Genomic DNA, 72,089 nt, shown 5'->3' with positions numbered 1-72,089 from the left:
ATACATGCTTTAAAACGTTTCTCCTCCAGACTGGCCAAAGAGGGGCTCCCCAGAGCAGCCAGGGTTTTGCTCCAGTCCCTACTTGCAGACCTAGTTGCAGACCCACCTTCAAAGTACACAAAAGGACAAAAGGGCCTTTCATTCTGCCCTCCCTAAAAGGACTTGAGGTTAAAAAATGGCTGTTTGTTCCCTCTGAGACATATATGTCAGATAATATGCATGGGCATGCATAATTGACTGCCTGCATTATGTATGAATTAGACCCCACTCTTGCGCAGCAACAGCTGGAGGGATTTTTCTCCTCCAGATGCCCAACTGCAGAATGGCCTCTCTCCTCCTAACACACGCCTATGCCATGCACACACACACACACACACACACACACACAACCCCTCCTCTCCCCCCCCACACACAAACACACACACACACACACACACACACACACACACACACACACACAGGGGCTCAGGGGACAATTGCTTTAATCTACCAGAACCCAGAGATCCCTGTAGCAGTGCAATGTGCTTCTGTCTGAGTCACTTTTCTTTTATTAAAATTTGTTGTCTGCTTTTTTTCCCCCCATATTTCATTGCTGCCATTTTGCTAATGGAACAAAGATTCTGGCCAAACAAGCACCCTAGCAATCACCCTGATTCATCCTCAAACCAAAAGCCTCTAAAAGCACTGGTTTTTCAAGCTGTTGTTTGGATGATCTCCCCAGGGAAATGCTTGCCCCTTAAAGATGTTTTGAGCCAAGAGAAACTAAGATAAAGGCGCCATTGGGTATTTTTCTTGTTGCTGTTTCTTTGTTTCATGATCCATTATCACCAAGTTCCTGGTCTCTTTTACTGAAAACAAGGCATTCCAGAAAAAGGAGAGGAAAAAAAAAAAGAGTTACAAATATGATATGATGTATGCAAGCCAAATGGCCTTGCTTTTATGATAAAAGCTACAAAACTTAGATAATTATCTGGCCATTTGCAAAGTATTTTAATAAAACATATATGAAACCATTTGGAGATTTGAGGATGTCCGTCATTTCCTGAATTTGGCAATTCCTTCTGGATGTTTGCCATCCTACAAAATAGCTTGTGTGTCAAAGAAAGAAACATTGTATGTTAGAAAACGTTATGGGGAGTGATGTAAGTTTGTTTCACTCTATTTAACAGAAGGGAATGTGTTGGTGGACCCATAAACAACCTCATCTATGGGCTGAAAATATCCTGCCAAAATTGACCCCCTGGCTACCTTGCTCACAAGGAAAGCCTCCTAAAATAAGCTTCTCCTGAAATGTTTCCCAAAGAGAGGCGCCTTCATCCAGTGGCCTCCTGCCGATTCAGAGGGAAACATAATGACCTTTGATAAACGCAGCTGCCTGGCTGAGAAAGCTATATGAAGAATCTAATGACTGTCTTCTTGCTGCAACGTCCTCTCTAGCAGAGGTCAATCATCCATCCACTTTCTCCATCAGACAGCTCCAAAGAATAAGGACAAATAGGTAATCTCCCTGTATATCCCACCAAGTATCTGAGGTCAAAGCATTTACGCAGTGAGGTCTTTCAGTGCCATTAACCGTGAAAATATCCAATATCGAAATAATTCTGAATTTCAAAACCAATTTGAGTTTTAATCTAAGTATACAGGGTATTCGCTCCTGATACTGCTGTATCCAGCCATCGGTTTGCCTTAAATTGGTCAAATTGATGAGGTCAGTGACATTTAATAAAGGACCACAATGTACTGTCACCATTGTTTGAATGACTGTTTTTTTGCTTTTCTCATTATTCCCTCAGTACAGACAGTGGGTTGGTATAGAATATATTAGAATATTCGGAGGCTTTTGGCTCTTCTTGCTCACCACCTCCCTTCCTCTCAACCATGGTGTGGGTGTGGGTGAGACTGTGAGGATGCTGGGGAGGGAAATGGGAATAGAGGGATATCTAGCATAAGGTGGAGCATGAAATAACTCTCTTCAATATGGTGTTGGGCCAGACCATCCCGAGTTTAAAAAAACAAAACATGAGATTTATTTTCTAGCTTCACTAACTTTTAAGAGTTTTCTCTCTATGCCTCATTCTTACAACAGAGGTAATGCTATCCTCTCTAAATATTAAATAAACTGTTAAAAAAAATGGAGTGCTTAGCTTGGGACTTGGTGCAGACTAAGTGCTTAATAAATCTAAGTTATTTTTGCTACTCTTCAACTCCCTGCTGGCACTGTCCTGAACCCTAGCCTATTTGTCTAGGGCCCTACACCTAGCTTTTAGATCTGTTCCATGTTCTTGCACTTCTAGCTCCTAAGGAAATATTATTTTAGATTGATCAATTCCAGACAACCATGATGCCATTTTAAGAATCAACCTGGCAAATATTGTCAGTTGCCTCCCAATAGCCACATCTCCCGTCTTTCTTTCCAGTACAATTAACAACTCTACTTTTCTTCAGATATCAGATAATGATATATTCAAGAAAGACAGTCCTCCCCAGAGTTTCAGGGAATTGGCTCAATTGGACATTCCCTTTTGCTGGTGCATGGCTGAAGGACAATCATGGAATCCATTTCTTTTTTTTTTTTTTCTTTTTTTCTTTTCTTTTGATTTTTTTACAGAGAGGAAGGGAAAGAGATAGAGGGCTAGGAACATCAATGAGAGAGAGACATCGACCAGCTGCCTCTTGCAAACCCCCTACCGGGGTTGTGCCTGCAACTGATGTACATGCCCTTGACTGGAATCAAACCTGGGACCTTTCAGTCCGCAGACTGATGCTCTACCACTGAGCCAAACTGGTTTCGGCAGTGGAATCCATTTCTAATCAATGAAACATAAGGAGAAATCTGGTAAGCGGTATCTAGAAAATATTTCCTTCCCAAATAAAAAGAGAGAGAGATGAAGGGAACAAGGCCACCATTCCTCTTCCCTGATTTTCTGCTCTGCCTTAGATGTTGCCATGTGAGGTTTTGGTGTTTGGATCTGGGCAACATAATATATTGCCACCTCTGCGAGGGAAATATTCAGAGAAAAAAAACAGGAAGCAGGTCCACAGCACTTGATATGACTAAGCTATTAAATTAAGCAACCCTGCAACCACCAAACTCAAGAATTCTTATTTTATGATATAATAAATCTCAATTAACTCTGTTTTCTGTTTCTTGATGCTGGAAGTATCATCACTAACACAAGCCCCATGTCCTACGCATATTCTGTGATGTTTGCTACCAACAGGGCCTCTCCAGATTTGATGGGGTGTAGTACACCCAGCTTTATCTAACCCAGCTATATTCCTTATTACATCAAGATGCTTATGAGGACAGATGGCCAATAGGCAGAGGAAAAGATGTTCAACGTCACTAATCATCAGAGAAGTGCAAATGAAAACCACACCAGTCAGAATGGTTATGATCAATAAATCAACCAAGTGTTGGTGAGGGTGTGGAAAAAGGAAATACTTATGCACTATTGATGAGAATGCAGATTGGTGTAGTCACTATGGAAAGCAGTATGGAATTACCTCAAAAAATTAAAAATGGAAGGATTCCAAAATGGAAGCTGTGTAAGTGAAAGCTACACTGACATTCTCCCAGTATCAAACTGGAAATACAAAAACAAAACAAAAAAACAAAAAAAAACAAAAACAAACAAAATAAAACAACAACAACAAACAGCTGAAGAGCTAGGGAGAACCCTGATAAACAAGGATGGAAAGTGGAGACCACATAGAGACTGATAGTAAATGCTGAGGCGTGAAGGGGCTGGCTGGCCTTCCACAGACATCAACTGAAGCTCCAGAGAGGTATCTCAGCTGTGGAGACTCCCATCTAGAGCTCTGGCATCTAATACCAAAGCTGGTTCCCCAGCCCAGAGCAGCAGAACTCAGAAAGGTGCCCATATAACATATGGCTGTGAAAAGCAGCAGGGCTGCTATCTGTCAGCAAGACAGATGGAAATGCAGGCACCCTATTAAAGGGCCAGTGCACAAACTTTTGTGTGCATTTACTCACTTTGGACTCCGGTAGAGGGAAGGAAAAGTGATCTGGAGCAGTGTGGGGAGAGTTTAGGGTTGGGGGTTCTAAGGCTGGAGCTCAGTTTCCTGTGGTGAATCATTCCCTCATGAGGACATCTTTCTCTTGTGGAACTTTGCTAATCAAGACAGGTTTTGTCTATCGGGAAGGTGGTTGCCCCACTCTGTTAGAAGACCCCTTGCTCTGGCTCTATTCTGTGTACTATTAAGACTAATCAAGCCTATATTCAGCAAAGCTATCATTCAAAATAGATGTTGAAATAAAAATCTTCCCAGAAAAAATAAGGCTAATGGCATTATCATCACAAAACCAGCACTGCAAGAAATGCATACAGAATTAAAATGGCAATGAATAAGTAACTATCAATAACTTCAAATGTAAATGGATTAAATGCTCCAATCAAAAGCCATAGGGTAGCAGAATGGATACAAAAACATGACTCAATTTTATGTTGTCTACAAAAGACCCACCTAAGAACAAAAGACTCACACAAGATGAGAGTAAAAGGATGTGAAAATTTTCCATGCAAATGGAAATGAAAAAAAAAATGCTGGGTTAGCAATTATCATATCTGACAAAATAGACTTCAAAATGAAGGACCTCATAAGAGACAATAAATGTTACTACATAATATTAATACTAAAGGGATTGATCCAACAAGCACCTAAATATATAAAAAAGCTTCTACAGGACTTTAAAGTCTGTAAATCAACAGCAATACAGTCAGCGTAGGGGACTTAAACATCTCACTGACTTCACTGGATATAAATTCCAGACAAAAAAAAAAAAAATAACAAAGGAAACAGTTACTCTAAATGACAAACTGGATCAGATGAATTTTATTGACATTTATAGAATACTAGAGGCCTGGTGCACGAAATTTGTGCATCAGGTGGGGGTGTCCGTTAGCCCAGCATGCACCTTCTCCAATCTGGGATCTCTCAAGGGATGTCCAAATGCCCATTTAGGACTGATCCCAGTGGGATTGGGCCTAAATAGCCAGTTGGGTAATACCTCTCACAATCCAGAACTGCTGGCTCCCAAATGCTCACCTGCCTGCCTTCCTGATTGCCCCTAACCACTTCTGCCTTCCAGCTTGATCAGCCCATAACCACTCCCATGCCAGCCTGATTGATGCCTAACAGCTCCCTGCCAGCCTGTTTGCCTCAAACTTCCCTCCTCTGCCAGCCTGGTCACCCCTAACTGCCCTCCCTTCAGGGTTGATCACCCCCAACTGCCCTCCTTGCAGGCCTAGTTCCTCTCAACTGCCCTCCCTTGCAAGCCTGGTGCTTCCCAACTGCCATCCTCTGCTGGCCATCTTGTGGTGGTCATCTTGTGTCCACATGGGGACAGGATCTTTGACCACATGGGGGCAGCCATATTGTGTGTTGGAGTGATGGTCAATCTGCATATTACTCTTATTAGATAGGATACAGGCTTGGTACACGGGTGGGGGCCAGCTGGTTTGCCCTGAAGGGTGTCCAGGATCAGGGTGGGGGTTCCCCTGGGGTGTGGGGCGGCCTGGGAAAAGGGCCTGAGGTGGTTTGCAGGCCAGCCACGCCCCCAGCGACCCAAGGGGATGCCCTACTATCTGGAATTTATTTACCTTCTACAATTGAAACTTTGTAGCCCGGAGTGGAGCCAAGCCTTCTGATCATTTAGTGGTGGCAGCCATTTCTATTTGGATTTGTTTACCTTCTATAATCGAAACTTTGTAGCCTGGAGTGGAGGCCTAGGCTGGCCAGGGCTGCAGAAGGTTGGCTTCCTCCATCACCTGGAGCAACCCTAGCCTCCTGCTCTTCCAGCTCTATGGCTGCCACCATTTCTGTTGGAATTTATTTACCTTCTATAACTGAAACTTTGTACCCTTGATTGGAAATATTTGTTAAATCATGCTGTTATTCCTTTTTTGTTAATCAATTTATTATTATTTTCATATACATTTTACTAATTTTCTTTTATCTCTGACACTTCTATTATAAAGGGAAAATAGTGATATTAAAATATTTCTTCTAATTAATTTCCTTTCAATGTGCATGAATTCATACATCGGGCCTTGTACAAAAGTCTTTCTGGATAATCATCCAAGGGACCATTAAAATTCACTTACTAGTCTACTGGGGGCTGGCTTCTTATCTATTCTCAAGCTCAAAATGCATAGTATTCTGAGCCCATGCTTTGAAGAAATCTAGTAAGAGTGTATCTGTGGGAGGTCTGTTCCTTGTTTCCAAATAGTCATTAAGTGGACATATGGTGAATTGAATTCTTACCAACATTTCTGAGCCTATTCATTTTTTTAAGGGAACAGAAGGGTAACATCAATTTGTAGGTGTTTTCAGAACTCTTTTTTGAAATTATATTTTAATTTTTCTATTGCTCATTATATGAATTAAGAGTTGAGTATAAAAAAATGGATTTTTGCAAAATGTCAGTCAAGTCAAACATACCAGCCAGAGTTTGGGGTTAGATGTGTTGCAATGAATTAAATGCTTTCAAGGGTGATATATTATTAAAAATCGGTTTAGCGTTGCTTTTTGAGCATTTATTTGCAAATCACAAACATGAGTTGTGAAAAGCAGTTTACTTCAGTGACTGTGTTCTCCAACTGCCTGGCATCTGATTATAAATAAATTTGTGTAGCAAAGGGTGTGTGCTGAAAAAGGAGGGTTAGCAGGGAATGAGGCAGGGACTATAGGACATCTTTCCTGAGTAACTGAGTCACGAAGATAAGCATTATCTATTTACATTTACTTCTTCAGCATCGCAAAGCCTATATATATATCAGGGTAAATTTTTGCCATCTTGATAACATTAGTCTCAGTTAATACTATTCCCTCTGTGCCCCAGAGGAAAAGATCAAATTACCCCCATAAACTTAGACAGTTGAGAGATTTTAGTAATTTTCCCATCTCCTTTCTCTTTCTCTCTTTATCTCTCTAGCCCTCTCTCTCTTTCTCTCACACATAAACAGTATAAGACTATAAATTGATCTTAAGAAAAGTTATAATGTGATGAAATTAGGTTATTCTCCAATAAAAAAAATATTCAAACATACTAGAGGCATATTATTCTAGTGTACACAATAGTAGAATCTTCTCCTTTGTCTTTTCAGAGAAAGGCAAAGGCTTCTAAGAAAGCTATGGATTCCAGTCTTTGATGGCTTTGAAAAATACCAAACTTGGGGGTAGTAAGTTGATGCCATTGGGAAAAGGCAATAATATCCTTATTTTCCTATTATCATAGGAGAATCTCCTGCTGGGGAAAAATAATGACATGAAGGTTTATTTTCTACACATCAGAGCCATTCTGATATCTCTGGTAAACTGTTTCTGCAGCAAAAAACAAGTGCCCTGCCCCAGTCGAGGACAGATTGTGCCCTGTGTAAGCAGACACACCGACTCCTGCCTGCCTAATCTGTAAGTGGAAAGTCGACACGTGGCTCTCTGACACAAGTTCTGACCTGACAAAGAAATATAATCTTTTCCAATAAGGTCAGAATGGCTAGAAAATCTCAGCTGTTTGTTATGGAGCTGATCTCCGGAGTAGAAGGGCTGTTTATATCAACACACTCCCTCAGCCTTCTTTTCATTCCGGAAAGTGGAAAAATAAACTTGGAGAATCTCTGAAATTTTTCAAAATTGTAAACATCTTTCTGACTTTGTCTGCAAATCTATAGGGTACAATATAAATTATAAATACTTATCTTTTAAATATATAATCTCAACCTAACAAGAATTAACTGTTTTCAATCATAATTTTTAATCCATCTCTTTTTTCTGGGGACCCAGCTTTAAGAAACAGAATAAATTAATGGCAGATACCAGCCTAAATGCAGCATCCCCTCAGGATCTCCGTTTCCATAAACTCTTCCTGGTAAAAGAACTGAACACATATCCTCATCACTAAGGTGAAGGAGACATTTCAGTAAAAATCCTGGCTAAGGGCATTTCTTTTAATATATCTGGAATTGTAATGGGGAGAGGATTTTCTCATGGAGTGCTGGCCTCACACACCTTGGAGCTGCTGAATTCTGCACATCCCTGGGATTTGCAGGAGGTTACAGAACAAGATTACACACCCTGATGATATATTTACTGCAAGGACAACCCGGACACAGCTGCAGCTCGAAACCAGAAATGTGCGCAGAGCCTAACCATGAAATACTTAAGGCTATTGCTTCAATGAAGCATCTTTGTGTACTTGGGAAATGAAGCCAATAAATTTTCCTTTCATTTTCATTGTTGTTGGTGGTTTAATGTAATTTCATCTGAGAAGATGAAACTGGTACCTGACTTCATTATTTACTCATGTAAAATCAGGGCCAGAAAAAAAATAAAGGGCCCCATAATAGGGATTAAATGTAGTTACCTGATTTGCAGAGAAATATAAGATAGAAAGCTCTCAGTTGGTACAGAAAAAAAAAGAAAAAGAAAAAAAGGGTGGGGTGAGGGTTGTTGGGGTTTTCTCTCCTTTTTGGGTTAAAATGCAAAATTAAGTGGCTTTAAAAATAATAGCACACTGAATTCCTCAAGTGGCTTCACAAGCCTTTGTTTCTCTCCTAGTTCCTAAAAATTATGCTGAGTGCATTGTGGACAGAGCCCAGAGCAATGTGTTATTTCAAATAATTGTTTTAAACTTCTGTTTTTTAAAAATCAGTCTTTTCCCAGAGACCTGCACAGTGCATGGCACATGGTAGACAATAATTTTTGTTACTTATGTTTGCTGAGTAAAATTACAGTGGTCTGAATTACTCATGTAATCCTTCCAAAACCACATGAGCTAAATTTGACAGTTTTTTTAAAATATATTTTACTGATTTTTTACAGAGAGGGAGAGGGATAGAGAGCTAGAAACGTCGATGAGAGAGAAACATTGACCAGCTGCCTCTTGCACAGCCCCTACCGGGGTTGTGCCCGCAACCAAGGTACATGCCCCTGACCGGAATCGAACCTGGGGCCTTTCAGTCCACAGACCTATGCTCTACCACTGAGCCAAACCGGTTTCGGCTAAATTTGACAGGTATTAATGTTCTTATTTTATTGAGAGGAAAAATGAGTTGGTTTGCTCAAACTCTCTCAGCTAATGAGACAATCCTGAAACAGGTCTTTGAACTCTGAAACTAGTGTGTGTGTTTTTCACCAAACATGGCCTCCAGAGAAAAATAGATAACATAAAGGAGAGAAATAATACTAATGAAAGTAACAAACTATATGTGCTTTTTTGCCTGTCAGTAAAAAAAAAAAAAAAAGAGGGGGGGGGGAAACAAGAAGGAAACTTCAGAGTTGTACATAAATTTAAATGAATCCAATTCATCCTCAAATGAAAATGCTACAAGATAAAAGCCCCAAACTTTATTTATTTATTTATTTATTTATTTATTTATTTATTTATTTATTTATTTTTACACTTCTGGCTCTCCAGCAACCTATCTGTAAGTTAATGTAATTCTTTTTTTAAAAAAACCTCTCTATTCAAACCTTTGAAAGGGAAATCCTCATTCTACTAGTATCATGGAAATAAAATACAAATTCACAAGTTTGGTTATTTATTCTTAATTTTAGCAGACTTTTCCCCCTAAACTACTATATTTAGCACATAAAAAAAGACAGACTCTGCAAGGCCTTTGGCCAGCCAGACTGGAAACATCCACTGGAGGCGTTTTAATCTGCTTGGGCTTGCCAGGACAACATGCCATCGTCTAGGTGTCTTAAACGTCAGAAATGTATTTCTCACGGCTCTGGAGTCTGGAGGTCCAAGGTTAAGGTGCGGCTGGTGAGAGTTCTCTTCCTTGTTGCAAACAGCTCCTCTTCTTGCTGTGCCCTTACATGGCAAAGAGTAAGCTATCGCTCTCATTCTTCCTCTTCTTCTAAAGCCACTAATCTCATTACAAGGTTTTCACCCCTCATGATCTGCTGTAACACCAAAGGCTGCATCTTCAAATATTATCACCCTCAGGGTTAGGACTTCAACACAAGGGTTTGGGGAGCACACACATATTCAGTACATAACAGGAGGTATAACTAAAAGAAATAAAATTGATTCCACGTGATACCACACACTTTGGACCTTTGATAAGGGGATTATGGGTGAGGTTACGTCCAATCTTGAACCACTCAATCGGGATAACAGAAATTATAACATTTTACAACAGAAGAACAAGTAAAGCTAAACAGAAGTGGCTCATGCATTGACATTATTGGTAAAGAAATCAGAGATATGTGGTTTTAAACAAGTTAGCAGGAAAGTCAAACACTGATAATCAGGCCAGAAAAGACTTTTGACTTTAACTTGAGCATCTTGGAACTGTAAGGGCAGACAAATCCTCATTTTAAAAGGCACAATATTAACTAAATGCATTTATTTGAAATTTAAAATTATTCTATTGACAATGGCTTCAGATTTATTACCAAAGTGGAAGAAAATTAGCACATTTTAAATTTTGACATGTTCTGCTGATTCAGAAAAAAAAAAAAAAAGAAGAAGAAGAAGAAGAAAACATGTAATGCTGTTCTGTTTCAGTCTCTGTGAAGAGAGGGTTGATGAGTAAAATAACCACCAGGTAACCAAACACTTAATTGTGGTATTGAGGAGAATATCCTATACCTGGTGATATGCATTCAGTTTGATTTGTCCTGCCTACTTTCAAATAGTATTTATAATGGCAAAAAAATAAATCACTATATTTGTCAACCCACATTGAATTGCAAGGTCCAGGAAACCCCAACTAAATGGCTAAAGCAGAAAGAGACCATAAGCCCATTTAGTTGAAGTCCTGAGGTAGAGCTCACATCTAACACAAGATCCAAGGATTCAGAAAGGTCAACAGGCCTCTGTCTCCCTGTCTTCAGATCTCAGATCTGCTTCTCCTGTGTGTGTGTGTTGGCTCCATTCTTAGGCACTTTCTGCTGTGGAGCAAGATGGCAGCCAGAAGCTGTTTTTTGTTTTTTTGTTTTTTGTGGTTATTTTTTTTCATTCCATCTTCCTGGTCACTGTAGTGGAAAATTTACATCCCCCTCCCAGTCGTGCTAGCAAAAGCATTTGAACATGCTTTGATAGGACTGACTTGTGTCATGTCATGGGCTCACTCTTGACCCAACTGCTGTGGTCAGAGCAACAGAGTGCACTGATTGGCCCAGCCTGGGTCATGTTTCCATCCTTGGCCTAAAAGACCAGGATTAATCTCCTCTAAGTCACATGGACTTGGGATGGGAGAAAGTAAGTAAACAAGAAGTATTGAGGTTCTGTTAATCAAAAAAAGGAGAAAATACTTTTTCAAATATTCTTCAGGTAATTGAATGCTACTGATGTCTACCAGAACACAGTGGAATAAAATAGAATCATTGACAACTATTGAAAAACAAAAGTCCTTTATAAAGATGGTGGTCTTGGAGGACTGGGATGGGAAGGAGGTGGCAGGGACACATGTCATAGATAACTGGACTGAGAAAAGCTAGAATGATCAACTGTAAAACTTTGCTCTGAGTTTTCTAGAAGTCAAGGCAAGGAGAGACATTCAATGGATCATGTAACTCCCCTAATCTAAGAAAAGGAAGGTCTCATCTTGTCAGGGGATATAGATACTTCCCTGGCTCTGAATTCTAAGAATGATTTGCCTTCAATGCCTTTAAATAAGAAATTCTGAGCAACATAATGAAGTACTACATTTTCAAACACAAGTTTTCAAATACAAGTGTTTCAAATTTCGCTCAATAAAAGCCAGTGATATAATATTACACTGTAACTCTGTAAACTCAATTATTCAAAAGGCTATAGTGACACAGTCCAAGTATATAACCTAATGAAAGACTCAAAGGTAGAAAACCTGCCATGAAATACTAGCCCTGCCTCTTTTTAGCTGAACCACCTTTTTTAAGCTTATGTTTTTTAATTGTAAACAAGGGGTAATAATATCTATATTGCCTGACTTTATGAGAGAATCATGTTAAGTAACATATGAAGGTACTTTTAGCTCTTTAAGTATTTTCATCAAATGATACTCTAGGATTTTCTAGACAAAGGATAAAATCAGATTAAAAAAAAAATATATATATATATATAATATATATATACATATATATTATATATATAATTAATTACACAAAATATTCAAAAGAAATTTCATTAAATAGTTAAAGATTATTCTAGGTTTTATTTAAAATATATTTTTATTGATTTTTTTTTAGAGAGAGGAAGGGAGTGGGATAGAGAGTTAGAAACATCAATCAGCTGCCTCCTGCACATCACCTGCTGTGGATGTGCCTGCATTTGACCAGAATCAAACCTGGGACCTTTCAGTCAGCAGGCTGATGCCCTATTCACTGAGCCAAACCAGTTAGGGCTTCTCTAGGTCTTTATTGCAGCTCTAATAGAAGCCTGTTTTATTATCTGATTCTGAAATTTTCCAAGTTTCAAATAAGTTAGGTGTCAATAAAAGAAAGTTGTTTTTTTAGTGAGGTGTTTTAAGACAATGATAACACTGAATAAAACTTTATAGAAATTATTAACACCACTACAATCATTACTACCACATTACTTCCACCAATCATTACAAAATATTGAGCATTTAGTATTGGCCACACAACAAAATAAAACACTTTTGCTACATTAAAGATACAATTCTGGTCTAGAAGTGAGAAGAAAGGTGGTTTTTATAATGTTCTTTGGGAATGATACAGCATTAGACTGATCACTTATCTTTGATTCTGAGTTTCTCCAGGCATAGATTTATATCACTGCACATCTTAAAGCATTCCTTCCAGACCTCAATACTCTATTACTACTTTGTCAGGGTCAACTGAATGGTGAAAAGGTGGCTTCTCACATTATATGCATTTTTACCCTAGTTATGAATTGATACTGTTCTTATAATGTTTTTGGTAGTTATCAAAATCAGCATTTTTTTTTTCTTTTTGCCTCAAACGAACCTGATGGTTTACCTCCATAAGAGAGAAGAGTGTGTGTTCTGTAATTTGGGAAATTTGGTAGAATATGTTTCCTTATGGACAATAATAAAGACCCAATAAATTTGTATTACCGCCTTAAATTAACTGGTGGTCAGTGTGTTCCAAGGTAAAATTCACTTCTTTTTATTTTCTTTAAAAAATTTTTTCCCATCACCACTTATCCCCTCTAGGCCCTCTTCCACCTCCACCACCCCTCCCCCCCCCAATCACCACACCATTTCTTTTTTTTTTTTAACTTTTATTTTAAAATCCTCACCTGAGGATATGCATTCATTGATTGATTTAGAAAGAGAGAGACAGAGAGAGAGAGAGAGAGAGAAACATTGATATGAGAGAAAAGCATCAATTGATCACCCAGACAAGGGATTAAACCCACAACCAAAGTACTGTTTGTCCCTTGATAGGAAATCGAATCCACAATCCCCTTGGTATATGGGACGACACTCCAACCAACTGAGCCACCTGTCCAGGACCCTTTTAACTATTTATTTTTAACTTGAAATTTTTTTTTATTGTGGCATAATTGACATAACATTATTTCTTGATTAATTAATTACTTTAGTATCTATTTATCAATATGTATTCTTTCCATTAACATTTATCCCCTCTCTACCCTCTTCCACCTCTGCCCTCCCTGCCTTCATAATCACTACACCATAACATTATTTCTTAATCAAATCTCATAGCAATTCAGCAGCATTCAGCAGTTAAAATCATAGTTAATACACCAAAATGGCATCTAGCAATAGTTTTCAGCTTGAACTACACATTGTAGTCACTGAGGAGCTTTAAATACCTAATCAGTGCCCGAATCTTACCAGTAGAGATGCTGGTGCCATTGGTCCAGGGGTCGGCCTGGAAATGCGTTGGTTTGTTTGTTCCCCTAATGCTCCCCCAGGTGATTCTAATATATAGTTAAGATTGAGATTCACTGGCCCATCTAGTGTTATCAGGCATCACATACCTGAAAGAAGAGACACGCCAATCAGGATCAGGTAGTGGATGCCTTGTTGGAAGCATCAGCAGGGTTTCACAACACATGTGAAACCAGCGGTGTAGAAATGGCTGGTGGAAAGATGGATTTTTTACTCATGTCTGTTATTTGGGGGACTTGTCAACTGAAGAAAAATAGAAAAGACATGTATGTCGTATCCAATGGGAAAAAAAACTGCGTGAGTCATTTTTCTTTTCTCTGTCTTTTAATGGCCAAAATCCAGAGGAGGCGCCTGAAAAAAGTGATCTATATTTGCCATGTTCTCCTTCCCTTTCCCCCCCTTTGTGTGGCACCAAATTTTTCTTTTCTAATTTGGAGGTCTTTTGGACATGGTTTATAACACCATTGGATCCTGTGGGGTCTGTTTTAATTGACAGAACCAATTGGCACACCAAAATCCTTTTTACCAAAATGAGAAACCGACTTGAGGTAACCCTTTAGGGATTTCTTTGTTTTCTTAAATCAAATCCAAGGCATGGTCCGGTCCTGACACGTCTGGGAAATCATGCCCATTATGTCTATGCATCTGCTTTTAAGCCTGTTATTTTAAATTTCTTGCGAATGTTTTTGTCCAACGCTAAATTGATTCTGCACAGCAAAGATAACTGCAACCCAGAAACTAAAAAGAAAATGTTTATGTGGTTGAGGTGCATATTTATAGAATTCCTGGCAGGGCAGGGAGACCCAGAGGAGCGTAGTCCTGCCACTGTTGTATACAATGGCCCCTTTTGACTTGTATGAAATGGAGAGGTTTTCATCTCCACCATGAAGCCTGTCAGGTCTGGGCCGCAGATGGCTGGTATTTGTGCTCTCTCTAATATCTGCTTGCTACTACTTAGACAAAATTTTGAGGTTAAATGTGTAAACAATATGGAAGGAAGTAAATGCTTGAGGTTAATGTTTGCAGGAAAAAGCAGGGAGGGGACTTTTTGCTAAAGGTTTTCTGAAAAGCTACTCACTTCCTACAGATTGATATAGCAACCCAAGATAAAGGATTTTTCACTAAGTCATTTTTTATAGTGACAACTAAAATGTATCTCATAATCTGAAGCAGAGATAAATATTTAAGCTGTCTGAGTGTCACACAATTTTACAAGATGATAACAGAAAATGAAGATGTTTGAAAAACAAAAAGCATAGAAAACCAAAGCATTTAGGGTTTAAGGAAAAAAAGGCACTTGCAAGTGTTTGTAAAGTAGACCATCATATATTTACTGTCTATCTGAAGATTTAAGAATGTTTATTTCTTATACTACTTTTCCTATTGGTAAGGGTCCTTATGACTTACTACGTTTTCTCATGTCTCAGGCTTTACCACTATTAGATAGTCTGTGAGGGTGTGTGTGTGTGTGTGTGTGTGTGTGTGTGTGTGTGTATGAAGGGAGTTTAGAAATGTAGCAATACATTTTCTTATAATGAAATTATCTCTTGATGCTTAATGTGAATTTTATTAAATTAGAGGATATATGTAAGAAGTTTGGGCTGTAAATAATAAAAACCAATTTCAGCTAGTTTAAGCAAAAATTAAGATTCATTGCAGGGATATTCAGGTTATTTCACAATTCCTAAGGGCTTAGCTATGTCAGTATATTAGGCTGCTTTTAAAATTGCCCTGAGTGATACCTGATTTCTGGTATAGATGCCATGATAATCCCCTCCCCATGAGTGTAAAGTGGATGGAGTGACTTCTAACCAAATGAATACAGCAAATATGATGGAATGTCACTTCCAAGACTAAGTTATGAAAGACTGTGGCTTCCATCTTGTTCTTTCTCTTTCTACTCTGATGAAGGTTAAATGCCATGTGGTAAGCTGCCTTATGAGGAAGCCACGATATGGCAAAGAATAGAGGGCAACCTCAGGTCAACATCTAATGAGGAATTGAGGCTCTTAATGTAAAAGCCTACAAGGAACTGAACCTTGGCAACCATCATGTGAGAGCTTGAAAAAAGGCCCCTTCCCAGTTGAGATTTCAGATGAACCACACCCTGGGTCAGCACCTTGACGGTAACTTTGTGAGAGACCCTGAGACCATGGATCTACCCGGTTAAGACATTTCTGTTGTTTTAAGTCATTTAGTTTTGAATGAATTTGCTATGCAACCATTGATAACTAATATAGCCAGCAATAGGATAGAGGAGCACTGGGAGAATGCAGAGCAATTGTTTTCTACTCCTTCAACCTCTTTTTTTCCACGTATCTGTCTCACTCATCACATTCATTAACAATATACTTTGCCTGATCCTCACTAGCAAGTACATCAACAGCTCTGATATTTATCCACTTTCAGTTTCTGTCATACAGAGGGAAATTAACATCTTTTTAGGTACATTTCCAAAATGAGCAGGAATCAGATCGGTTGATCTTGGACCAGAGGCCTATCTCTCAACCAATCATCTATACCCAGGATTGAAATATGCAAGGAAATGTGATTAATCTTGCTTGGATCAGTGGACTAACATAGCAGTATTTGCAGTAATTATGAAAACTGAAGAAGAAAGTTAGATTTGCATTTTGTTTCAATGATTTGTTCACTTTGGCCTATCATTTATGTTATTTGGATCACTAATATGTAATACTAAAATATTGAATTACTACTATGTACTAACATTTGAATTACTAAAGTAATATATATCATCACTCTAAAAAGTAAACATAAAAAAAAATTTAAGATCTCTAAAAAAAAAACTTTCCACCTAGAAAATCCATCATATGAAACATGAGATTTGTGCAAGGTATATGCCAACAAGTAGAAAGTAATAGGAACTGGCACTTTTGGGTATTCAGGAAGGATATGGCTTGACATTTAAGGCAACTGAAGCTTCTCACCCTTATCATATCACAGGCTCCTGTGGGCCTCTCTACTCCATGCCTATTGTCCTACATGTGTGGAAAAACTGATACAATCCCAGCTGGGGAAAAACAACCACAAAAAGCTAAGGTCAATTGTACCAAGATGATGAGCATTTATCATGCTATAACATTTATCCACTACAGTTATATAATTGTGACAAATGGAAAATCCCTTCAGAACTGCCTATATGTGTAAAAACAGAACATCTACTGTGATCAACCAATGTAGACAAAATAGATTGGCTTTGCTGCTCTCTCACTCAGATCCACACAGAACAAATGGTGGAAAATTACATTACATTTTGACCATCAGACTTGCTTCATATATCAGAAGCATTTCGTAAAAATTAGCTCTGAAATCATAGAACATGAGCCTAGTTTGCTGCTGTTTTGGTGTACTAGGAGTATTAGTGAAAAGATAAGAAATCAATCTGATGGAAATGGCGAAGGTAATAAAACCACATGTTCAGATGCTAATTGGCAGTGAGTAGGTCACATGAGTTGACTTGAGAATCAGAGGCAGGGATAGTGGGGGGTGATGAACACACCTTATACTCACACAACATACCACATTCCTTAGGCATCCAGGCTTTAGAATCACACCACTTGGTTTCAAGTCCTGCTTTTGCCAGGTACCTAAGACTTTGGGCACCTAATTTATACTCTGTGTCTCGGTTTCCTCAGTATTGAAATAAGGAAAAATTTGAATCTTTACCTTTATAGTCTTATAAGGATGAGATAGTTATATAAAGAGTCTTGCACAGTGCCTAAAACAAAATAACCATTCCTATGTTAGCTGTTATTATTATTACATACATTTTGACATCGGTTTGTTAAACTCTCTCAAACTCAATGTCCTCATTTGTCAAATAAGGAAATGATTTTAGCCATAACACACATAAAGTCATGTGTATAAACCAATGTACAATATAACACACTCACTCAATCGAATATGTTTTTTTCTCATCTCCTTGAGAATGATAAGTGGAAATGAGTTGGTAGTCCTACAATCATCTAGAATTAAACTGCAGTCAAAAGGGGGTATATTAGTTTCCCAGAGCTACTGTAGCAGATTGCCACAAACCACATGGCTTAAAACTACAGAAATGTATTCTTTCTCTGTTTTGGAGGCCTGAAGTCCAAAGTCAAGTTATCGACAAGGGCATGTCCCCTCTGAAGGTCCTAGGGGAGCATCATTTCTTGACTCTTCCAACTTCTGGTGGTTCCTAATGTTGCTTACTCTATGGCTGTGGTAGGCAAACTGCAGCTCGCAAGCCACATGCAGCTCTTTGACCACTTGAGTGTGGCTCTTCCACAAAATACCACGGCCTGGGTGAGTCTATTTTGAAGAAGTGATGTTAGAAGAAGTTTAAGTTTAAAAAATTTGGCTCTCAAAAGAAATTTCAATTGTTGTACTGTTGATATTTGGCTTTGTTGACTAATGAGTTTGCCGACCACTGCTCTATGGCATTAAAACTCCAATCTCTGGTTCTGTGTTCACATGGCTATCTTCCCTATGTAGGTCTGTCTCTAATCTCTCTCTCCTTTCTCTTAGAAAGACACCAGTCATTGGATTTAAGGCTCACCCTAAATCCGGGATGATATCATCTGGTGGACCTAACCTAATAACATCTGTAAAGACCCTATTTTCAAATAAAGTCACATTTTGAGCTTTTGGGTGGCCATGGATTTGAAGAGACTTCAATCAACCACTTGAAGTGGTGGTATTTTCTTCTTCTTTTTTTTTTTAATCTTGACTGAATTACTTTTTTTAAAAATATATATTTTATTGATTTTTTTACAGAGAGGAAGGGAGAAAGATAGAGAGCTAGAAACGTTGATGAGAGAGAAACATCGACCAGCTGCCTCTTGCACACCCCCGCCTGGGGATGTGCCCACAACCAACGTACATGCCCTTGACCAGAATTGAACCTGGGACCTTTCAGTCCGCAGACCTATGTTCTACCACTGAGCCAAACCGGTTTCGGCTAGTGGTGGTATTTTCAATCACCTCCAACTCTTTTTTGCATTTACCTTATTTTTATGTCAACCTATTCACTCCACCCACATTTTTGGAGCAGATACTGTGTGTGAAATCCTGGAACTCAAAGGTGATTTCTTAAAAGAGTTCATAATATTTTGAAACAGATGCACACAAAGCAGGTTCTCTGGAACTATAGTAACAGAAAGAGGAGGGGGAAAAATGGTTGTTTTATCCCCAAGTGGTTGGAGAGGGCTCCCTGGAGGAAGAAAACCTGCAGCTGTCACGAGTTCTTTACTCATCTACTAGAAGGACAGATGCCAAATGAAGGGGAGAAAGACAGAACTAGGGGCAAGGAGGAAATGGCCAGACAGGCCACTCTTGCCTTCTGTATTAAACAGAACTAAGCAACTATCCTGGGTGTCAACCAACTTGCTTCCAATAGGAGTGCATCCGATATTCCAGGGAAATGAGTATCAATATGTAACACGTTAGAACCCTGGACTGTAACATTTAATTTAAAATCGAGCATTTACCTTGAGTCTCTATGAAAAGAACATGTTCATTTAAAAATGGGCACTGTGTAATAAAAACGTATATATTTCTGATTTTAATTCACTGGAACAAAATGTCACTGACTTGTGAGTTATTTGTTTAATTGATTACAGATTGTCATGATGCATAGTGATATATGATTTCTCTTTATATATTTCTTTTAAGGGAATTTAAAATATAAATCTAATTTCATAAATATAATGGTTTGAAAATACTCCCCTGAAACCGAGCGGTAACTGAAACCTAAACGTTAACTTGTCATTGCACCTTGTTTTGTGAGAATAACTTCAGAGGTGCAGGAACACCTATTTTCAGCACTTGGAATGTGACAAATGTGTTATCTCTACGCGTCGTGAAGTTCGCCTTCACCACCCCATCCCACCTAGATTCCTGGTGAGTATAAGTGTTATGTTTGCTATCACAGGGACTTTGTCCTCAGATGGAAAATCACATGTGCAAGGTGTGTCACAAGGCTTCTATTATATTTCTATAACTACTGCTGGCAGGTGCTGGCTTAAGCCCCTTCACCCTCCAACCAGGCTCTGAAACTACATTGAAGATTCCTTTGCTTTCAGAAAGGCCTGGTATCGACTAAATAATCATTTATCTGAGTTTGTAAATGGGAAGGGACTGACCTTGCAAAATTGTGAAGTAGATAAACTTTTTCATTGTCCTCCTACTTTACAAAGATTTTCAAAGTGGTTCGATAAACATTGATATGCTTAAATCTTAAGTTAGCATTTTATTGTCTTATGAATTAGAAAATAGCTAGGAATCAATGTCTTCCATAAACAAATGCAACAATGACATCTTATTGTTTCCAAGAGCAAGTAGAGTTTTTAACAATTATTTTTCAAAGCTCCCTTTTACCTATCCAACCTTCACTCATAGCCATCTTTAAGAGCCCTTTAAACTATAATCGAAGATATGGACCTTCTCATATAAAGAATACATAAATACAATTACAAATATTTTCAGTTTAGATTTTTATCTTCTTTTCCTAGGAACCACACCCATTCTTACACCATCTTTAGACTCAGATTCATTCTCTCTTGAGTGGAAATGAGGCAGGGGCTGAGTGCCAGTGACACACTTCTCTCCTTCCATGCGAGGTTAGCTTCTGAATCCCCTTTTCCACACTGTCACTCTACAGACAGACCCACAGACCCTTCTTATTTTAGGGGTTTGTCCGTTAGTCACTATGGGAAAACACTATGAGGAAATAATAACAGGATTCCAGAAACAACAACAGAGCAATTACAAAGCTTAACTCTTAAAAGGCCCTTACTTCCTTGCTCATGTTATGGGAAGGCTATCCACATTTAATGGATGCGCTCATTTTTTTTTTTTCAAGGTGGATCTCTTCTGATTAAATTGTTAACTGAACTCTTTCTCCTTTCTAGGAAAATCTCAGAGTGTTTTTGAAAGTTATATAGGGAATAGCTTTAATCTCCAGTAGATAATTTGCATCCCTGAGCTCCTGTGGATCTGGGTGACCTTTGTTTAATGGCTCTGTTTCACCCAAACTTGGCTACATTCTCACTACACAGATTTTCCGATCCTTTCCCTAAGAAATAGATAAGTACCAAGAATTTCTTACAAAAGAAAGTCAATACTTTTTAAGAAGGTCATACTGGCTCTGGAAAGGGGAATATCTTTAAAGGAAGGATTTATTCATTCAAAAGAAACAATGCTAACCTACTAAAAGTGAAAGAGAAAGATTGCAGACTGAGAATATGAAGATGATTTAAAAAGAAAACTGCCTCCACCCCAAGAGTTCACAACCATTTTTTTATTGTTTTCCTATCTTTTTATCCTACGTTCTTCCCTCACCTAACTTCATTGTGCTGCAGTCTGAATATGTCTTCAGCTTCATGGGCTGATTTTGAGTTGTATAAATTACATGCCTTTTTAATCACAGTTTAAAGTTTTTTTCTTCCATGACTCCCTTACTCAGGGTTGCTGATTTAGCAATAAAAAACACAGGACACCTAGTTACATTTTAACTTTAGATAAACAAAAGATCATTTTAGTATAATAATGTCCCAAACTTTGCATGAAATATACTTACACTAAAAAAAAAAAAAAAAAAAAAAAAAAGCCACAATCGGTTTGGCTCAGTGGTAGAGCGTGGGCCTGAGGACTAAAAGGTCCCGGGTTCGATTCCGGTCAAGGGCATGTACATTGGTTGCGGGCACATCCCCGGTAGGGGGTGTGCAAGAGACAGCTGGTCGATGTTTCTCTCTCATCGACGTTTCTAGCTCTCTATCTCTCTCCCTTCCTCTCTATAAAAAATCAATAATATATATATATATAGTTGTTGTTTATCTGATTCTAATTTAACCAGGCATCCTGTATTTTATCTGGCAACCCTTCAACCTATCCTAACCCATTTCTTCAAAATAGATTAGCCCTCCAGAGTGTAGTGGCATACAAGGATTTAAGAAGATCTTCTTTATTCTATACTCATGGAGGGAAATGCTACAGGCTCAGTAGGAAACCTCCCTGCCAGGCAGCACTCACTTGCTCCCCTCGGACAGGGACCCTTTCAGCTGAAGGGGACAAGTCAGCCATTGCTAATACCACATAACACTCCAGTGTCTGGAGAATGTTTGTTTTCTTCCCCTTTTCTCACAAATTTGAATTTTTTATTTTGTCTTTCAATAAAATAAGCCCTGTGGGTCTAGTTTATCTATCACTTGCCCCTGGGTGTGGATTTGTCTTTTATTCTGCTGCATAACTAAGTGAAGACCATGTTGAGCAGTATCCAGAGAGATTCTCCAGGATCTATGGCAACAGTGCAGGAAAGACCAATGTCTACAAATAATTTACACCTAAATTTTAACTTTCTTCTCAAAAGAACAAAGAAATGCCCAAACAGAAACTGATTGGAACGACATTTTCATTGTGTCATGGGCTTACAACCTGGTAATATTTCGAATGTATAAAGCGTAGCCTGGAAAAACAGATTTCAGTTGAGCGCTGCTCTGAGAGTTGGCTGTTCTGAGTTCCTCATATACCACAGTCATGGAGAGGGGTGTATACCAAATGTGTAATTTACTTAATGCTACATTTTTGTATGCTGTCATGCCAACGGATACCATTTTTAAATCTAAACATAACTGTAACCAAATTGTTATCACTAATACAGAAAATCAGCAATTTTTAAGTAAGCTTAATATGCAGCTGCTTTAACATGTGCTTGTTGAGGAGCAAAATGTCAGCACCTGCTTTCAAAGACAGCCATCTTGCTCTGCAGTAAACTGGCTTTCACAACATTCTAAAGTGAAGCTATCCATAGAGAGAGCTGTAATGATTTCAGTCAGGAGGGTCATCTCTGAGACAGGCAACAGAGACTGAAAATTCCAGAACAGGTGCCTCCTGTGTCCATTGTTAAATTAAACAAAGTGGCCATTAGAATGAGGTGGTTCTAACAACTTAGCAGCCTACAAAGCAAACCAAAACCTAAGCTGATAAATGCCTTAGGTAAAAAAATAAATAAATAAATAAAAATGTTAGGACAACCAGTTACAAACAGCCACCCAGGCTTTTCCCAACCAATGGGTGAGCTATAGTCAACCAATCTGTTAAGATTATTTTCTTCCTTGTTTCCTTTTCTCCTTTCCTCTGTAAGTCTTTTCCCTAGCTCTTATCAGTAGAGCATTTCTAGCCACTTCCGGTTTATTGCTGCACAATTCAAATCAATTTTTGCTCAAATAAAACAAAATATTTTTATACCTCAGTTTATCTTTTAGCTCCATAAAGAAATTAGTTATAGATCTGGCATTTGGATGCACAGAAAAATGGAGTAGACCAGATGATTATTTCCCAAGAGCAGAATCTAAAATAGGAGGGCTGTTTGTATCATTGGTGTGTAAACCCCACTTTTGAGGAGAATGCACAAGGACTCAAATAGTTCTGCAATTTGCATGTGACTTATTAGAGGTTAAGGGAGAGTACAGAGAATCTGCAAACAGCTTTGAGCTGGTTCAGACCCACCAGTAAAAAAAGCCTTTAGGGTAGACAAAGAGAGTTCTCAGGCCTGAGACTTGAGGCCTTAAGGACCTTGCCTTGTAATCTGGTTAAGAAATGCGCCTGCCTGTGTGTGGTATGTGCTACTCAGAACAAATCACGTTGCCTTCCGTTATTTCTGATTTAGACCTGGATCTGTGCTCTTTTTATTCTTTATGCTGGTTCTGATGACCTCATTACTTTGTTAATTAAAATTTTAGCTTATTTTAATCTCCCAGTAATAGTTCTCTTTTCACCGTGGGGAAGAGGAAGCAGCACCCCAGAGAATAGTGTCTGCCCCAAAGGCAGCTCAGCAGTCTTCCTTCCTGTGCTTCAAATTATATCCTCTTGCCTGGCCTGAAAGAGGACTCCAAAGACACAGGTTAAAAATACTCTTCCAGGTAATTTAGAAAGACCATGAGCTAAATTACTCTTCTGGGGGAAAATGCAAATAGTCTGAAAGCCTCTGGTAATTGCCAACACAGAGAGCCACAGAAGCTATTCATAGACCAAAAGGGAGGTGTCTACCGAGTGCCATTGCCTCTACTGTTCTTCCCTTTCTGCCTCTTCCTCCTTCACTTATCATTTAATATCATTTAGGAATTATCTCTTCATATCCTTTGGCCATTTTTCTATTTGGCAGTACATAGTTGCACATGTGTGTTGTGCATGTGTTACATTGGTTTTTCCCATGTTGTTTGTCATGTGGGATAAAACACTTGCTCCTGTTTGCTTTCTTCAGGCAGAAGACAGACTCTGAAAAGAACCTTTCTAGGTGTGATCATGTGCTAGCCACCTATTCTTGGTACTTTGTCTTAGTGATGTCAATACAGGATATGTTTCCTTGCCCACTGACTCTTAGTGAATAGGAAACTCAAAAGATGCCAGCTCTTTGTTCATCCTATCTAGGTCAACCAATTAAGAATATCAACTCTGTTAAGATTTTAAAATATGTTTGCCCAGTTATCATTAATATTTTTATTTTATTCATTATGATGACCAGATTTTTATGTTTTCATGCAGTCAAACCTATATTCCTTATTAGTCTATATTTCCACATAAAAACTTTTTGTAATTTCTGTCTTAAAAACAATTATGAATATAAATTTAAATATACAACTAAGAATAAAAACAGATTAAATAGCTATAATAGCTAGACCAGTGCATCATTATGTGGTGTTTAATGGTATGGTAATGAAGTAGCAGAATCAGCAACATGCTTCTCTGATCTCTACCAAATGCCAGCTATGCATACTTGATGCTCTAAGGGTAAGAATGTTCCTTTTTCTCTTCCTCTTCATTTCCCAAAAGTCAGTCTTAAAGACATTAAGTAGAAACCTGGCCAGGTAGCTCAGTTGTAAAGTTAGAGCATAGTCCCAATATGCCAAGGTTGCAGGTTCCATCTCCAGACAGGGCACATATAAGAATCAACCAATGAATGCATAAATAAACAGAACAAATTGATGTTTCTCTCTCTTCTCCATCTCCCTCTTGCTCTAAAATAAATAAATTTTTTAAAAGATGTTAAGTAGAGATGAGCAAAGCAGGCTCAGGGCTGGGTTGAGGAGGGTGGGGGTACTAAACTACTCCAAAGGGTATGTCAGTGCCTGAGTGGGGTGACGAGGACACATATATCTACCTTCACTTAATACATGTAATTGTTAGCTCAAGATCCATGCGTGGTGACTATTTCCCTTTCTTATTAAGAAGTTAACTATTTAATAAGAAATCTTTATTGTTTAGGATCCTATTGGTTACAAAAGTTAGTAAGTTAAACAAGAAGAAGGAGGAGGAGGAGGAGGAGGAGGAGGAAGAGAAGGAGGAGAAAAAGGAAGAAGGAGGAGGAGAAGGAAGGAAGAGGGGGAGGAAGAAAGAGGGAGAAGGGATTTGGAGGGGGTGGGGGAGGAGAAGAAGTTTATTGGAAAGCTTTGGGAGTAGCCCACAGAATCTAGTGAATAATTAAGTCAAAGAAAAGTCAGAATTCAACAGAATCCTCTGGAAAAGCACACATAGGCAGCTTCAATATCACTAGGATGTTCCTATACCTTTCATTTCTGTTTTCCTTTGTCTCTCTCTCTCTCTCTCTCTCTCTCTCTCTCTCTCTCTCTCTCTTCTCTCTCTCTTTCTATCTCTCCCCCCCACCTTTCTCTCTCTCTCAATGTTTTCTTTACATAGTAAGAAAAATAATGTCTGCCATTGATTTTAAGATTTTACTTGCAATATATATATATACATACACATACATATCCATACAATAAATACAATACATACAAGAGACAGGACCATTTTGATTTTTTGTGTTTCCAGGTCTAAAAATCCCAGTGAATGGACTCATTGGCCAAGCTTAGGCACCTGGTGATAGCTGCTGCTGCAGCCATGGATGAAAGAAGGAGAATAAGAAAATGAAGGAGTCTTTGACAAATTTCCCAAATTGGAAATTCTGTGTAGATTATACCTATGTCTACTATGCAGACATTCTTACTTATCTCCATCTCTTAGGGATATAGCTAATCAGTTAGTTATGCTTAAAACTTATTCTGACTTAACACTATTCTCTGCAAATGATTCTATACTCAACTCTGATGCTGAACTCAGGAAAATAACAACTTTTAGTACTTTATAAGAAGTGAGAATTTCAAAGTTAGTATGCTGCCTTCTGTGTTACACAGATTCTATAAAAAATTGTCAGAAGTGGGATGTCAAAGTATAAGGATTTTTATGAATAAATTCTACCGATTATTGTCCAAAAAGAATGTAGTTAATTGTACTTCCATAAACAAAGTAAGAGCATTGTCATTTCCCTATAACATGAACATTGTGTATTCTTAATCACTTTAATATTTGTCAATCTGAGAAATAATGAGTGGCATATTGTTTTGTTTTACATTTTTCTGAGTACTAGTAAGATTGCATACCTTCTACTTTATTATTCACTTTCCTTGTTATCTAATAAATTGCCTATTCCAATTTTTGCTTATTTTTCTTTTTTTCAATTTTCAACTTTTAGCTCTTTGTATGAAATAAAAATTTTAATTTTATGTGCTATATATATAATATTAATATTAATATCTTATTTGCTACACATCTCATCTTTTTTAACCTATAATTTGTATCAGCTTTGTTTATGATATATATATATATTTTTAATATATTTTATTGATTTTTGTACAGAGAGGAAGGGAGAGAGATAGAGAGTTAGAAACATCGATGAGAGAGAGTCATCGATCAGCTGCCTCTTGCACACCCCCTACTGGGGATATGCCCGCAACCAAGGTACATGCCCTTGACTGGAATCGAACCCGGGTCCCTTCAGACTCCAAGCCGACGCTCTATCCATTGAGCCAAACCAGTTTCGGCTGTTTATGATATTTTTTATACAGAAATACTTTTTTGCATATGTGTGAATCTTTCCTTTTATAATTCTTATCTTCATTGACTTACTTAAAGTTTTTCTACCATCTCTACTCTTGTGGATCTATATACAACTTTACTTTTTTTTTTTCTATTCGTTTTTATTTTAGCAGTGTACTCCAAGTGGATTTTATTTTGTATGCAATATAACAGTTTAACATATTTCAGCTAAAAAGCCAGTATTCAGGACTATGTGAAATAAATAAATTTCCATCTCTTCAAACATATCCCTCAGAGGAGTGCACATTTGATGTTCACCTTAGACTTTTCCCTATGCATATATAATCCTTTGATATTTGTCTCTGTGTATCTGTTTATATGTACACACACATATACACTGAGTAGCCAGATCATTATGATCCATGACTGCATAATAATCTGGCCACTCAGTATATATCCTATATAACAAAAGACTAATATGCAAATTGTCCCCCCTCGACCAGGAGTTTGACCAGCAGGCAGGCCAGCCAACTGCCCACGTCCCCTCCCCCTGGCCAGGCTGGCCAGACCCCACCGATGCACGAATTCATGAACTGGGCCTCTAATACACACACACACACACACACACACACACACACACACACACACACACTGAGTGGCCAGATTATTATGCATTCAGAGATCATAATAATCTGGTCCCACTCAGTGTATATACAAATAAACACTATATGTGTAGTATGATCTGTTTTTATTTTATTCATCTTTAATTTGTTTGCTTAAAGTGTGGGAAAAGAATCCCAAACCAGTAGTTTATAGCTCTATTTCATTTTTGTAAAAGACACAACCCTTGGACAGAGACAATAGGGTGGTGAAGGCCTGTGGTGGGGAGCAAGGGTGGCTGGGAGAGGTCAATGGGGGCAAAAGGGGACGAATGTAATACTTTCAACAATAAATATTTAAAATAAAATAAAACAAATAAATATTTAAAATAAAATAAAACAAAACAAAATAAAATGAAAGGTAAAATCAGAGGCTATCTTAAGAAGTGACAAACCAGACTCATAAGGCATAACCAATTAACTGCTCCCAGCTGAGGAAATCCCCAGGGTAAACTCTTCAAGTTCTGCTCTGAATGGTGAACCCAAATCTCTACAAAGTTCCTTACTCCACTCCCCTAAGAGAGTGTCACAGTATCTATCTGCTTCTGTCTTCAAAAAGGGCAGCCTTCTACTGTGCCTCCTTCAATTACTCCTCTCCATAGTCTCACATTCTCAGCTGGCTTTCTTCTTAATGAGTTGCAGGACTAGCTTCTCCATTTAATATTCTGTATGAAAAAGAGGAGCATTTAAAGTACCACTATTCTATTGCTGACCTTTTAGTACTTTTTAATCTATGGTGGGTATGGGGATAGATGTCTTTAAAAATAACTGAAGACGTTTGCAATATTTATTGATCTCTCATCAATCTGATTCCATAGACAGGTTCCACTTAGCTAAGTCATATGATTTTGATATCGATTCAAGGTTTTTAATCTTCCCTCAGAGCTTTTACTGACATAGAATTTCAATCAGGTTTCATTTATTCCTCAAATATGCATTGATGCCAATATTTACCAAGTTCTGTGTTAAGTGCTGTGAATACACTGATAAACAAGAGTCACAATCCTGGGTGACAAATTTCATTAAGAAAATTTAATTATAGATTTGATTAAAAATGTTATTTGTGCCGAGACCGGTTTGACTCAATGGATAGAGCGTCGGCTTGGGGACTGAAGGGTCCCGGGTTCGATTCCGGTCAAGGGCATGTACCTTGGTTGCGGGCATATCCCCAATAGGGGGTGTGCAAGAGGCAGCTGATCGATGACTCTCTCTCATCGATGTTTCTAACTCTCTATCTATCTCCCTTCCTCTCTGTACGAAATCAATAAAATATATATTTTTTTAAAAGTTATTTGTCCTCAATTCTCCTTTGAAGTATTTAGCCAAATATCTGATGCAAATTTAGTCTTCCTTGTGTCCTCCTTTCATAACAAAAAAGCTTAATATCTTTCCTATCTAGAAGATAATGTATTTTCTATCTAGACTGAAATGTCTGTCTCTATCTAGGACATCTAGAAACATTTTCTCCATCTAAAACAAAAGGCATTTTATGCCATAGGAACCACCATAACACTTTTCACACAATTTTTGTGCTTAATAATATTTAGTGAGCTCCTATTGTATATTAGACTCACTGATCTAGGATGCAGACCAGAAGTCCTTCTTTTTGCTCCATGGACACATTTAGCAGTCTAAAGTTTATGAATTCCTTCTCAGAACAATGTTTTTATAAGTCCTTAAATCAAAACACATTAGATTACAAATAAAATAAATTGCCATATACTTTGGTTAACAATGTTAATTCATTTCTACAAGTCCTGCTGTTAAGTGATGTTAAGTGAAATCTTTTTTAAAAATTTAAATCTCCATTAATTTTAATAGGAAATTTTATTAAGTATTACATCTTCACCCAAGACACCCCAAATTTTTTCAAGATTTCAATGAATAAATGTGTGTGTGTGGTATAAACCACAATACATTTGAGACTGTCATGAAGAATGAAAAGCATTCACTTGAGCAAACAGCGCCAGCCAGGAGACAGATTTAGGTAGCAACTTCAATTGTGTTCCACAGAGATAAAGAGAAGGGCGCCTTTTATAGTGAAAGTTCCAGTCCAAGTTCTCAATTAGGTCCTTTTGTGTAAATGGGGCATCCAACTTGTGAAGTTTTGATTGGTTCATATAGATGTAAGCAAGGGTACAAGTTTTGTGAGTCTGACTGAAGGAGCCGAGTCTCAGTTCTTTGGTAGAAAGGTGAAAGCAGGGGCTTCCTTACAGTGGTTGACAAGTGGGGTGTAGTGTGGAAGCTGCAAGCACAGTGTGAGTTTCTTCCCTGTGTACAGAGCACTGAGGAGCCCTGTCAGCAGATTCTTATTTATAAAATGTGAGCCCTCAGTTGACCATGGAGTGTCCATCTCAGCAGATAAGTTCCTTTTCAGGGTCCACAATGTACATATATAAGAATATTTATCTGTATATAACAATACATAGTTATATATTTACACAAGTAATAAGAGTAAGTTTTTATAAGCAGTAATAAATAATTTGAAAGTAAACAAATATTAGAATCCAAAAAAGGTTTATAGTACCCATCAAAAGAGGAAAAGATGACTTGATAGTGAGTAATGCCCATACAGAGAAGGATTGAGGGAGTTTGGCATTGGAAAGGTCATTATCTTTTCTGCACTATTATCTTCACATATTTTTCAGTCTTTTAGGGGAGCTCCTGATTACGGAGGTCAAATTGTGCTTAGAATAAGATTCAGAATTTATCTCTAGAGCAAAAATGAAAACAAAATGCAAACAATTCAATCTACATGGACACAGCACAGGCACACAACAAACCCAAGGGTTGTTAGAAATGAAAATGCTAGGTCTTCACTTCTTGTTTGGTGTCCACGAGCAAAGCAAATGTGTTGGGTTCATTTCAACAGGCTTTCAGATTGAAACTTATTTCTTATGATAGCTTGACTACAAAATGCTATTGAGTGAATTGCTGAGTATATCTTTGCCTAAAATCATAATATTGATATAATTTCTCATGGTATGTATATTTAATGAGTTTGGAGTGAAATTTTTCTTTATACTGGCAATAAAATATTTTCCCAAGAGTGATATAACTTTTCAAAAATTATATTGTAACTGAACATTCACTTTGTGAGGTACATCTACTATTAGCTTATTATTCTATAGATAAGATTTGAGGATCTATGAATTCAGCTAGACGTGAAAACAAATAAAAACAGACAAATTTCTGCATTTATATAGCTCACATTCTTGACAATCTATACAAATGGTAATTCTGTTCACTGGATCAACTCGGTCATCTCACAGAAGGTGCATTTTGTCTCTGATTTATATTCCCATCACAACTCATTTTTCATTTTATCACGATCAGCTTTTTATTTTTATTTATTTATTTTTAAAGTATATTTTTATTGATTTCATAGAGGAAGGAGAGAGAGATAGAAACATCAATCTATACTAATAAAAAGGTGATATGCTAATTAGACCGCATAGACCAACATATTCCGGACGACCTTCCAGAACGACCAGTGGGTAGGGGACAGGGCCAGCGAGCCTGTGCCACCAGGACAGCCGTGGCGGTCCCTTCCGCAGCGCACGAGAGGCTGTGGCGCAGGAGAGGCTGCAGCACAGCACAGGCCAATCCAGTGCCATGGCCCCTTCCACAGAGTCAGTGGAAGAGGGGACTGCATGGTCCCTCCCCAGTGCTGCCGCTTCTGCAGAGGCAGCCACAGAGGCAGCTGCACAGGCCTGGTCCCAGTGCCACACCTCCACCAAGGCGTATTATTCTATGCTGCCTTTGTAAACTGTTTTTCAGTCTGGAGAGCAGCTCATCTTTCAGGCCCTATCCAGGTTACTTCCTCTGTGCTATGAATGCAGGGCACAGCCCTACATGTGTGTGTCCAGTTTGAAAACTAAAGTCTCCTAAGTCACTTCCTGCTTCCCTGGTAGGTTGGTTTTCAAGTTATGCTTCCTGTATCTCAAAGTATAGCTATCATGGGAGAGGAGCTCATTTGAATGACTTAAAGAGCTCATTCGTTTAGGAGGTGAGGGGACTTACTCATAACTTTGGACTTTCTTTAGATGGTTAAACAATGAGTGTTTATGAAAACAAGAAAAAATGTTTTCCCCCAGAGTTTTCTTTCAAAGGCTTCTCTGTGTTCTCTGGCTAATTTAAAAAGTGCCCCATAGGGTGCTTATTTTTTTCACACATATATTGCCAGGGTAGTTCCTGTTTTGGTTCAAATGTGCTTCTTTTTTAAGTCAAATGAAACAGAACTTTCTTTTAAAGGATTTATCTGCTGATCTTGTTTGTTAGCATGAACCTAAATAAAGCTTCTGTTAAGAGTTTAACTTTTTTTGCTAAATCCTCTTGGCTAAATTATCTGGTAAATTCTTAGATGGTATCACTAGAGTGTTCTTAGTACTTTCTTTCCAACCTGAAATGTCTGTGTCCAAAGAGGAGTCCTCTAAAGTAATGTTTTGAGGATGGATATTTTTCTCCCAAAATAGTTGACCTTTATGCTTTGTGCAGTTGAGGTATGGATGTGTAAATATGGTAAGCACCAAAAGTGAGCAAATGATGGATTCTATAGCAGGCAATGGCCTTGGAGAGCAGTGTCCAGGTCAGGCTATCGAGGAAGGCTATCTCATGGGCTTGAGAGGTGCTAGAATAGTGTCTTAAGGAAAAGACCATGGAAAGGAGCAGTAAAAGTAGCTCCCAAAGGTGACCCCTGGCAGTCCCGCATACAATTATAAAATTAAGCTTTCTTAATATGGGGTTTCCCTCAAGGGAAAACTTTAGGAAATTACAAGGAGAATACTATCTAATAAAAGTGTAATATGCAAATTAACCATCACTCCATCACAAGGATGGTGGCACCCATGGCCACAAGATGGTGGTGCCCAGTCCTCTCAACAAATCAAGAAGAACACAAGATTATTTGTGCCCTTTACAGAGTACATGCAATTTGATATGCTAATCATAACCATTTTATTTTCTTTAGAGCACTTCTCCATGGTCAGACCAAGTCTTGCCAGGAATTTGGATTACTCTAACTTGTTATACCTCCATAAAATACTTAGGGCTAAACCTGACCAAAGGCACCAGGGCATTAGGGGAGAACAGGACCAGACCCATCTCTTCCTTCTCACTCCCTCAGATGCTCAAACAATTAAGAGGATTTCTGGGTATAAATGTAGACTTTGAATCCAGGCTATGATAACATAGCCAGACCTTTATACCAATGAATGAAAGTCTCAAAAGAATGAAGGACAATTTATTGTGTGGGAGCTTGACTCTAAGCCAGCATTTAACCAGCTCAGGAGGCACTCCTCCAAGCCCCAGCCATGAGTCTTCCCACAGGGCAAGAATTCAACCTATATGTTACTGAAAGGGGAGGGATGGCCTTAGGAGTACTGGCCCAAGCCTGAGGCCCTGCTCAACAGCCAGTGAGATATCTGAGTAAAGAACTGGACATCATGGCCAAGGGCAGGCTGCCTGTTTGCAGGCAGTGGCTGCTGTGGTGCTGCTGGCTCCAGAGGCCACCCAGTTCACCCTAGGAAAGGTCCTGACGGTTCTTACTCCCCATAATATCATAGCTTTACTATCTTCCAAAGGAAGCTTTGGCTTTCAGAGAGCTGTCTTCTCAAATATAAGGCACTGCTATTAGAGGGACCTACAGCTGAATAAAAATATGGCCCTCTTTAAACCAGGCCACCTTCCTTCTGAAGAAAAACACATAACAGAGCATGACTGTGAGCAGGTAGTACTCCAAACCTATGAGGTCAGAGAAGACTTAAGGGAGATTGCCTTAGAAAGTCCTGATCCAATCCTGTGGGATGGAAGCTCCTTCATGGAAATGAGGTGCATAAGGCTGGGTACACTGTGGTCTCCCTCACCACGACTCTGGAGAGCGCTCCCCTTTCTCCGGGCATCAGTGTTCAGTTAGCCGAGCTGATTGCCCTTACAAGAGCATTAAAGCTTGGTGAGGCAAAGGAGTAAACATATATACCGACTCTAAATATGCTTTCTTGTCCTCCACGCCCCTGCTACCATCTGGAAGTGAAGACATTTGATAGTGAATGGATCCCCTATTAAATACCAGAAAGAGATTGATCAGTTCCTGTCCTCAGAGGTAGCTGCTATATATGGCAAGGGTCATCAAAAAGGAGTAAATGAGGTTGTGGACGGAAATAGGCTAGCTTATCTGGCCACCAAGGCAGCGGCCAGAGCAGGACTCTAAATCCTTAGACTCATTACCTATACATTGAGTGGTGAGATTATTATGATCTCTAAACATTAATAATCTGGCCACTCAGTGTGTGGCGAGATTATTATGATCTCTAAACATATAATAATCTGGCCACTCAGTGTGTGTGTGTGTGTGTGTGTGTGTGTGTGTATTAGAGGCCCGGTGCATGAATTTATGCATGGGTGGGGTCCAGCCAGCCTGGCCAGGGGGAGGGGACATGGGCGGTTGGCTGGCTTGCCTGCTGATTGAACTCCTGGTTGAACAATTCACATATTAGCATTTTATTATATAGGATATACACTGATAGGATATTTCATAATAATCTGGCCACTCATTGTAGTCATCTTGGATAATTATTTAGCCCTTGATTACCTCTTGGCAGAAGGAGAAGGAGTCTGTGCAACTATAAACAAAACCTGCTGCACTTATATCAATAACTCTCGCCTCGTGGAAGCAAACATAAGGAAAATCTTCGAACAAGCAGAATGGCTGCATAAGTACATCCAACAGGGCCAGGACATGGGCAGTCTTTCTCTTTCTGGCTGCCTAGCATAACTTGTCTCCTACCCTTTCTAGGCCTCCTGGTCTCTGTAATTCTCGTCCTAATTTTTAGACCTTGTCAACTTTTTAACTGCTTAGCTAAATTTGTGCTTCCTTGTCTGGAACCCTTCAAATTACAGATGGTTATGGAAATGGAACCCCATATGAATAACCCAAGTTCCCTCAGTCCTGAAGGAACCCTGACTGCCGGGGTCCTGACAATGTCCCCATTCAGCAAGAAGCAGCCAGAGTGGTAAGTCATCCTCCCAATTCCCTAATGGCAGGCAGGCAGGCAGGGTTACTCCGTGAGAGGAGGGACATGAGGAGTTAGTGGGATCAGGCAGTTTAGGGTAAGGGCCTCGGAGAGGGAAGATGGTAGGTAAGGAGGAAATAAACTGGATGGTCAATTGAGCAAGAGGCAGAATGTACCAGTCAACCATACAGCTGCCCTTCCCTCTGGACTCCAGAGTGGGAACTAAAAGCAGGAAGATGAGGGCAAAAGGAGATTGGGTGGTGCTTCTTTGAAAGAGCCAATAGAGGGCAAGTGCAGGAAATGTAAACCCCTGGATTAATGAGCTCCTGGAGCAACTCTTTTCCGGCCCCCTCTCTTTGCGAGGAGAGCTCTGTTCTTTCCCTGGAATAAACTTCACTTTTTTTTTTTTTTAATATATTTTATTGATTTTTTACAGTGAGGAAGGGAGAGGGACAGAGAGTTAGAAACATCGATGAGAGAGAAACATCCATCAGCTGCCTCTTGCACACCCCCTACTGGGGATGTGCCCGCAACCAAGGTACATGCCCTTGACCGGAATCGAACCTGGGACCTTTCAGTCCGTAGGCCGAAGCTCTATCCACTGAGCCAAACCGGTTTCGGCAAACTTCGCTTCCCTTTGCGTGCCCCTCCCTTGCCCTTGAATTCATTCATAAAGTTCTAGAGACAACAGGACCCAACAGTCTACACAAACCTCTCAAAATCATGGACTATGCCAACATCTAATTCAATAATTACTTTATCAAGCTTCCTGTGTCTTACTTCTTTTTTGGGAGTAACAGGTAGCTATTATGATTTGCCCTACTTGGCTTAATGTTGCCAAAGTTGAGAATAAGGCATTTCACTCAGACTAGAGCACCTAAGGGAAACAGATTAACTCATCATTTAAAACTTAGTTAACACTTAAAGACAGTTTTTATATATTAAATTAGCATGCAGATTTTTCCTTTTAAGGGACAAAAATTTCTAGTTGAGATAGTATATGCCAGATAAAAAGTTTGTTGGTTGGTTTTAGATGACAGAATTTTGCCATTACTTTTTGAAAAATGGTTCTTCTGAAATATTAGTGCCTAGATAACTGGGCCTCAACCCTAGAGTTTCTGAGTTACTAGTAGGTTTAGAGACAGAAGTTTGCATTTCTATGAATATACAGGGATAATGCTCAGCTGAAGCTCTGGGGACCACACTTGAAAAACTGAGAAGTTTTGATCCCCTGCCCTATTGAGTTTGAAAGGAAAGGGAGGCCCATGTACTCCAGATTCTGAAAGTTGTAAACACTGTAGGCCAGGATCATAACTTGTAAGAACTTTGTGTAATCCCTTAAAGTTCACAATTTTCCAAAGTTCGTCATCTGCCTTTTTCCCAGACTACTGTTAACCTTAAAACTGAAATAGATCTTCAGAAGCAGGAGAGATGCAGATAAACAACCCCACCCCATCAATGTGAACACTCTAAGGGGTTGCCACAGGAGAGAGAGTAGATGGTGGCAGCTTTAGAAAGAGGAAAGTAAATGGAATCCTGGAGTTCTGCAAAAGGAAGGAAAGAAGGTCTAGGAAGGAAGCCGGCCTTGAGAAATGGCCTTGAGGCTTAACAATAGAAAGGTCATTGAGACTACCTCAGGGCAGGCCATCCTGTTCAACTGTGCCTTGAGGGGATAAGACACAAAACCAGCCCTTCTTGCTCTTCTCCAGCCTCCTCCACCTGAACTCTCAGAAGTTCCTGGCTCCCCAGGTGGCTGAGGAGGAGGGCCTGTGGGGTTGACCAGCTAGCTCCGTTTCCCCCTGCCCATTTACCGGCAGTTCAAAAGGAGAAGTGAGATCCTTAAATAATCTAAAACAGAGGGTGTTTTTGCTGCTTTCTCTTTTCTGTCTGTAAGGGTAATTTTCATCCCAGAGAAATTATTTCAATATTTTATTTGGCAGATTAATGCTTTAATATGTCCTTTGATTCATTTTTCAATGAGCTTTAGGAGAGATGTAGCTGTATTTTTCAGGTATGCCAGCCATAAGCAGTTTCTTCAACTGCCTTGTTTGTTTGTTTTTATTTTTTACTTTACTGTCTCTACCTGTCTCCAAATAGTTGTCTAACTTTATAGGATTTTATTTCTCACAGTCCCTTTTAGAAAAGGTAATGTCGGGCAAAACACAGTTTTGCCATCCATGACTTGAGAGTTCAAATCTGGTTGCCAAGACCTTGGATAAATGACTTAACTTTCTTTAGGATCTAAACTTCACATGTTAAATGAAGTCAATTATACTCACATGGTGGTATTTTTTGGAGAATTAGTGGGAATGTCTCTAAAACACACAGCACATTTTCTGAGGCACTGTCAATGATGATAATCTATATGATCATTTTTGTTGCTGCTGTTAGGCAACTCTTTAATCCTTTTCCTCCCATTCTCTCCAAACAATCCTAATTGCTTTAATAAGAAGCAGCAGTTTAGCCCCAAATCTGTGTGCGTCCTCAGATTTCTAGTTCTCTTGCGTTTTCCTGAACCCCAGTGGATGTACACCTAATACAAATGCCTTAGATTGTGCCCTTGGATTCACACCTAAGCGAAGCCAGGCAGGGAGCCAGAGGGAGAGGCTGCTGAAAGTGGTCTCCTTCCTGTGGGTAACCAACAAAAGAATAAATAAAGGCATGCATAGGTCTCTAGTTGAAGAAATATGCCCACATGAAAAGCTAAATTATTTAAAGATTTAAATAAGAATTAAACACAAATATAGAATTCTTATTTGATTCTTAAGAATTCTTATTTAATTCTTAAAATAAGAATTAAACACAAATATAGAAGTCACTTCAACATTTCCATACTCTATCATCCCCAGGCTTTCTAAAAGTTAAATCTGATCATATTATGTATTATACTTCCTTGCTAAAAACACCCCTCAGCACCAATGCCCCCCTTCACTCACAATTTTTTTCCAACAATATTCATCTTCTTTATATTGGTTTAAGCCATTAAAATATTCCAAGGTCAGGCTCTTCCTCTTCTTCCTCCCAAAGAGACTAATTAATGGCCAACTTCAATGGTTTAGCAGAGATGCTTCACTTTGGGCACTTGCTTATCTCCTATTGCCCTCAAATACACACCAAAATAAATGCCTGGTCTCTATTTGCTATTAATACTTTAAATAACTCTCCCACTCAACCTTGCACTTGTTGTTTAAGCTGTGAGTTTTCTAAAGCAAGTACCATGAACAACCTAGGGCTCTATTTGGAAGTAAGTTCACAGTAAATATAACTTTTGTAAATGCAGCTGGTTTACTGGAAACAAAAAGTCTATGGCCCTAAATGCGCCTTTAGGAATCGGGAGGATCCAGACAGAGAACTGCACCTTTGGTCGGTGGGATTCTAAGGGGAGGTTGGGAAATGCCTTTCAGATAAACTTGTGAACTGTAATACAGCCATTTAAAAAATTCTGGGACTTTCCTAGCAATAATCCAGGAACCCTGGATCACATGGATGAGGTGAGAGATGAGCAGCATAAGGTCACCTTGTGAGCAACTTCAGGATAGAATAACAATATGAGAGAGCAATGCACAAGCAATGGACATTCATGGAGAACCAGAGGTAAAAATACCAAAATGTGTCTAAACTAGGGGTGTCGAACTCAATCAGGGAAGGGGCCAAAATCTAAAATCCAGCCTAAATCGCGGGCCGAATGGTTTACTGAACAGTCATAAACTGTCATTGTGATGGAAACGCAGCGGAGTGCAGTGATGACAGCGCGGTGCGGGCCACATTGCAAGGCCTGGCGGGACGGATTTGGCCCGCGGGCCTTGTGTTTGACACATGTGGAACAGTGAGGAGATAGAAAAGAAGGGCTAGGTAGGCAGTCATGGACAGGGGCCATGTGGAGACAGGGGGAAGAGAAGTCAGACGTGGAGGCAAACAAAGGATCTAGAAGGAGCTAGGCAGAACCCCTGGGAGGGGGAAACTTGACCTTGTTGGGCAGGAAAAATTTGACCCTTAACCTGCCCAAACTGGAACAGTGATGTCACCTCCAACCTTAAGTGGCAGTCTTCAATCAGGTCCTCCCATAAGGCGGGAACTTGAACTTTGGTATAATTGGATATTGCCAGAATTCCTTGAAGGGACCAATCGGAAGCTATCAGAGTATATGAATATCCCTTAGTGGTCAGCCAACTCATTAGTCAAATATCAACAGTACAACGACTGAAATTTCTTTTGAGAGCCAAATTTTTTTTAAACTTCTTTTAAGGACACTTCCTCAAAATAGACTGGCCCAGGCTGTGGTATTTTGTGAAAGAGCCACACTCCCGAGCCGCAGTTTACCGACCACGGGCCTAGACAAAGAGCTTAAGTGGTAACCTGTTTTGGGCCCCTTCCTGCTGCCTAAGTCCTTCTATTCCCCCTAAATTTTGTCTCTCTCTCCCCTCCCCCCCCCCCAATACATTTTGTTTTCTTCCCACCATTTTGTCTGAATCCATTCTTCAGTTTTACAAGACAAAGAGCTCTGGCCTGACCACCAATTTTGGGTTTCAAGAGCATAAGGGGGGAGGGGGGGGGGGAGAGGGGCAAAAAACCTTAAATGGGGAAAATGTGGACGATACCACACACAATATTCCTGAGCAACACGTGTAAGTTACCTTAGTTTCCATTTCATTTGCTGTGCAATTGCAGTCTATCCTAAAATATATATATATATATATATATATATATATATATATATATATATATATTAGATATATATATTATATCATATATATATATAATCTTCAAAAGCAATTAATGCAATAATTAACACAGCAGCCAGGAAAAAAGTGCAGAGGAGTTAGCTTATTTTCTCCCCTCAAATACTGTCTGATTTTAGGCAGCAAAAACTCCTGTACATTAATTTTTCATCTAACAAATGGCAAGTAGTGGTTTTTAGTCTATTTAACACCATAAGGTAACATTTACTTTGAGTTGGGCTGTTGCTTAGGCATTGGTAGTACAATAGTGAATGACATGAGATGCCTGCCCTCAAAAGTAACTCTGGTCTATCAGATAAGTATCAGAGCCAGAGCAAGGAAAAAAACGGATACTGTAGAAATTTACTCAAGTCCAGAGAGTCAGGGAAGGCTACTTGGATAATAAGGAAAAAAAACCTTGATAAAGGGTAAAATGACTAGGTATTCCAGGCAGTGGGAATAAGTATATAAAATGAATGGCATAATTGCTTCACTTAGTGTTATCACATTCATAGATTAATAGTTCAGATAATAGTTACATTCCCAAATGTAAAGTCTTGATGAAATGCAAAGAGTGATATGTAGTGATTTTAATTTAATAAAGATCAATTTATTCTGATATGGAAACCTCTCCTACTTTAGGGATGTTAAAACGTCATCCTTTCTCGAAAATGTAGTGATAGCAGATGGAAATGTGATTTAAAAAAAATTCTTTGGTCAAGCCAATGTGGCTCAGTGGTTGAGCATTGACCTATGAAGAAGGAGATCATCATTCGATTCCTTCCCAATCAGGGCACAAGCTGGGGTTGCGGGCGTGATCCCCAGTGTGAAGCGCACAAGAGGTAGATGATCAATGATTCTCTCATCATTGATGTTTTTATCTCTCTCTTCCTTTCTTTTCCTCTCTGAAGTCAATTAAAAAAAAAATTCTTTAGCCAAATAAAAGATCTTGTGCTGATCCCTAAATTTTATTAGTTTATGAAGCACAGAAAAATGTTCAGTTCTCTATGCTATATAAATGTTTGTTTTTCTTTTTCTTTCTTTGGTTAAAAATAATACTTAAAAAGTCTACAGGGAACTCAGATTTTAGTATAGAGCAAACAGTTCCAGTAACATTAGAACTGAGGGACGGGAATATAAATCCCCAGCCCTTTGAGATTCTAGTTAAGTTGTCCAACAGTTACCTCTATAGAAGTGCTCTCTGAACTCCTCAGCATTGTTTCCAAAGACCTGACATTTGTACTTTTCTTGCAAACTTATTTTTAAAGCCAGGTTCATTTCCTGGATTTGTTTTGACAGAATTCCTAAGATTTACTTTTTAGTATCTTGATTGAAAACTTTCTAGTTTTAGAAATTAATTTCATAATATTATTAAATTGCTTAATGATGATATATATATGTGTGTGTGTGTGCATGTGTGTGTGTATGTAATGTGTACACATACACACACAGAATTTGAATGCTGAAGACAGTGCTAAATAGTTTCTGTAGTTATTACATTTAAACCTCATACCAGCCTTTATGTTTCTTAGATTACTATATAGAGAGGTTAAGTAGCTTACATGAGGACACCAAGCCAAAAATTGAGTTAGTAAATGATTGAGATTGCTGTAGTTTATTGTAACAGCATGAAAAAGTGTCTTTATAATCCAAAGCTGTGCAGATATACCAGCTTGTTTCTTGTTTCTTGTTCAGATTTGAAAACTATTAACAATTAACATTGTGTACTATCTAAAGCTTGCATTTAGGATCTACATATATCTCTATATCTATACACTTATTTTCTAAGTGCACCCAAAATTCTCCAGGAAAAACAGTAATTTCTTAAATCCATTTGTCTCTTAAAGAATTAATTAAGGGGGAAAACACACATACAAAAAAGAAAAGTAGAGGCAGGTCAAACCCTTCAGAAATATGTAAGCTTTCTGTTAACCCTATTCAACTCACTTTAAAAAGCTTTGGAGAAGGGTCTAGCTGCTGCCTGGAAAGGTGGCTAAAAGTAGTGGAGAGAATATGGGCTTGGAAGACAACAGTGAGTTCAAATCCTAGCATTTTGTAAGCTTCATTATTTGTTTTGTAGGTGACAAAACAAATTTAAACTCAGAATTACTGGGAGTTCTAGTTGGAGACCAGACTTAGAGAAAAACTTGCACCTGATTTCCAATCTAATAATGCTCAGAAGACTGGTAATGTAAGGAAAATTAACAGATCAGATGTTTAAAGGTGGGCAATGGTAGGAGAGATATCAGAAGACCTTGTTCTAGGCTAGGGTGATTTTAAGGATTTACTTTTGTCTCCTGTCTCCTTTCTGAGAAGTTAAAAAGGTTTCTGGTCCCCAGTAACAACCATGATGATTATTTTTAAAGAACATGTCTATCTGAAAAGTTCTAGAAGGAAACAAATGTACTTTATTTATCATTATATTTTAATAAATTTATCCAAAGAAAATTAATATTTTCACTAGTTAGTGAGTTTAACAAGGTTATGTAGGTACCTAGCAATTGCATGAGTAAAAAATAATCTAGAAGTTATTCTTTCAGACAGTTTTACATATTTCATGTAAACAATAAAACTTTTTCTCCTCCTGCTTTATAACAAGTCCTACTTTTGCTTCATTTCTATGCCCTTTGGCTCCGTATTAAAAGAGAAAACACTCAAAGTGCTGTATTTTGCAATATTGATGACCAATTAAGCTCAGGATATTTATTTCCATCTGGTAGAGTTCAACTTCTGCCTCTTGTTTGCCTTCTCCATCTGCTCCCTCACCATCTTTTTTTTTCTCTCTCCTCTTCCTTAATGGAGTTCAGATTAACCCTTTTCAGGGCCTACTTGTTTCAGCAGGCTCATGCCTTTGTGCCCGTCTTTTTTTCCTTCTAGTTTGCAAGTAGGGTTTCCAGTAAATTTAAATGTCTATGCCTAATACTTTCACAAGCTTCACATTTTTTTTTCTTCTCTTCTCATAAAGAGCACCAGAACTCAAGGTTCAGGCAGTTATTTGGACCAGAACACAGCAATTTTTGCTTTGGCATATAAACAGTGTAGAATACAGTATACCGCCCCCCCCTCCCCCCCAATACATAATAAAATGTACAAGATCCACGTTACTCTGTATTCTGTTAACTGGCTTTCCTTAGCAACCTTAAGTTGGAGGCAGGAAAGTGCCCACTCTCCTCTCCCTTAGCTCCTGAGGTTACTGCAACAGCAACCAGGAAAGGCTAACCAACCTGTTATTTATTTATTTCGCAATTAAACTTTTACAAAGACATCCCCACTCCTCCCTCTCCCCCCGCCCCCAGGGGGGGTGTAGCAGAAACGGCTCCGCGGCGTAGGCTGCGCTTCCGCGAGGAGACCTGGGCTCCACAGACTGCAGCGGGCCCAGCGAGAGCCCGGCCGCGCGCCCCCCCGCCCAACTTTCCTCTTGCACCCCCGCTGCGCGCCCCCCAAGCGCCTTCAGCGCGGGCACCCACACCCCGCTGCACACCCGCTCCTCCGGCCGGGGGCGCCGCCGGCCAGGTCCACCTGGAGCGGGACGGCGTGTGAGCACCGAGGACGCGCGGCGGCCAGAGCAGCGGGAGTGCGCACACAGCCGGACAGAGCGGCCCTCACCCGCCCCGCACGCAGCCCATGGCCCGAGAGCCCAAGGGCCGCACTCCGGCACGGACGCACTGGCCCTGGGCCTGGGGCCGCAGCGGCCGGAGGGCGGGGCCAGGCCCGGGGGCGGGGCCAGGCCCGGGGGCGGGGCTTTCACACGCACCCAACAGCTTCCCGAGTCCGCCGCCCCGGCTCTCCCTCTCTCCGGCCGCCACTCCGGGTTTATTTGTTTACAAGCGGATTACGTCAGCTCCGCCCTCTCTTCCGCGCGCCTCCGGGCCCGCCCCCTGGCCGCTTTTCCCGCCCCCTCCGGCTCCGAACCTGCTTGCGTCACAATGGTGCGATCTCGGGATTGGCTGGATCAGGCCGTCACGCTCCGGCTACGCACTTCCTTTCCGCGGCGCTATAAAAAGTGCCGCCCGGAGCCCGCATCTCTTCGCCGCCCAGAGCTGGAAATGCAACTGCTGGGAGCTTCGGAGGCTGCTTAGCTGGAGGCGGAGGCGGCTGGGGAGGTCCGAGCGATGTGACCAGGCCGCCATCGCTCGCTACCTCCTCTCTCCTGCCGCCTCCTGTCTCTCAAATAACTTTTTTTTTTTTTTTTTACTATAAAGAAAAAAGAGAAAAAAAAAAAAAAGTAGCCGCCCTCCCCTCACGCCCTTCTTTTCCTCTTAGCCCTCTGACCTGAGAGGGAGCCCGGGGTGCCGCTCCGCCGTCGGGGCCGCGCCGCCGAGCCCCGCCGCCCCCATGCATCCCTTCTACACCCGGGCTGCCACCATGATAGGCGAGATCGCCGCCGCCGTGTCCTTCATCTCCAAGTTCCTCCGCACCAAGGGGCTCACGAGTGAGCGACAGCTGCAGACCTTCAGCCAGAGCCTGCAGGAGCTGCTGGCAGGTGAGGGGGCCTCGGTGCGAAGGCGAGGAGGGAGGTGCCCGAGGGGTGCGGGTCCCCCAGCCCCTGGCCGGCGGTCGGGCTCGGGCCGCGGGAGCCTGGCTCCGCCTCCGGCCGCCGCCGCCGCGGGACCGACCGGGACGGGCGCGCTGGACGCCCAGTAACGGCGGGATCCGGCGAGGGTTAGGGGGTTGGGGGCTGGGCCGAGGGCGCCCCCTCTCCCCACGGCTGGCCAGGGGAGGGGAGAAGAAAACGGGACGCAAAACAAAGAAAGTAAAGCCCACTGAAGTGGGAGCCGCGGTCCTCGGACCTTCCGTCCGCGTAGCTGGGGACAAAGGAGCGACGGGGCTGGGGGTGGGGGCCTGCGCCCCCACTCTCACCCCCGCCCGCTAACCGTCCGGTGCGGGGCGGCAGGCCCGGGGGGCCCCGCGCCGCTGCCCCGGAGCCAGCCTGGGACGGACGTGCCGCCTGCCCTGGCCGCCTCCTCCCGCCCATTAATCACCGGGTTTGTCACCCGGACGATTGCGCTCTGCCTAGAGCTTGGTCTGGAGTCGCTTGTTTTTCTTCCCTTTCAGCGGTGCGCAGTCCGGGTGCGCTTCTCGCCTCCAAAGCCCTATAAACCCCATTGTGTGCGGCTTCGGGTGGAGAGAGTGCGGGTTCCCGCCCGGCCGCCCTGCTATCTCGCTGGCCCAGGCTGCGAGCCCGGTTCCTGGTTTTGGCGGCTCCGCCGGTGGGTTCCTGGACATTTTTTTTTTTTGGGGGGGGGGGGGGGTCCCGAACTACTGTATTGTTTCTAACATCCGGCCCGCTCACTCCCCGCACACGCGTAGCAGTGAGTGCAATGCTGGCACTTACAAAAAGTTGATAGTTTTCATTTTCACCCCTCAAAGGAGCCATTGGGGGAAGGGAAAACGACAAGCGGTAGCTGCAGGTAACCGTCTAAGCATTGTTTTTCTCTGTTCTTCTCTCCTGTAGAACATTATAAACATCACTGGTTCCCAGAAAAGCCGTGCAAGGGATCAGGTTACCGTTGTATTCGCATCAACCATAAAATGGATCCTCTGATTGGACAGGCGGCACAGCGGATTGGACTGAGCAGTCAGGAGCTGTTCAGGCTTCTCCCAAGTGAACTCACACTCTGGGTTGATCCCTATGAAGTGTCCTACAGAATTGGAGAGGACGGCTCCATCTGTGTGTTGTACGAAGCCTCGCCAGCAGGAGGTAGCACTCAGAGCAACTCCAGCGTGCAAATGGTAGACAGCAGAATCAGCTGTAAGGAGGAACTTCTCTTGGGCAGAACAAGCCCTTCCAAAAACTACAATATGATGACTGTATCAGGTTAAGATATAGTCTATGGATGGATCATCTTATAATGGATGGATAAATTTGATTTTTGCTTTGGGTGGGCTCCTCTTGGGGATGGATGGATTATGGAATTTAAATCATGTCACAGCTGTGAAGATCTGGCACAAGATAGAGTGGTAAAATAATTTTTTTTAAGTGACAGTGCCATAGTTTGGACAGTACCTTTCAATAATTTAATAGCCTGTGAGTCCAAGTAAATGATCACTTTATATGCTAGGGAGTGAAGTTCCTAGGGTGGTTTCAGTTTCTCCCAGACGCTATACCTAAATTTTTACATCAGTCCCTTTAAATGCAAATCTGTATTTCAAAGAACTGATCTCTGCAGTAGATCTTGCAGATGAAATTTGCACTATTACACTTGAAAATTGTTAACTTTTTGGCAGCTGAATAGGAAAGCTCAACATTTTAAACAAGGTAGTACTGGAAGTTTTATGACAAGACTTTTACCTAGCACTTAAATATGTATAAATGTACATAAAACAAACTTAGTAGGCATGACCTGGGGAAATGGTCAGACCTTGTATTGTGTTTTTGGCCTTGAAAGTAGCAAGTGACCAGAATCGGCCTTGGCAACAGGCTTTAAAATTTAAGACCCTTAAAAAGACACTGTCTCAACTGTGGTGTTAGCACCAGCCAGCTCTGTACATTTGCTAGCTTGTAGTTTTCTAAGACTGAGTAAACTTCTTATTTTTAGAAAGTGGAGGTCTGGTTTGTAACTTTCCTTGTACTTAATTGGGTAAAAGTCTTTTCCACAAACCACCATCTATTTTGTGAACTTTGTTAGTCATCTTTTATTTGGTAAATTATGAACTGGTGTAAATTTGTACAGTTCATGTATATTGATTGTGGCAAAGTTGTACAGATTTCTATATTTTGGATGAGAAATTTTTCTTCTCTCTATAATAAATTGTTTCTTATCTTGGCATTTTAATTAATCTCTTGTCATGATTATAGATGGTCAGCTAAAAATATATTTCTCAGAAGACTTAGTTTCTATAAGCTATGTGAATGTCAGTTGCACACTGGTCATGCTAAGAACATTTATTTGATAACGAGCGAAGGTCTATGTATACATATTTAGATGCTATAGAGGAAACACAGGGCTGTTTTTTTTTTTTAAATCTCAGAAGTTAAAACATGGACATATTCCCAGGCCAAATGCATGAAATGAGGATGAAACAAAAGGTAACATCTACCAAAAATGATACTCAAAGGATTACATTTCATTGCTTCCCAGTTGAAGTGAAGATACAAATGTTCCATTCTGACCCACCTTTGAGAAACAATTATTTTGCCCTTATGGATTCCTTGTTCAGTTAAGAAATCCTGGGGCAGATGACCCATAGTCTTAAAAGAACAGGCTAATCTCTACAAAGAGATTGGTTGCTTTTGCTTTTCATCAGCTGCAAGATTTACATTAAAAAAAATCACTTAATCTGGAATTCAACAAAAGGTATGTTTATACATTTTTATTCTCAAAAGTTGTAATGCTGAGCTTTTGATTTCTCATTTTCAGACTTATTTCAGTTAAAGCCTAACAACCTAAATGAAACAAATGAACATTGTTGGAGTGTAGATTACTCATACACTGCCCTTACAATAGAGATTTAGTAAATTTTTGTTTGAAAAGGATAACGTGGTTTTTCTCTACACAGTTAAGTAACTTGCCATATAGTAACATTTTTTTTTTTGTATAAATTAAACATGTTCACACTGGAAAGTCTACTTGAAATTAGTAATCCCAATTAAATATGAAAATTTATTTTTATCTGTAGGATTAAATTATGTCTGTAGATTATACAGGAATGCACAGCTAAGCCTGCAGGTATTTGGAATACAGATAATGTGTACTTGATTAGCAGGCTATATTGGGAGTTTGAAATATAACCACAACACATAAGACTACCCTTGCTAATAACGGTTTTAGTTTTCTGTTCATTTTTTGAAAACCCTCCTCCCCTCTCAGTCTTTCAAACTTGAATTTACAATAAAACAAATGGTACTCCAGTCTTGACACAGGTCTCACACCAGTGTTGAAGACTAGTTACCAACTGCATTTCCTATGGCAACTAACTCCTTTGAAGCTATTGTAGATAACTGATAAAGCTTTACATAACCTGGGAAGTAAGGCGAAGTGAGGAGACTTCTCAGATGGAGAACTGGTTTTGAAGATCTTCACATCAGACTTTTCAGTACTTTAAAATAAATTTGGTAGGAAGAGAACTTAATAATATATTTTATTTTTGAATTCAGGTGATGTCTGGCAAGGAAGGAGCTGTTAAGTTCCTCTTTAAAAGGCAAGCATCACTGAGGCTTAGCAGCCAGCTGTTTCCTGTGACTTTAACCCTGCAGTCCCCAGACAGTTGTCTAGTACAGTAACTGATGGTTCTTGTTCACTGCTTCTGGGGAATGTTTGCCTAGCTATTTTGATGAAAACATTTGAGTGTCTGTTGCGTGCACATGTAGGTGTGTACCAAGCCTGTCGTTTATACCAGTTGTGTACTTTTAGTTTAGTAGTGAAAAATTTAAAAGGCTTTTACACAGCCTGAGTTAAAGATAGTTCTTTCATGAAATCATTTTAGGAAATGATTTAGAAATCATTTTAGGAAAGGATGTCTGCTTTCAAAACCATTAGTTGTCACCTACACCAGGAATTCAGTTATTGGCAATAAGTTTAGGAATGTTACTTTCTGAGTTTTAACGGGTAGTTGTAAAATTATTTCCTCCAATTGTAAGTATTGTTTTTCTCTAATGATGAAGGAAGGCTTATAATGGGTTGTGGATGGCAAGTTGTTTATGCAGGATAATATGACTCTTTTTTTCCCAGCAATCTGGAATGGGAATCACATGTCCTTATCCTTAATTTGCAATATTTCTGTAATAATAGACTAGAAAGGCCACCAGAAACTGCTTTTTGCTACTATTGCACAAATGACTTCCTTAAGTAACTATAACGCAGAAATTGTCACTTTATATAGGTGTTCCAGATCATGGAATTGGCCTTTGAGTTAAAAGGAAGCACTATTCCTGACTAGTCTAGTGTTTCAAGGTTTTCAGGGTTCTACTAATCTTAGGAACAAATACTATCTGCTGTTAGACATTTCTGATACTGCCTTTCCTCTTTGCAGAAGAGAAATAGTATTTTGTTTATTGAAATTTAAGGATGTTGTCTCCCCCATTTGCACTCCTATTTCAGATGATGTGATAAGATGCTATTGATCAACTGTGTGGGGAGAGTTTGTTTGTCAGTAGTTCTAGCTATACACAATAGACTTACACAAGAGACTTCAAAAAGTGTATTTTGGATTTTCTGAAACAATAGATTTCTTATATATTTGAAGGTATATAGACTGCAAATAGTTTAGCATCCATTTTAGTCTTGGCAATTGAACTTTTGTATATGGCTGCTACCAAAACATAATGGTTTATTTTTCATATTTAGAGCATAATAATAGTATGAAATTTTTTTTTTTGTCGTTTGTACTACTAATCAAACTGAGCTCCTGAGTCTTTAAGTGATTCAATACAGAAAGGCCAGAGGAGTTTCTATGAGTTATAATTTCTGGTTATTTCTATGTATCTTTATGGGTTTTTGGTTTTGTTTTTTTTTTCTAATAATGGCATAATGTTAAGCAAGGTATTAAATTTTGTATTTTTGAGATGTTCCTATACAAGTAAGCCTTAGATAGATAGTATTAATAGTAAAGATTGACACAATTTCCTGAACAATTTGTAGTGTAATTGACACCAGTTCTTTTTTACTGCAATTTTAATTTGGGTTACCATTTACTTTTGGCATCATTCAGTGTGTCAAACAGGAATAGTTAAATGATAAGACTTTCATGCAAGTCATAGGATTCTCAAAAAATTTTTAATACTTTTCTATCATCTCATAGTTGAATAAGTCTTACAATGAATATTTTGGACTTCAATTTCTGATTTTCATATGAACTTTTTCATGATATTCACCATCTTGGTGTTGAAGATGCAGTGGTCTTTTGGGAGTTTTGTGCAATTATAAAGAGTAATAATGCTGAAAGGTGAAGTGACTTGAGTCCTGGGGCTAGATAAAAAGGGAAAGGATGAGAGAAATGAAAACAAAAACAGGAGATGGAGGGATTTAAAAGTTTGGTAATAAAAATGCATTTGCTGGGGTCATAGATGTTTATCAGCACAGTCTTGGCAGGAAGTTTGGGGAATGCTACTGCAGGGATTCTGTAATTCGTGAATCTGGGACAAAGTCTGCTCTCATTTGTGAACATGCAGGTCAAAGTGCTAGTAAGGTTTATGGCCCATACTAAGTAGAAACTGGGTTTGGGGGAGGAGTGGATGGGAACATGAGTAAAACATACCCCTAAAGGTGTTTTTGAAGAAATTCAAATACAGTGCTATGCCTTTGTCTCAGAATTTTATGAAGGGAACATCTTTGTTAAGCTGTCTGTTATAAACCACTTAATAATTGTGGCCTCTCTCCTTGTACCTTTAAGTGGTGAAGGCCATTTGTGACCCCGTTCCTGATGCTAGAAGGATGATTAAGTACAGGCCAGACACCTAGCATCACAATAGGGACCACCAGGCAAGAAAATAGCAGTGCAATTAGCGGCACTCCTGTATTTGGAGCATATTTCTTCATATTGTAACATTCATAGAAGACATGTTTAATAATTCTCTGGATAGGCCATTTCCAAAGTTATGTCATTCTCTTACAATATTCCCACATGTGTTTCATGTGTGTATGCAAAAGCACATGGTACCTTTATAAACATATATGCATATTTGGGAGATATGCTAAAATTTCTTTGATAGGGGTGCATGATCAAAAATGTTTAGAAACTGTTTCTCTAGTTATCACCAAAGTAGATGAGTGCTTGCTCTCCCAAGAATAATTTGTGATTGTTGTTTTCTTTAAGTGATAAGTCTTAAAATGAAAAGCTGTTGTGGCAATCCAAAGAGGGTTGTGTTTTCTAATTTTAGCTGACCTGCTTAGTCCTTATTTGTAAAATGAAGGCATCTTTTATAGCCAACAGATACCAAAATTAAGTCTTACACCAATTCAAAGTCCATGTGCTCCTGTATATTAAACTATGTATTGCTATGTGTTGAAATTCCTATTTTATGTTTTTAGAAATTTCCTTTTTAAATGTTACGGCTTTTATAACATTTATTTACATGGTTGCAAAATAACTAAGTTAATGTAGTTTTACATCAGTAATTAAATTTGTTTTAGCAATTATGGTTTAACCAGAAGTCCCCTGTATTTCTTTTTTTTTTCTTGTTCAGAGCAATCCCTAAATTTTTAGGAAGGAAAAATGGCTAACAAACTTTATTTGAGAAGGTTCTATTGGTGGGCCTACACATAAAGATTCTTCAGTTATACTATAAACAAGATAGAATGCATTTTTCAGTCTTAATTTATGGCAGTTTTGTCCCCTTGAGGAAATAAACTAAATGGAGTTGTATTTCCTATTAATTGCATTTGTGAGCCTTGGAGTTACCAATATATATTCTTATTTGACTTCTCAACAACTGGGTGAGGTTGGCAAATAAGTAGGTCAGTATTTTTTAATTTTTATTTTATGGATAGGAAACTGAGGTTTACAGTGTTTAATTTGCTCCAATACTAAACAGCTAATAAAGAGCTAATTCATCATTTGAACTCAGTCTATTTCTATCCCCAGAATCCAAGCTCTTAACTCTTGTTATATAGGGAAGTATGACTTATTTGTTTTGTTTTCCATTGTTGGAACATGTGTGTTTTTAAGTTCTCCTTGCTATTGGCCATCTTTGGTCCATTTTTATTATTTAAACCCTTCCACTCTCAATGTCCACTAGTCGTGGGCTTTCTTTAGGAGGCAGTTGGGATGTAGTATAAAGAATACTAGTCTTGGACTCATAAGGATGAGTTGGAATCCAAGCCTGTCCCAGGTACCAACTGTGACTTCGGACATGTTGCTTGCCTTTCTAAGTCCATCACTCCTTATGTAAAACTGTGGATAAAAATAAGTCTGTTGTCAAGGTCAAGCATGAAAACTAGCGATAATGGTTGGATTCTTGGAAGTTACAAATTCTATATCATGGAGGCAAATTGAATATAGCAGATTGTTTTCTTGAAAATTTAATGTTTCCGTGATTGTCTTTAGAGTTATTTGAAAGTTTGCTTTAGCCAATAGCTGCAAGAAATATACTTGTGTTTTTGAAATAATATAGGAAGGAAACGAACTCCTTTTCCCTTTTTTTAAGAGTAGAAATAGATAAATCAGGCTTGGCATATTTATTTTACAGACCTCCCTGGACTGTGTCCTTAATATTGGGTTTTCATAGCTATGTTTTCAGTAAAGCAAAAAAAAAAAAAAAAAAAAAAAGGAATCTTCTGAGGTCTTTTTGTCTATATTGAAGACACCTTGAGAGGAGTGCTGTACCCAGGTGGGTATAGCAGTGCAGCCCTGTACAATGCACGTTTGCATTCATTATCTTGTGTAATCCCCACAAGAACTCTTTGCTGTATAAAGTAAATTGACTTTTCCCAGGGTTTGCAGCCTTCGAGCTATTTGTACTTGGCCGTGCTTTTGCAAGATATTTTCAAGCTGGTTTTTAAACAGGACTCAGTGGTTCTCAATCGCATCTTAATCTAGAGTGGTGTGAGTACTTCCTTTACTGCAAAGAAAAGCAGCCTTTTTATAAGTTATCAGTTTGGGCTTGAGTTTCTTCTTGTGATGTAACCTGATGCAACCTCTGCTTGAACCACTAATACTGTAATTGATTTCTTTTAGTCAGTCATAAATGAATCATTGACCATGAGTTTTTTTTAGTTTAAATTCAATTCCCTTTTTCTATGTGACTGTATCTTCATCGAATAACTTGCTGCTGGGTTGTATAGCATTACTGTATATCTCAATGAAGGAGGTACTTAGCCAGCAGAGCTTCTTGCTAATTTATTTTGCAATAGTATAGGAAACAAAGGGCCCCATTCTTAAAAGAACCTCAAGAGACTTGCAGGCAAGATTCCTTTGACCCTTCCAGAAGTATTGCATCTTAAAGCCCTGTGTGGTTCAGGCCCTGTGTAGCCTTATACTTTAGTCAGTGTGTTCCTATAATGTTTAAAATTGTGAGGTAAGAATAAGAATTTTGAATTAATTAAAGCAAGGGTTAGGTGGCCAGTTTTCTCAGAACAGTTATTCCTTGAGGCAGGAGTTATGGTACAGAGTTTAGAGATGGAATGCTAATGTAATATTGAAACGTTAGATACCAGCTACCCCTCTAAATCCCAGATTCTTGCTTTTTCTGCATTACACTGTCCTTTCTCAGTCTTCTGGGGTGCTTTCTGTGGTTAAAATGTGATTGGTGCTTTGTCCTGTTCTCACTTAACAGATACTCACTGAGTTCCTCAGTGTGCCCAGTACTGCACTCAGCACTGAGGTTGCAAAACTAGTCATCAGCTCTGCCCTGAAGGGACTAAGAGCCTAGTGACAGAAAGTCACCAACAAAAGTAAAAATCGGACCCGAGACATAACTAAGGAAAGGAAAGTAGTAAAGAGGTGTCCTGACAGCTGTAATAGAGTGACCTCCATGGAGAGACATTCCAGAGGAGGGGCAGGAGTGAGACCTGGAGGCTGAGGAAGGGCTTCTGTGAAGGAGGCAGGGCAGGAGTAACAGTGCACAGACCTGGCTGGAGTGTGCAGTGAATGGGATAGGCCGAAGCAGACCAAGGACCAGGGTGGAGAGGAATTAAGGAAGTGAGGCCAGCTGCTGTGGGGCTTTATAGGTAGACTGACCTTATAATTTGTTCGATAAGTTTATCAACCAAACTGTAACTCTTGAGAGTGAAAACAGGGTGCTGTTAATAATTAAGCCCAGGTTATAAGCATCAGCCAGAACAGATTGTCACCTCACTTTCCTACGTTAAGAGTCTAATCTCTGAATAAGGACTCGGCAACCAGCACCGCGTCTGCTTTCCAGTGCACGCACCAAGGAGTAAGAACACCTTATCTAGTCCAGGAGGAACCCAAACAGAACTCAGTGTTTTCTGGAACAGCTAGGTTGTTATGATTTGCTCTGGTACAGACATTAGTTACTTTCATGTTGTAAGAGTTCAGCATGGAAGGTTGGGTTTTAGTGTGAGCTGCTAGATTAGAGGCACTTTCATGATGTACAAAACAGCACAATTTAACCATATCTTGAGCATTTTCCACATTTTTTGTTGTTGTTACAGCACTTGTCATTTTTGCAATGATTATTTATTTGAATATCATTTTTTAAAAAATGGTTTCCTTCTAGGCTTAACATTTTGAGTGTCAGTACCACCTGGCCATTCTTTCAAGGTGTGTGTCACATTTTTTTTTTTTTTCCTTCTCTTTAAATCAATGTGAAAATTGTATACAGTTAAATGAGCAGAGTTAGTAGAATTTGCATACCCGTGTGATTCACACCCCAATCAAGCGGTAGAACATTTCTTCCTTCCCCAGAAAACTCCCTTTTGGGGCATTTAAAATTTGGTTAAATAATATGGTTATAGAGCCCGGACTCAATAAAAAATGAGTTGTTTCCCTTTTTCTACCTTTATTTTTGCTTCCTAATCATGCAGTAATGGTTTCTTTAAAAAACATGAAGCAAATTGTCACCAGAAGAAACTGTTGCCTTTCAACTACTTATGATTTAGTGGCACTATAATAATACAGTACGTCCCTGCTCAATTTAGTTTGGCTTTTTAGCCTTTTAAAATGAGTAGTGAAATTTGAGTCATATCCCTATCACTGACTCACAAGCTTACTAAGGATTGCCTGGCGTTTATTATTAGGCCAAAACTTTAGAATCATGATCAATTGAAAAAGATGGTGATAATGCCAAATTTACATAACACTCCCCTTTTTCTTTTAGTCTGACCATGTCACTCTTTAGCAGATTTTTCAGGTAAAAGGAGCCAAGTGTTAAAACTGTGTATATCTGAGTCCTAGCCTTGAGGACTTCTTTCCATCTCAAAATTTTCAGCTCCAGTTGCCAAAGAGCAACTAGATCATAGACTTAAGTTACAGCACAATTAGTTGTGAAATTGATTGAATTCAAGAGCTGTGTGTCACTGTCTTTAAAGATTCTTGAGTGCAGAGATGGGAAGACTTGTCCTAAAGAGACTGGTAATTAATGAGTGGGATTTACTGAGGCCTAGGAAAGGAGATAATTCACCAGTGATTGAAAAGGGGCTTCACTCCTTTATTTCCCCTGTGGATTTAGTGTTCTGATTAGGAACAAGAAGGGGAACCCGATCTTGAATTAATATTTTTTTTCCTGAGAAGAACAATGTGTTCTGCTTAGCAAAGCCTCTGCTGCCAAAACAATGGTGAGGTGTGGTGGGCTGTGGTGGGCTGTGGTGGTGAGTGGTTTCAGTATTTCCTGCAATAACATCTAATATTTTACTACTAGTTGAACACCTCACCTATCCCCTCACCCCCGCCCCGCATTCAAATTGTGAAAGAATGGCAGCTAAGTGAAGGTGTATGGAAGGTGGCAGCCAGGTTTGGTTAGTAGAGATAGAGACTTGTCAATGGAAAGTCCTACTCTAATTACATATTAATATTACTTATTTTTAAAAAGAAGTTTCATGCATATTAAGCACAGGAAAATTTAAGTGGTGTTCCTTTGTATGCATGCTGAGGACAACTTTCCCTCTATTTTCCCCCTCTGCCCTGTCCTCTTCCTGGCACGCCTTCCCAGGAGCACCAAACCACTTTAGACCCCGTGTTGTGCTCTCTACTTCTGTAAGAATCTGACCTGATGTTGCAGGCACTTCCTGTAGACATCCTGAGGGCCAGGACTGTGCTAAACACCTAGCACACCCCTTCACTAACACCTCTCACAGCCTATCAGTCATTTCTGATTTGGTAGAGTGAGGTTATACTGTGATTCCCCAAGTGCAGAGAACTATGGGGTGATTGGAGGCTAGAATCCAGCTCCTAACCAATATCACATCCCAGTGCACTGCTTTCTGACCCCATTGTATTTGTGTTTGTTTGTATTCATGTCTGATTTTCGCTTTTAGACAAGAAGAGCTTGAAATCAGGACCTCAGAACAGAGCTTTAGAAAATGCTAATAATTAATTAATCTTACTCATTCATAAATATTAGTTGAACAGCTACTATGTGTCCAGAATTCTTCTAGGCCAGTGATTTTTCAGCCAGTATCCTGAAAGAATTTTTAAAATATGTAATGCCTGACTACTTAGTCAGGGATACTGATCTCTTTTCCCTTAGAACAATATCTCTCTGAATCAAAATTATACATATATCTTTTTTTTTTTGGTAGATAAGCCAAAAATATTTGTTGGTGTTTTTTTGTTTTGTTTTTTTTTGGGGGGGGGGGGCACAGAATTTTATTAGTTTATGTGTGCCATGAGATGAAAAATGTTGAAAGTGGCTATTCTAGGCATTAAGAAATATAGCAGCAAACCAAACATCCTTCCCCCTTGGAGAGGGAAGAAGACAAGTCAGTGGCATGTATGATGCATGAGATGGCAGCTGTGCTCAGGGACAGGGCAATCTGTGGGTATGGTAGGAGACCTGGGAAGCCTGCAGCATCCACAGCACCTTCGGGTGGGAGCAAGAGGAAGGTTGCTATCTTAAGGAAAATAGTCAAGGAGGTGATATTTGAGCAGAAACTTGGAGACCAGAGAAGCAACCTAAGAGATATCTGGGAAGAGAACATTCCATTCAAAAGATTGAGTGAATGCCAAAATCCTGCCAGGCTCCTTCCTCCCCAAATACTTAATTGCAATTTGGTATTGTTGGATGCTCTTTGAGTAATGTCAAACTATCTGGTTTAGGACAGTTGTTTCCTGACCACTTTTTACTTCGTTTGTTGGTCATTGTATGCTATAGGAATCAGCACAACTTTGATAATTGGAATACCCAGTTGGATTTTTGTATTAATCCTCTCCATTTTAGAAAGAATTACAGATCATAATAAGCAGGCTGATAAGACAATTGTCACACACACACACACACACACACACACACACACACACAAAAAGAAGTCTAGCCCTGGCTGGTGGCCTCAGTGGTTAGAACATCGGTCCATGGACCTAAAGGGGGTCCCAGTTTCCATTCCCAATCAAAGGCATGTACCTGGGTTGCAGTTTTGATCCTCAACCCCAGTTGAGGTGTATGTGGGAGGCAACTAATCAGTGTCTATCTTACATTGATCTCTCGCCACTCTTTCTTTCCTCCAGCCCCCTCCCTTCCACCTTCTCTTAAAATCAATGGAAAAAATATACTCTGGTGAAGATTAACAAAATATAAATAAGCCTGACTTTTTAAAACTTTATAATACATATGGAATGAGAATTGATATTCAATATAATGATATAGTCTCAGCAAAATGCTCAATATTTTGTTATGATGTATAGCTAGGCAAGCTAACAGACAAGCATTGAAAACAAAGGGTTTTCTTGCTGACATTTAGATGACTGGAAAATTCAGTTATCCAAAATGCCTGTCCCTCACACAATCTGAGATTAAAGTACAGAGGCTTGTTATCATTTAGAGCACCTGCCATTCATGAATGAGACAAGATAAAAGCAAAGGTGCATTACCTTCATCATGCAGCCACTCAAAGATTATGGAATACTTACTCTATTTAAGGTGCTAGCAGCTATCTGACCTACTCTTGAGTTACAGAAAGTCCCTGATGTTAAGATATAAAAGTGGATATTTCCCTGCTTGCCTTGTCAATGATGATTGAAAATGTACTTTCTCGGCTATATTTCACCATAAATTCTGTCCCAGCCATGTTCTGAACTGAAAGAATAAGAATCTTCTTCTGAACAGTTTGAAACTTGATGTAGCCATCCAGTCTAATTGTCTTTCTTTGACTATATAAAAATTGAATGAGTACTTTTAACATTTTAAGATTAAGTCCATATCAGATATGATTCTCCCTCATCTGAAAGTCCAAGCAAAGCTAAAAAGGCAGTAGAAATCCAGGCTTCTAGGTTTATAAAGGATCTCTTTAAAAACTCCTAAACATGAACCAGATAATTCTGGCCATTCAACTAATAATGGTGGGGAAAGAGGAAGAGAATGAATGAAAAATAGAAAATATACTTTGAAAAGCAATAGTGATGTTACTTAGGATTTTATGCAGAACTAGAACTTTCATCCAAAGCAAATATTTACCAAAGGAGCTATGGGACCTTTCCTGGAGATCTTTTAAGTAGACTTAAAACCATCAATTGCTCTTGTAAATGCTGATTAATCTACATTTTCAGAATATTTCAGAATTTACATATATATATACTAGAAGCCTAGCACACAAAATTCACACACAGGTAGGGTCCCTAGGCCTGGCCTGCGTTCAGGACCAATCTTCCCCAGCTGCCTGCAGCTGGTTCCACCCCCTCCACCACTGTTGGTCACCATCTGTGTGTGGGGGACAACTGGCAGGGCAATTGGGGCTCCACTCACACCTGCCTTGGTCTGATGCCGCCCACAATTGCTGCCACCCATCCCCAGTTCCCTGTTTCCCACTGGGTAATCAGGGCCTGCAAGCCGGGGGCAGCTCCTGCATTGAGTGTCTGCGCCTCATAGTGACCGGTCGTTCTGCTTTCCGGTAGATTTGCATTTTGTGTCTAGTACACAAATTCATGCATGGATGGGGTCCCTCAGCCTGGCCAGTGATTGAGGCCTATTGGGGCTGGACAGTCGGGGGTGGGGCGGGAAGGGCTGCGGGAGGTTGGCCACTAGCAGGGTGGGGAAGGAGGGGCTGCGGGAGGTTGGCCACCAGCAGGGTGGGAGGTGGAGGGGCTGTGGGAGGTTGGCGGTGGGAGTGCACTGACTACCAGGGGCAGCTCCTGCGTTAAGTGTCTGCCTCCTGGTGGACAGTGTGTGTCATACCGACTGGTTGACCAGTTGTTCTGGTTATTTGGTCATTATGGTCACTTAGGCTTTTGTGTGTATATATATAATTTGTCTAATGATGATAGTACCACAACCAAAATTCCCTAATGTTAAATTTGGAGACACAAGTAAAATAAACATGTTAACCTGAAAGTCAGTATCATGGATCCAGGTAGTGATTATAGCCTTGTGTTTTTGCTAATAATATTTATTATCATAATCTATGGCATCTCTCCAGGAAGATTTCTCAGATTCATCTGTGCAGATTAAAGTTCATTCTGTTTATCATAAAGCTGGCAATGCCTCTCTGGTTTTGAAAGGTGTGCTTTTGCCCTTCGGTTTTCATAAGAAAAGTCTGCCTTCATTTCCTAATGAACGTCCCTTTGTTTTTCTTCCTTCCACTGATTCATATTGAACTTGTCCATTTAGATAGGAAAACACTGTACTATATAGAACAAAATAAAAACATCTAAATGTATGGTTGGACAAGCATTTTTAATCTGAGTCATTTGGTGTAACATTTTGTGTTAGGCAATAATTAAAGTTCCAATAAGACTTACTGAAATGGAGCTTTTCGTTGACTATCTATAATAATAACTTAAAGGTTTTAGGGTGTTATTAGAATAAAAATAGATTTCACTATCTTGAGTTCAACTCTCTGGCTTAATATAGTATATTTTTCTTTCCTGTAAAAACTGTTATTTCACTAGAAATATATTTCAGGGGAACAAAACACAGACACATGTGTATGTGTATTACATATGCGTTTGCTGGGAGACTAGGGGAGTAGAAGGTTAGCATTGAAAAGAGGAGAGTAAATTTTAAGAAATGATACAAAGGAAAATCTCTGCATCCATTTGAGTGTCCCATGTGAATGCCCTTCTTAAATTAGTGCATTGGAATTGAGTTCTACTTCACGTCGGAAATGGGAATATATAAGCTGGCACATTGACACGCTCTAGCCACATGCTGGTGGTGAAGTACCAAACGCTACAACATTAAAAAAGAAAGAAAGAAAAAAGAAAAAGAAGCAGCAGCAAATGGAGCCCCACAATATGCATGGACCCCAGTTAAATCACTGGTTAGAGGGTGCGGGTGTGGCAGTTTGAAGATGGGAAAGAGGTCCTGAAGCTTCTGTACAAGACTCATTTCTGAGGGCTTGATTTTTTTTTCTGACCCTAGTTTGGCCTTAACTTCAAATTTACCCATTAGGATCTTAAATTAAAAACACAAACAATACATCTCAATCCTTTTCCTACTTTAACAGGCAAGGCAAAAAACATTCCCCAAACATGCTCCTGGGCCATTTCAGGGTTCTATGTAATTCCAGATACACTCCTTTCTCTCCCGGGAGAAAGCATGTTAGGATGTAGGAGGGCAAGAGCAACTGCTGGAGATGCTGCGTTGCATGCAGAAAAGTCATCACCCAGGTGACTGATGCAACCTGGTTTTTGCCAGGGTCGCCCTGTAGATTGAGCAAACCATTCTTCTGACCTGATCAAGTCCAATGTCATTCTCAAGTTCCCACATCCCTCGGTAGCACATCCTCTCCTCCGAATTCTGCTCTTGAACCACTGCCTCTGCTGGGTTAGATCAATTTGGTGACCCCTTCACCAGCTGGTGTGGACTGTCTTGTGTGCACACTGGCCAGATGTGAAGCTTTGCCGTGTCCTCATTTTGGCAAATATTCATTCCTAGAAAGCATATTTTAGCAAAGGTGGAGAAGAGGAAGAGACTGACACTGCAGCAGCATAGACATTTTGCATTTGCATCATTAGGATCTTTTAAAATGCTTTGTTCATTTCTGGATCCCAGGATTCAGGTCCTTTCTCTTTTCTTCTTTTCCCCTCCTGCCCCCCTTCTCCCCCCCCACCCCCCCACCCCACTGCTCCCTCCTTTCCCCCCATTCTTTCCTCCACTTTCCTCCCCTCTCCCTTCCCTTCTCAGCTTTGTTTCTCAGGTGCAAAACTCCAGTTCCTAAGGAAGTCCAGGGTAATGCTTTCTCTTTCTGCTGTCACTGAAGGAACACCCTCAAACCCCCCCCCCCCCCCAACCTCCGCCTCGCTGCTTCACAATTATTTTCTAGGTGCAGTTACGGAGAAAGGTAATGAGGAACAGAAAAGACAGTCGAAGACTTCAGGACTAGCAGACAGAAAGACTTCAGACATGTCTGCATTTAGACCCACAGAGAAGGCCTGAGAGGCAGGATAGAAGGGTTTTAGGCCCAACCTCTAGAGTTTGAGATTTCCTGGTTGATTCCAGCCCCAGGCCTGCTGCAGGTCACAGGAGGCAGGCACTTTATCCTCTGAGCGCCCTTTTCTTTGCCTGTAAAATGACTTTGGAAATACATCCAATTTTCAGCTCTGAAATTCAACCTCTGAACACAGGTGTGTTTTTACATCTAGGTTTTGCAAAAACACTTTGGGCAATCAAACCTGACCTGACCTGGAGAGAAGTCATCTTCCTACTGTATCTGCCACACATCTTACTGCAGAAATGTTGAAAGGAATTCATACTAGATGGCACGTGCTCTTTAATGACTTATTAAAATCTGAAAAATGCTGAATTGTAGAAATATGAGGGGCCTTGTGGGTTTGGGATAAGGTTTCCACTTCAGAGGGCATTTGGGATCCTACAGGGATGATTATGAGGGGCTAACAAGACCTGGGACAGGAATGCTCACTCAGTAGAAGTTGGCTGCCTTTACTATCTCACTGGGTTGTTGAATGAGTGCTTACATGTACAGTAGTCCCCCCTCTTAATCCACAATTTTGTTTTCTTCAGTTTCAGTTATCCACGGTCAAATGGGATCTGAAAATATTAAATGGAAAAGTACAACAATAAAAAAAAAATGCATAGGTTTTAAATTATTTGCCGTTCTCAGGAGCAAAGAAATCTCAGATGTCCTGCTCAGTCCCATCAATGACTTGAATCATCTCTTAGTCCTACATCTCCACACTGTATAAGTTCCTGCCTTAGTCACTTCCTGTGGACACAACACAGTGCTACATCCCAGTAATCCTTATTTTAATGACTAATGGCCCCAAAGTGCAAGGGTAGTGATGCTGGCAATTCAAATGTACCCCAGAGAAGCTGCAAACTGCTTCTTTTAAGTGGAAAGATGAGTAGAGTACAATAAGGTATTTTGAAAGAGGGAGACAACATTTACATAACTTTTACTGCAGCACATTGTTATGATCTATTAGTTCTGTTAATCTCTTACTGAGCTGAATTTATAAATTAAACTTGGTCATAGGTATGTATGTATATATGTATAGGAGAAAACAATACATACAGGGTTTGGTACTAACCATGGTTTCGGGCTTCCCTGGGAGTGGGTAAGGGAGGACTACTGTATGTCTTCTCTAAGAACAGCTACAACACTTGATGTTAGGAAGTACCTAAGACTGTGCACTTTGCAATCATTTTGTTTCATATGCTGTTAATATCTATTTTGAGTGTTGACTTGTTTCCTTTTTTTTTTTTAGATGCCTTCTAGATGTCCTCTAACTCCATTTTTTATCTGAGGAAAAATAGTATTTTCTTTTTCCCCCCCTACTTTCTTCCCTCTTTTCTTCCTCTCCAGTCCCAAGCACTTACACATTCTTTTTCCCTGATCACAGGGAACCAGAGAGCTGATTACTGGCAAACTGTCGAGCCTTTCTCTGAGTGGTGAATGGCCAAAAGATGATAAATGTGAAACAGTAATTCGGTAAAGCTCTCGGGAGCCTAGTGCTAAGAACTTCTCAAAGGGGACAACTTAGTGGGAAAAATGGAAAATAAACACATACAATGTAAGATTTAGGCTGTATATATAAGGTAATTTGGGGGCAGAATGGTATTTTGTTTGGTGTTTTCTCCATTGTAAGGCCTTACTAACGGAGAAAAGTAAAATTGTTCTCCTGCACATAAACTTAGGAGGTTGGATATCCAAAAGAATACCTGAGTCTAGGCTAGAAGAACTTGAGTGACTGAAATGAAGAATTAAAAACCAATGTTCCATGATGATAAGATCATCAAAATACTCTTCTATTGTAAGAAATCTTGATGTTCAGCAAAAAACAAAAGCAAACGCAAAACAACTGGTAGAAAGTTGTGGGTTCATTTTGTCTGACTGCCGGTTTCCCAAACTGGCTGCTGAATGAGGCTATTTTCTGAGTCTGTACTACATAAAATACTTTAAGTTGTAAGAAATATTTTTTGTTTTGATTTTGTTGTGTTCAGTTTTGCTGTTAAAATTTTGGCTTCTCAGAACTTAAGAGTTGAAGTTTTGTTGTCTTGGTTTAAAAAGACCATGATAGTAACTAAATAAATCACTGAGTGAAAAGGAGATGCCAACAGGACACAGAGACCCCACCATTTTAATAACATTTTATGTTTACTTTGTAAACTCAGCTAAGATTCATTTCTGGCTGACAGTTATTTTAGAAGCCAAAGAAATAAATTTGTCTTAAGCACAATTGTTATGTTTTCGTTTCTTTTCCAGAATCCATATTTTTCCTCTTTAGTTGTCCTGGCTTTCTGGGTTCTGTGTAGTGCACACCTCCTCCCCCACTTACAATCGTATTGTCTCAAGACAGAAATAAAGAATTTCTAGAAAATTAAAACACCGTTGGCATTAGGAAAAAAGAAAATCACTAAAGCTCTCACTTTTTTCTTGCCCTTCTCTAAGGGCGCACAGCCCATGGAATCCACTTGAGAGTAAATCAGTAAGTAATTGCCATCACACGCTTTGCATTTGTTCTGTCTCCAGGTAAGGCACCACAGCAGGCATCTTCCCCTCAAACAAAATAAAATGTAACCTGTTTTTGTTTCTGAAATCTCTTTCTGCATTTCTAACACCTGCATGATGACTTTCCAAAGAATACGGAGAAAATGGCTCATTCTTTGGTGATGTGTTCAGTATGTGTAATACTTTAAACCATAAAATAAAATTTTACAAAAAGTTAGGATCTGGAAAGATACTATATATGGAAGGAACTGGAAACTCTCTTGGATTGTTTAAACTTTGTCTTAAGCTGCTGTTGAGTCCATTTTGGCAAATCCAGGTACATTTTGCCTAAATCTCTGTTCCTTTTCTTTCTTTTAAACTATGTATTCATTATCTTATTCTTTGAGCGTCAACTGATGCTCAGCTCTAATGAGAATTCAAAGGTCATGAAGATAGTCATAACCACTAGGAGTCTATAATTTAATGCACAAAAGAGCTTCACAAAATGTACCAATAAGACAATATTTTTTGTCATGATAATAGTACAGAGTGAAATGCTTAATTTAGGGAAAGCTTCATAAGAACAGTGGCATTTAAATGAAATGTGGTGGGTTGAGGGACACTAATAGTGAAAAAGGAATGATGTCAGGATTGTAGAGCTGAAGTTCAGTGAATAGAGTATTCCAGTGTACCCAGACCTCAGGATATGTCTATAAAATAAGACCTTGTACTAAAAAAGAAAAAAAATCACAGCCCGGGGGAAATGTAAATAAAAGAATGAATAAGTACATTTTGCATTTTTGAGTTATGCACAAAAGTCATTAGAACATAAAAGAAACCTTAGCTGTGGTGGTGGGTGGGGTTTTATTATAAAGTTTCATTGGGGTCAGACTCTTGAAATAGTAGTATTTCAATAGTAGTATTTTGCCCATGGAAACATGAGTTCCCCTTATGCTTCTGACTTATACGAACACACAACTTCTCTGGGACTTTCTAAAGAAATTTTACATCATGATTCTCTGTTCTCTAAATTGAAAGTGTAAGAATTACAACTTCTCTTTTTCTTTATCACCAATTTCTCTTAGTTTTTCCTCTTATTATTCTTACTGGTATTTATCACTTTCCTTTCCTTAGTAAAGCTACATTCACTTCTCTCTCAGCTTCGTTCTTGTAGGAAGCACCAGTACTGTTTTACATTTCGGAGAACACTCCCAGGTCAGCTTCCCCAGTATCCCACCAGTTTCATTAAACAAAACCCTACTTGTTATAAAAGCATAGCCAGACCCTTGATTTCTGTACGATAGTAGAGTAACTGAGGGCCCTAGGAGATGGTGTTTCAAATTGAAGTCAGATAGATTGCTCAATATTTAATCTCAAATTGTTCAATCATTCTGTGCCTCAATTTCCTCCCATATTACATGGAAATATAATACCTACCTCTCATGATCATTATGAGAATTAAGTGAGATAATCCATGCAGAGAATTTAGTGCTGTGGTTAGAATGTAGTCACATTTTGATAAATATTAGCTATTACTGTAAAATTTTTAGCCAGTCAACTAGTACTTTTTTGCTTTCTGTGCTCATGATTACAGTCTGTGATGGTTAATTTTATGTGTCAAAAATTAACAAATTTAGATGACCACAGGATGCCCAGATATCTGGTTAAACATTATTTCTGGACATGACCATGAGGGTGATTCTGGAGGAGATTGGCATTTGAATAAATGAACTGAATAAAGCAGAGAGCCCTTTCCACTGTGGATGGGCATCATTCAGTCCATTGAGAACCTAAAGTAGAACAAAAAGGCTGAGGAAGTTTGGATTCTTGTTCTGTTAGAGCTGAGACATCAATCTCTTCTGCTTTCGGCGTGCCTGGTTCTCAGACCATCACTCTTGGACTGGAATCTACACCAGGGTCTCCTTGGCTCTCAGGTCTTCCAGCTACACAGAGGCTTTCTTGGCTCTCCAGCTTGCAAACAGCCCATCATGGAATTTCTCAGCCTCCATAATGGCATGAACCAATTCCTCATAGTAAATATCTTTGTAATATATCCAATTGGCTCCATTTTTCTGGAGAACTTTGGTGAATGCACAATCTTTCTCATCAAAGTGTGGTTTGTAGTCAGCAACACTGGCATCATCTGGGAGCTGATAGAGAATGCAGATTCTCAGGCCATGCAAGCTTCTGCAATTTTAACAAGATCTCTGAGTTATTTAAATTACACATTAGAGCATACAATTCCCTTATTCCTCATGAAGGCATGTTCATATCACTGGTTTATCAACTGGGGAACAGCCACCTACCTCCTTGTTCCATAGATTTTGAAGATCTGCCAGTTAACTATAACAATTTCAGCAAAGACACAGATTTAACATAGATCTAACCCCATTTCTAATGGGGAAATACATTCTAGGGTTTTTAAGACCTACCTAATAATTTTTAGAGAAATAAGAACTGGAGAGATGGATGCCTACTTAATATACTTCCACACTGCAGAGAAATAGGGGAGCTGGAAGGGAAGAGGCCTTCTAACCAGGGGCAGTATTCTTTAATCCGTTTTTACAAAAGATTAAGAAAATCAGGGAAACATGGGGAGAGGAGTGTCTGAGAATCAAACATCTGCTGGGAAAAGTTGACTAAACAGAGGGAAGAACTAACCACTAACAAAAGGCCTTTGAGCCAAGAGCTCACACTGACCTGATTTTCTATGGAGTTAACTTCACCTTGTAAAGGTAAATGACAATTTAAAAAATTTATTTATATACTAGAGGCTCAATGCACGAAGATTCATGCAAGAATAGGCTTTCCTTCCCCTGGCTGCCGGCAGCACCTTCACTGACCAAACCAGCCTTTCCACTCCAGCCCAGAGCCACCTTTCTGCCTTCCCATGCTGCCTAGAGGTTCAGAGCAGCTGGGATGGTGCAGAATGCCTGTGTTGTCGCCATGGCAATGATGCAAGCATCCCGCCCCACCCCTGGCTGCTAGGCGCCTGGGTATGCAAATGAATCCACCATCTTTGTTGGGTTAATTTGCATAATCCTGATTGGTGGGTGTCACAAATGTACGGTCAATTAGCATGTTACTCTTTCATTAGGTAAAAAAAAATATATATACATATATATATATATGTATGTATATATATGTATATGTGTGTGTGGGTGTGTGTGTGTGTGTATATATATATATATATATATATATATATATATATATATATATATTACACACAAACACACACTGAGTGGCCAGATTATTATGATCTCTGAACGCATAATAAAATGGCCACTCAGTGCGTGCGTGTGTGTGTGTGTGTGTGTGTGTGTGTGTGTGTATGTGTGTAATAATAATAATAATAATATATATTATATAATTAGAGACCTGGTGCATGAATTCCTGCATGAGTGGGATGAGTGGGGTCCAGCCAGCCTGACCAGGGGGAGGGGATATGGGTGGTTGGCTGGCCTGCCTGCTGGTTGAACTCCTGGTCAAGGGGACAATTTTCATATTAGCCTTTTATTATACAGGATATACACTGAGTGGCCAGATTATTGTGCATTCAGAGATCATTATAATCTGGCCACTCAGTGTGTGTGTGTGTGTGTGTGTGTGTGTGTGTGTGTGTGTATAAATTGATTTCTGAGAGAGAGAGAGAGATAGAAACATCATTGATGAGAGAGAATCATTGATTGGCTATTTCTTGCATATGCTCTGACCAGAAATTTAATTGAACTGTGACTTCCTGGCTCATAGGTCAGTGCTCTACCACTGAGCCACACTGGCTTGGTGGCAAATGACAAAAATGTAAGAGGTATTTTTCTTAATGGGATTGGGTGGGATGAGGATCAATATATTTGTTGAGTGTCTATAGACAGCATAACCACACCTTTAGCTATTCACAACCTATGTCCACTTTCTTTACGTTCTTTCCTCCTCTGTTTCTTAAATGTCCAGAATGCCAGCCTGAGTCCTAAGCAACAATTCAAAGGGACATGATGGTAATCCATGAATGCTGTTGGACAAATATCTGAACCAGATGAAATTGTGCCTCATAAAAGTTGAATAAGAAGCAGGAAAAAGGAGCTTCCTTAGAAATCATTTAAAAATAATGGAAAAGGAATGTGACATGTAAAAGCAAGATGGCACATAAAACACTTTAGAATAATAATTACTTCAGGAAATAAAATAGACTAAAATTTCTCTGTCCTCTCAAAGGAATTACCGTCTTTGTGAATGAAAAGGTGAGCAGCTTAAGAAATAAATTAAAAGGGAAAATGTGATCAGTTTTGAAATGAAAACTGCTTGAGAAGCTGAGAGGAAACAGAATCAACATTGAAAAAAAAAACAACAAAAAAAACTCCACACAGATATGAAGAGCAGGCATGTGAAGAAACTACCCAGAAGGAAGGGGAAAAATACAAGGCAATGAAAGAAATTAACAAGGAGGTCATGGATATGGAGACCCAACAAGGGATGAATTGTGTACTGGAAGATGAAAAACTAGAATGAGCTGGGGGTAAAAAATGCATCAACATCTTAAAAAGATGCTGTTTTCCAAAACAAAGCAATAGAAGAGGAATGCATCAAGATTTTTAATATTTATGTAAAGCTTAAAAAACAAGCATTTCTATATGTATGTATAATGTGAAAATATAAAGCAATGGATGAGAATGATAAACACCTAATTAAAGAGACTGACTACCATTGGGGAATGGAATCTAAAATGCATACACAGTGAGCTTCAATTATGTTAATTATGTTTATTTTTATTTTATTTTATTTTTTTAGGTAACTTTGTGGGTTTTCATTATTATTGAGAGCTCTATGTTTTGTGCTGGTGAGGGTGTGGGAGAATAGGCCTTCTCATACCTAATAGATGAGAGTGAGTGTTCTATTAAGTTATTTATATAGTTTAGTGAACATTTTTTAAACTTTACTTTTCTGTTACAGCTAACAAACAATATTATATTAGTTTTAAGTGTACAACATAGTAATTAGACATTTTAGTGGACATTTTTAAAATTCATATTAAGGAATTCCTTAACTCAGGAATTTGTTTTTCTATTATGTCCTAAAACTTTGTATTATAAAATATTTAATACACACAAGGTCAAAAATAAATTTTTAAAATTCTAATTGTAGCTATATTAATTTTATGTTCTTATTTGGACAGATTAACATTTTAATGACATTAAGACTTTCTATCTAGGAAAATTATATCTTTACATTCGTTTACATCTTACTTTTTAATATATTTTTTGTATGTTCTTTTCATGTGAAATATATTTCTAGATCACTTATACTCTGTATATCTACTGTATATAGGATAATTATATCAGTTCATTTGTAACTCTATAATATTAATATACTAGTAAAGAAAACTATTGATATTAAGCCCAACTGGCCTGGCCCAGTGATTGAGTGTTGACTTATGAACCAGGAGGTCATGATTAGATTTCCAGTCAGGGCATATGCCCAGGTTGTGGGCTCAATCCACCAGGTGTAGGGCATGCAGGATGCAGCCAATCAATAATTCTCTCTCATCATTTATGTTTCTCTCCCTCTCCCTCTCTCTCTGAAATCAATAAAAACATATATACAAAAAAAACCAACCTATTAGTTTGTCTATAGTTTTCTTATATTTTGATTCCTTTCCAAATTTTCCCATTAGTTTTAATCAGAATTTTATTATTTAAAAATTTATAGATATAATATTTCCCCTTGAATTATTGCTATAATAATTACAGTTTTAGAAATGTATCTATATGATCATGTTATATTATTCCTTAAATGCCTAGATGTATTTAATATGCTAATATTTTATTGAGAACATTTACTTTTATAAGTGAACTGGAGACCCCATGCATGAAATTTGTGCATCGGGGGGAGGAGTGTCCCTCAGCCCAGCCTGCACCCTCTCCTATCTGGGACCCCTCAAGGGATATCTGACTGCTCGTTTAAGCCGATTGGACAACCATCTCACAATCCAGGACTTCTGGCTCCCAACTGCTTGCATGCCTGCCTTGCTAACTGCCCCAACCACTTCTGCCTGCAAGCCTGATCACCTCCTAACCACTTCCCTGACAGCCTGATTATGTCTAACTGCTCCCCTGCAGGCCTGGTCACCCCTAACTGCCCCTCCCTCACCCCTCCCCCCATTTCAGGGCTCGTCTCTCCAAACTGCTCTCACCTGCAGGCCTGGTCCCCTGCAACTGCTCTCCCCTGCAGGGCTGGTCTTCCCCAACTGCTCTTCCCTGCAGGCTTGTGTTCCCTTCCCCCAACTGCCCTTCCTTGAAGGCCTGGTCACCCCTAACTTCCCTCCTCTGCCAGCCTGGTCACCCATAACTGCCCTCCCCTGCAGGCTTGATCACCTCAACTGCCCTACCTTGTAGGCCTGGTCCCTCCCAACTGCCCTCCTCTGCTGGCCATCTTATGGTGGCCATCTTGTGTCCACATGGGGACAGCCATCTTGTGTTAGAATGATGGTCAATTTGCATATTATTCTTTTATTAGATAGGATTTTTTAAAATGTAGTTGGAGTATTCTTGTGCTAGTTTAGTATACCATCTTGGTAGATTTTAATCATTTTGGGGGGGTCAGGTATACTTTGCAAAAGATAGATAAAATAGGAATTAACAAATATACCCTTAACATTTAATCTATTTGAGCCTGAGTTCAGAAAGCAAAAATTCAGATAGAGATACCAAAGTATCTGACCATATTTTGTTGTTAAAGTTTGGATGCTGAGTAGTTAGAGTTTCACGACCAAAGGATCTGTTAAAATGTTTTGATTATATTCAATTCCTAAATTGTATTCTGAGAGTTGAGATAGTGAGAAATACTCCCTGAACTTTGATTTGTTATTTTGAAGTTTAAACTTTGTGGTAAAACTGATTGGGCCTAGGCCCTTTCTAATGACAGGTCCTTCATGATACATTAGTTCCTTCTTTGGTGGAGAAGAGGGGAAGAATATTATTGTTTTTACATTGTCTTTTTTTATTTTTATTTTTGCATTCTATATATCCTTATTTGTACATGTTTGATCCATCAAATTCTAATACAAAATTCCCCACAATGACTTGTGATTTTGATCGTCATTATATCTATCTTTGTCAGAGTTTTGCCTTTATAGCTTTTACTGCTATCAGTTTTGGTGTATAGACTTTCATTAATTATACTTGTAGATCTCATAATATACCTCTTTCCCCTGCTTAATTGTCTTGATTTTGAATTGTTATCTGATTTTGATTCTGCCATTTCTGCTTTCTGTTTGCACACATTTGTCTGGTATAATTCTCCACATGCCTGTGTTTTCAAACCTCCTTTGTCATTCTGTTTTAGGTGTGTTACTTGACTATAGCACTGGGATGATATATCTGTTAGATTAACTGGGGTTGGAAATAATGTGCACAGGCTTCAAAAATAAAGGGGAATGCATTTGCAGGATAGGTTTAGTTTCAATGGCTGGTTTTAGTTTGCATAGCTGTTTTCAGTGCTGCTGTTTGGTTTCTCTCAGTTTTTTTTCAGTTCTGTGTTCCTTTCTGTGTTGAGTTGCTTCTCTCAGAGAAGCAAAATGGCCACAGAGGATCAAGGCCGACCTATTGTTTATACTTTACAGTCCAGGAAAAGAAAGAGTGCCTCTTCTGAAAGCCTTGAAAATTCTTTAATCACCTGCCAAACTCTAAAATAAGTAAATAAATAAAAATAACTGTGACCAAGTGGTGTGCCCTACCCATCAGAGCCTGTCTTATTCATTCTTGAACCAATTGCTTTGGTGAGATTGGTATTATGCTAAATGGTGAGTTTGAGTGAATTAAGGTTCAGGCCTAAAAGTGAAGTTTGAAATTCATTCCCACCCAAGCTAATGTACCATTATTTAAGATAACAATAATTAGTAAGGAATATAGATATTATGAAGAAATTAGCACAATTCTCATTATAGAAAAATAATATAGTTCTTTATCTTTAAAAGCTAAGTGGATCAATTGATAAAAACATACCAGAAATAATAAGTAAGGTTACAGTTACAATATTTTAAGATGCCTCTAGCTAGAGAAACTCAATATTGTAAAATTGTCTATTTGCTTTAAAATACTCTACAAAATTTATGTGATCTTAATCAAAGTCACACTGAGATTTCTTTTCTGGGGAAATATTGGGGAAAGGAGGTATTCTCATTTGAGACAAAGGATTTTAAAGTCCATCTCAGAAGATTAATTTTGCTATATTAGCCAGGAAATAATAACAAAAAAGTTGGTATAATGGGCTTGTGTGGAAGAAGAAAGCCTTTTCTTGCCAGATATATTGGTAGAAACATAACATTAAGTTACAGTAAATTTAAGAAAATAGGCATTAGCGCAAAAATTAAAAAAAAATATATTAATAGTAAAACAGAATAGAAAATACAGAAAAAGAGCAAAATAATATACTGGTGACTTTGCACATTAATGGAAAGTGTGTATGTGTATAAAATCCAAGAGAATATATAAATTATTCAACATATAGCTAGTCAATAATTAGTTATTTGGGGGGAAAATATAGAGCCAAATCCTTATCTCATAGTTCATACAAAAATTAATACCAGCTACTACCGTGTTTCTCCAAAAAATAAGACATCCTCCGAAAATAAGACCTAGTGCATGGAAAGATAAGACATTCCCTGAAAATAAGCCCTAGCGCAACTTTGGGAGAAAAAATTAATATAAGACACTGTCTTATTTTCTGGGAAACAGGGTAGTAGTATAAGTTGAAGTAGAGCAGGTCTTTTTATGAATGATGGGGGGGAAACAATCAAGAACTATAACTAAATAAACATTTTAAATTTATGTATTTGAAAACATATTAGTAAGCAATCATTTTCTTTCTGTTAAGAAAATGACAAAATCTGGATAAAATTTCACCACTTATGTCCCTAGAGAGCCAAGATTCGAAAAAAGAAGGAAATCCAGAGAACAGAGCTTTGCATTTGGGACTGCTTTTCCCCTACGGGCATTTGTTCACAAGTTTTAGGTTGGGATTCCAAACTGTAAGGTCATTTAGAGGCCCAAGGCATGAAATTCTTTCAAGGGGCTGGGCCCTTGCATCCCCCTGCTGCTTCCTCCACAAGGTCCATAGATGGGTCCTTCTGCTGCTCAGTCTAATTAGCATATTAGTTCTTTATTATATAGGATGCTCCATAAGTAAGTGTGGTACTAAAATAGATCTTCCCCAAAGGGACTGAAGCCCAGTTACCGATCATAACATTAAATCATTGAACTGGGATAATCCAGGATTGCGGCTGTCCTTAGCCACCTGTCAGAAGCAAACAAAAATCCTCTTCGAAGGAAGGTTACATTCTAGTCTCAAATGATAGCTTACCACTTCTCATGTACAATACCTGACACCGAGTGAAAGATAACCAGACATATAAGAAGTCAAGACTGCTCGCTTGCAAGTGTCCCAGGTGTGTGAGTCCAGTTTAGCCCTTACTGGTTCAGTTATGCGGGTGCAGAGGTGCTGCGGCCCGGGAGGCAGAGACAGGACTGCAGGAGGGGAGGCGAGG

General features: G+C 39.3%; 1 protein-coding gene across 1 annotated transcript; it reads left to right on the top strand.

Moving 5' to 3' along the window:
- The first annotated feature begins 43,128 nt into the window (after nucleotides 1-43,128).
- BTG1 (BTG anti-proliferation factor 1) lies at nucleotides 43,129-45,889 on the top strand. Its single transcript, XM_036454565.2, has 2 exons — nucleotides 43,129-43,596; nucleotides 44,569-45,889. The coding sequence occupies exons 1-2, from the start codon at nucleotides 43,449-43,451 to the stop codon at nucleotides 44,934-44,936; spliced, it is 516 nt and encodes a 171-aa protein (XP_036310458.1). The 5' UTR covers nucleotides 43,129-43,448; the 3' UTR covers nucleotides 44,937-45,889.
- Nucleotides 45,890-72,089: the final 26,200 nt, after the last annotated feature.

The sequence above is a fragment of the Pipistrellus kuhlii genome, unplaced genomic scaffold (assembly GCF_014108245.1).
Source record: "Pipistrellus kuhlii isolate mPipKuh1 unplaced genomic scaffold, mPipKuh1.p scaffold_m20_p_3, whole genome shotgun sequence".
Lineage (NCBI taxonomy): Eukaryota > Metazoa > Chordata > Mammalia > Chiroptera > Vespertilionidae > Pipistrellus > Pipistrellus kuhlii.
The sequence above is the reverse complement of the archived record's forward strand: the minus strand, read 5'-3'. Positions and strand labels throughout refer to the sequence as shown.

Excerpts from the sequence above, each read along its gene's own strand:
- BTG1 (XM_036454565.2), top strand. The coding sequence starts at position 43,449 with ATGCATCCCTTCTACACCCGGGCTGCCACCATGATAGGCGAGATCGCC. Across the intron at positions 43,597-44,568 it reads CCTGCAGGAGCTGCTGGCAG|AACATTATAAACATCACTGG; the intron begins GTGAGGGGGCCT and ends TCTCTCCTGTAG.